Below are 72089 nucleotides of genomic sequence, written 5' to 3' on the forward strand. Positions count from 1 at the left end.
TGACAATACACACATCCAACATTTCAGCTTTTGTACCTTTTGGGAAAACTAAAAGTATTTTCCTAACATCTCCTACAAGAACCACTATCTCTTCCACCGAATGGAAAATCAAAGCTAGTATTATCTTTCATTGTTAAATCCAAAGCTTTGAATGCACATCGACTTGCCATTGCCACTTCATCCTAAATAATAAGTGAAGCACACTTTATTACCTCAGCTAAATCTAATTGCTTACTTATTGAGCAGGTCGAGGATGCTTCGAGACTAAGAGTATTTTTAAATCTTAAATGTGCATTGTCCTTCCTCTATGTGGTAATGTTGCTACTATACCAGATGTAGTTGTGGCTTAAAGAATATGGCCTTCTTTTCTCAAACTTGCTAACAAAGTTCGATAGAGGAATGTTTTGCCAATATCCCCAGGTCCATCAACAAAGAAAACAACTAATTGTTGATGTTGTACAACTCTCATTATTACGTCATAAGCAATTTTCTTACCATTATTCAACAATGAACCTGCCATTAGGTTTTCATCTGTAACTAAAATCAAAAGTTTATCTTGTATGATTCTTGTTATATATGCATTTTCATTATAAGAATCCAACAATGTAGGTAAATCATAATCAATCACCCACTTGGCATGTTATAATGATAAAAATATTTAGGTCATGTAAGAGTCTATTAATATGGTTGATATTAATTATATTACTAGACAATGTGTAGTCTTTGTTTATATGAGTGTGCAGCAGAAACCTCGCAAACTCGAATCTGAAACAAGTAATGCGAGGAATCATTGATGAACAATATGGAAACAAGCAATCACTTACAAAGAGAAAAAACAAATGAAATACACAACATACATGGTTCGACAATGTGCCTACGTCCACGGGAGCAGCAACTGACTTTTCACTATCAAAATGTCAAGCTTAGTATATATTCAAACCCCATGCTTACAATAGGTTTAGATACTATCTAAAATACTCCTATAGCAAATCAAGGAGGAAAATCCTCCAAATCCCCCCAATCTACTGATCACTCGATTCAAATTCTGTGACCTGCATCGAACAAAAATGTCAACGGTTTTAGGGAAATCGTCGATGATTATTTGCCGAGGCTAAACAGTCACCAAAACTGGTGACGATTTCTTCCTACAACCTTCTCCCTTGTTCATTACTTCACTATTATTTCTTAATGCATGTGTTCCACTAAAAATGAGCCACATCTCCAATAATCTCCACCTTGGTGAATATTCACCATTTAGGAGAAATCCAAAAGCCTAACCACGCTGCTCCACCCGAGATAATAGATTGGGACCACTTCCCATCTAGCACCTAGAGGTGCTAATCAAGTTCAAGCAATGCTTGAGCTTGTTCATTGTGATAGACTTTGTCAACATATCAGTTGCATTCTCAGATGCGTGAACCTTCTCAAGTAGAAGTTCACCTAAAGCAATCAGTTCTTTGATCCTGTGAAATCGCACATCAATGTGCTTTGTCCTCACATGATACACTTGATTCTTTGCCAAGCAGATGACACTTTGACTATCACACTGCAGTCAGACTCCATCTTGTTGGACACCCAGCTCCATGACCAATCCTGTGAATCACAGCGCTTCCTTGGCAGCCTTAGTCATTGCGATGTACTCCGACTCAGTAGTAGATAAGGCAATGATCGACTACACTATAGACCTCCAACAAATAAGTCCTCCCACAACGGTGAATATGTACCTTGTGGTAGACCTCCTATCATCCAAGTCTCCTGCATAGTCAACATCCACATACCCTATCACTGATGGATCACTCTGTTCTCTACTGAACATGATGCAGTATCCGGTTGCATCCCTCAAGTACCTAAGAATCCACTTGATGACATCCTAATGCTGCCAACCTGGATTCGAATAAAACTTGCTCACCACACTAACACCATATGTTAGGTCCGGCCTTGTACACACCATAACATACATCAAACACCCCACTGCACTGACATAGGGGACCTTTGACATATCATAAACCTTGTCATCCGTCTTTGGGCACTGGCGGTAAATAGCCTAAAATTACTCGTTAATGGTGTACTCATCGTTTTAGCATTAGTCATGTTAAACCTCTCCAACACCTTCTCCATATAGCCGCTCTAAGATAACCACAATCTCCCTACAACTCTATCCCTACGAATCTCTATGCCAAAAACTATTTTGGTTGCACCCAAGTCTTTCATATCGTACTCTTTACCCAACATAGTCTTCAACTGAATCACCTCAGTCATGTCTTTTGCAGCAATCAGCATGTCGTCGACATAAAGCAATAGATGTCTGAGAGAACCATTCTCAAAACTCCTCACATAGACACAACAATCATACTCACACGTCTTGTAGCCAGTACGGATCATATAAGCATCAAAACTTTTGAACCACTGCCTCAGAGACTGCTTTAGCCCGTAAAGTGACTTCTTTAGTTTACAAACTAAATGATCCTATCTAAGTTGGAAAAACCCTTCTGGCTGTGTCATGTAAATCAACTCCTCCAAATCATCATAGAGGAACATTTTCTTTACATTCACCTACTCTAGATGCATGTCATATTGTATTACTAGTCCTAACACTACCCTGATGGAAGTGTGTCTGATCATAGGAGAGAATATTTCATCATAATCAACTCCCATACTCTGCGAGTATCCCTTTGCTACCAAGCGAGCCTTGTACTTCTCTCTTTCTTTTTCTGAAACTGCTTCTTTCTTCCCGTACACCCACTTACATCCAATTTCCTTCTTCCCAGCTGGACGCACCACCAAGTCCTACGTCTGATTCTTATGCAGTGATTCCATCTCCTCCACCATATTACCTATCCAACTACCCTTTCCTGGCTGTGTACTGCCTCTTGAAAAGTTGTAGTATCTCCGCTGCTAGTGATAAGCACATAAGACACCAGATCATTAAATCCGTACTTGAGGGGTGGCCTGACGATGCGTCTGGGTCTATCTATAACTATACTAGAATGCAGCTGCTGGTCATCCGAGTTAAAGCTCCCTGTGTTCTAAACATCATCATCTCCATCCTGAGTTTATGACTCCACCTGCACTGCCGATTGATCTCTCGAGCCATAACTCACTGCATTTCTTCCCCGAGTTTCCAAATCCACCTAAACCACATGCTTGTCGCCGCTGTAGTTTTCTAGCCCCTTTTTCTCTTCTTCTTCTTTAGTATTCCCCAATATGGATTTCTCATCGAAAACCACGTCTCATTTGTAATGTACTTATGTTTGTAGACCTATGATAAAATATAAAATATAGCACTAATGGACTAAAATCGGAAAAATAGGAACAATTAGTAGACTAAACCTCGGCCTTGTGCTAAAGGTGGTCGATCGGTTGACCAACCTAGGCAAAGGCTAGAGGCAGTCATATAGTTTGGCAAGTTTTGCTTAATTTCTATGATTTTTAATTTTAATTTTAAAATCATATATTAAGAGTACAACAATAGATTTTGTTAGCCCCAAGGTTTCATTAACCTATTTTTTATGATAACAAACTATTATAGACTAATGACTTTGTGCTTAAGTTATTTTTCTCTAGGATTTAAGCCATTGAAGTTGGAGAAAAGTTGAAGAATTGACGGAAGAAATTGAAGGCTTTGATTGATTCTTTTGTATTATTTTTCCCTCATTTGTAATTTACTTCAACTTGTAAAACTATGAGAAAATATAAGGTATACTACTAATAGACTAAAATCATTAAAATGGGAACAATTGGAAGATCAAACCTCAGCCTTGTGCCAATGGTAATCGACCGACCCTGGAGGTTATCAATCGGCCTAGGCAGAGGCCAGAGGTGGTCAAATAGTCTAATAAGTTTTACCTGCAACAATTTTATTCTTGCCTCTAATGACTATTAAGTGATCGACCAAACCTAGTAAGTGGTCGACTGGTCAGACAAGCCAAAAGGCTCCAATAGGCAGAAATTGACTAGTTTTCACCCAAACTCTATATATTCCCTCCTAAGCCTTAGGAACATTAGAGAAGCTATCCATATTGAATAACAAAGTGTTTTTGCTTTCATTCGCCCTCAATTTGTCTTTGTGCTTTATTTGCTTACTTTTGAGAGAACACCAAAAACTCTTGTGCCTTATATTTGTTTATACTTTGTGTAAAGACCCATAAAATATTAAAACAATTAGGAAAAATAATAAATAAAATTAATTAATTAATTAAAATTATCAATTAACTAATTAGTTAAATATTATTAAATTGATGTATTAAATAAATAAATAAAAAGAAATAGTATGAAAGAAATAAAAAAAAAAACTAATTGAAATAAGATATATATATATATATATATATATATGTATGTATGTATATATATAAGTAAAAAGTTAACTTCCTAAAGCAAAGCTTCACCAAGAATTGTGTTTTTCTGCAAAGAGGCCGCCACCCCCCCTTCCCTGTGAAAGCTTCCTGCGCTCAGCTCGCCTCCATCTCCGCCTCTCTCTCTCTCTCTCTCTCTCTCTCTCTCTCTCTCTCTCTCTCTCAATTTCTCGATGGATTTGCGTCAGATCAAGAAACAAAGGGTGCCATTAGATTCCTAGTTTCGCCGCTGACATTTCTACTAGAGCGGATTTGTTGTGGGAGCGGCTTAGGCACTACTCCTAGGGAAAGGTGTTTTTTTTTCCAATTTCTCTTTAAATATGCCGTTAAATCGACAATCGGGCACCACCATGTGGTCCTAGTCACAATTGTCATCATTTTGACGTGGGTAAATTTTCAATTGGAATTTTCTAGGCCCCACTCCAAAGCGAGAATGGGATTTGAGAAATTTGGCAAATTGGTTATATTTGAGGGTATAACCATTTATTTTGAATTTATGACCCTAGGAAATATTAAATATTATTTTATTTAGGGTTGATTTAATGCAATTAGGATTTTTGATTCAGGGTCTAGGTGAGCGCCGCAGGTATTTTTTGGGGTCCCTATTGGCGTAGTTTAAGAAACTAGGTAAGGGAAAATTATATATTAAATCATATTTTATGAAATTAAAGGTAATAAATTATGTTATATTATATGTATGTTTTGGTGTGAATTATAAAATGCCAACCATGTAAAACTATGTTTTCTAAGCCGAGGTTTACTTATGTAGCTATGTATATGTGAAAGTAAATGAATGAAAGTGAAAAGTGATTTTTGAGGAATTATATAAAAAACGAAATGTATTTTTAGCATATAAATGTTAAATGTGGGTTGACCTATTTTACAAGTATATGTATGAATTTTTACTGTGAAATTGTGTGGCATGAGATTCTGTGCAAATATATGTTAAATGTATGAGATGCAGGCTAAGTAAGTAAAATATTGAGAATAAAATATGTTATGGATTATGTTGCTTGTGTATGCTAAATGCAACCATATAAATGTAAAACAACTAAAAGATAGCCATGTTAGTAGATCAAGCACATTTTTATGTAGACTAACTGATGACAGCTAAAAGGAACTGTAGACTAACTGATGATGGCTAAAGACCAGCTGTAGTACGAAGGAAATGAATTGAAAATGTTATGCAATGACAATGGAATGAAATGACAAATGTGAACGATGTAATGTAGAAGATTACGATGCAATGCAATGTTTAAGCTATGAACATAAAAAAAAAAATGTATGATTGATTAATGACAAAGAGAATAATGTATTAAGATATCAGAAGTGTCTATGTACGTAGAACATGTTATGATTGGGCGAGTCGTATTCTTCGCTTGAGGGTTTGCTGAGAAAGGTGAGTGCACTAGTAGCTTCAGATGTAGCAGTAGTTGCATAACGTATTAGGGCAAAGGGAACCTACTTGTATGGGCGAGTAGATTTCCCTATCCTTAAAGCCTTTGCCAATAAACTTTTGTTGAACAGTGTAAGTACGAGATCAATCTAATACTTGAGGGTGTACTGAATAAGGTGAGTGCCCTGGTATGCTTTAGTTATGACCTTAGGGTTACCTAAGTATCAGAGCAGAGGGGTGCTACTTGTATGGGCGGGTAATCACCCCTATCCTTGGGCAATCTCGTGGGTTAAATCTTTGCATGTGATTGATTAGGTTCAGAGAATGATTTCAGTATTATATTAATGGTTTGCAAATGATAATAAAAATGATATTTATATACCTCATGTTAGCCACATGTTGTTTTAATATGTATATTTCTTCCCTTACTAAGATGTGTCTCACCTGAATATGATTATTTCTTTTTCAGGAGATCCTCGAGGTCAGGCTTAGAGAGCTCGAGGGTTTTTAGCCTTTTGAGGATTGTAAAGAAGTAAGGGTATATTTTTTATAAACTTTAGGATGTAAATATTTTATGTTTTACGTCTTTAGGTTTTAACTCTGTTGAGAAATGAATGATTGTGAGAATACTGGAGTTTTTTGGGAGTTATGTATACATGTGAATACATGTGGATGTATGATTTATGTTAGAATGTAGATGGATGTAGAAAACTCTGGTATTATGTTTGTTGAAAGATTTTAGTTATATTTTCTGCTGCATAAATGATATTAGAATGTGAATTTTTAGGTAAATGAATGGATTAGTAGCACTCCGGATCCAGGTAAGGGGTTGGGGCGTTACAGATGGTATCAGAGCAATTTCCAGCCAGAAGTGTGATTAATTTCACATCGCTTGGATATGGAAATGTTAGAGTATTAGGTTAGAGATAATTTATACCAGAGTATAGGAAACAGTTAGGATAAGGATGCTAGATGGATAGGTTAGGTTAGGTTAGGTATTGAGAAGTAGGTATCGTGTAGGGAAGTATAGGATTTAGTCTTATAGCTTGGAGGCAGAAATCCCTTGGCAGATTTCTGTGATTTTCTAATTTTGTTAACAGTTTCAGAAAACCACGGTAAATCCATCGACGGTGATGTTTCTTAGTTGTGAGACTGGTCCTTATATGGAGACTTGGGTGTTCATTGGATTTAAATTTAATGATTGTGTTGATTAGGTTATGATAATGGGATTCTAAATTCTTTTCTTTCCTATTTTCGGGATGGATCATAGGGGTAAAAATGTAGTTATTGGAGGAGGAATTTATGACTTGGAGGGTTCAAGTGAGGAGAATTTTGATACCCTCATGATGCTGAGAGGTATAGCCTGTCAGGTCAGGGCTCAGATATGAGTTTATATTTAAAATAAATAATGATTTTATTTAATTGTAGATGATGTAGAAGTATATATGAAACTATATATACTGATTGTATGAAATATAGTTAGTTGATAAACTTTAGAAATGTGAAAAATGATCGGGTAACAAATTTCGAGGACAAAATTTCTCAAGGAGGGGAGAATGTAAAGACCCGAAAAATTAAAATAATTAAAATAATTAGGAAAAAATAATAAATAAAATAAATAAATTAATTAAAATTATTAATCAACTAATTAGTTGAACATTATTAAATTGATGTATTAAATAAATAAATAAAAAGAAATAGTATGAAAGAAATAAAAAAACTAATTGAAATAAGATATATATATATATATATATATATATGTATGTATGTATAAGTTAAAGTTTAATATATATATATAAGTAAAAAGTTAACTTCCTGAAACTTTGCTTGAGGAAGAATTGTGTTTTTTTGCAAAGAGGCTGCCACCACCCCCTGTGAAAGTTTCCTACGCTCAACCCACCTCCATCTCTGTCTCTCTCTCTCTCTCTCTCTCAATTTCTCGATGGATTTGCGATGGATCAGGAAACGGAGGGTGTCATTAGATTCCTAGTTCCGCCACCGACATTTCTATTGGAGTGGATTTGTCGTGGGAGCGGCTTAAGCACAACTCCTAGGGAAAGGTAATTTTTTCCTATTTTTTTCTAATTTCTCTTTAAATATGCCATTAAATTGATGATCGATCACCACCATGTGGTCCTATTTGCGATTGTCGTCATTTTGACATGAGTAAATTTTCAATTTGGATTTTCTAGGCTCCAAAGTGAAATTGGGATTTGGGAAATTTGGCAAATTGGTTATATTTGAGGGTATAACCATTTATTTTAAATTTATGACCCTAGGAAATATTATTTTATTTAGGGTTGATTTAATGGAATTAGGATTTTTGATTTAGGGTCCGGGTGAGCGCCGCAGGTATTTTTGGAGGTCCATATTGGCGTAGTTCAAGAAATCAAGTAAAGGAAAATTATATATTAAATCAGATTTTTTGAAATTGAAGGTAATAAATTATGTTATATTATATGTATGTTTTTGTGTGAATTATAAAATGCCAACTATGTAAAACTATGTTTTCTAAGCCTAGGATTGCTTATGTAGCTATATATATGTGAAAGTAAATGAATGAAAGTGAAATGTGATTTTTGATGAATTATGTAAGAAATGAAATGTATTTTCAGCATATAAATGTTAAATATGGGTTAACCTATTTTGCACGAATATGTATGAATTTTTACTGTTAAGTTGTGTGACATGAGATTCTGTGCAAAAATATATTAAATGTATGAGATGCAGGCTAAGTAAGTAAACTATTGAGAATAAAATATGTTATGGGCTATGTTGCTTGCGTATGCTAAATGAAACCATGTAAATGTAAGACAATTGAAAGACAATCATGTTAGCAGATCTAGTACATTTCTATGTAGACTAATTGATGACAGCTAAAAGGAGCTGTAGACTAACTGATGATGGCTGAAGACCAGCTATAGTGCGAAGGAAATGAAATAAAAATGTTATGCAATGACAATGAAAAGACAATGGAATGAAATGACAAATGTGAACGATGTAATGTAGAAGATTACGTAAAGTGAAATGCAATGCAATGTTTAAGCTATGAACATGAACAGAAATGTATGATTGATTAATGACAAAGAGAATAATGCATTATGATATCAAAAGTATCTATGTACGTAGAACATGTAATGTTCTCTAACTAGCATGCATATTTTTGATTGTTCATTTTGTGATGTATTTCCATAGATGTTTTCAAGTATGTCCCACATTTCTTTTGCAGTTTGACATTCACAAATAAGACTCCGTACATCATCATTTAAACCACAAAGAATAATATGCTTTGCTTTAAAATTTAGTTCAACTAACCTTTTTTCTCTTGGTGATTGTTCCAATAAAGTCTTTGGAATATCCTCATTTTTGTTTGTGATTAAGAAGTCTCCTTTGGAGATTATCTCCCACAAATCCAAGTCTTATCCTTGAATGAACACGGACATTTGATTTTTCCACGCGTGGTAGTTTGAACCGTTGAACATCGGTGGTTGATAAATGGATCGTCCATATGAAGAGGTGCTCACCGAATACTCCATTTGATCTTTCAGGCTCTGGATTTTACTCCGAAAATACAGGCGCCTTGCTCTGATACCACTTGTTGGAAGTCCCAGCCCGAGAGTATATAGTCTAGAGGGGGGGTGAATAGACTCTTTTCAAGGAATACGTATTTTTCTACAAAATAAAAACTCTTGGCAAGATACAAGAAATTATATCACAATATAAATATAAATCATGCACAAGATATAAAATAAAGAGTATAAGGGAGAGAAAGAATAACACCGGTATTTTTACATAGTTCGGTACCAAGCCTACGTCCACGCCTTAGCACCAAGCCAAGGATTCCACAATCCACTATAATCGCTCCTTCCACAGCAGAGCAAGCCTTACAAACTTGGGAACAAATCCCTACCGCTCACAAAGAGCCTTTATCGATTCGAGTCACAAAGAACCTTACAACTTGGTTCAGAAAGAACCTTTCACAAGAAGATGAAAGATTACAAAGAATGCTCCTTAAAATGAGCAAATATGATTCACAACTCAAACCTCATACTATTCTCTCAAGAATTGAATCAAACACAATAAGTGAGCAAGAGAGAATGAGCACATGTAATGAAGAACTAATATGCAATGTGATAGCTTTTAAAATGATGTTTTTTACTAACAATGATCAAAGACCTTCAAAACCATGTTAATACAAGTCTAATAGCTTGTATTTATAGCCCAAGAACCTTAGGAGCCGTTAACTAGCCGTTGGGGGGAAGAAAAAATATTTTATTTGGCAAACTAGCCATTTTCCGCCCGTTGGAGCGCTTCTGCCCAGAATTTGTCGACGAAATCTGAATTTCGTCGACGAGGTCCCTGAATCAAAAAAAGTCACCAAAATTAAAGTTGTGGCATTTTGTCTTAGCTTTCCAGGGACACTAAGATCGTTCTATTTTGACTTTTTTAGAAAAAGTTATGCCCAAATACTGTAAAGTGTTCAGGACTCAAGACTGCACTACGGCAATGACAATTACTTTATTTTTCCTTGTCAAAAAGTGTTTTAATGACTCAAATCATTATTGGACAAAAATTATATGAAATATATTAAGTCTAATTAATATTAAAACTTGTCCAAATGAGTTTCCTTTTGAATATAAGATATTTTAATTAATAAAACACGTTTGAAAACCCATTTTGATATCTTATATGCTTAGTATGTCCTTTTGTAAATATACTCGACTTTCTTTGAACCTTTAGGACATTAAACTTGTTTTAACACAATCGGGATTAAGTACAAAAATGTTCTTAAAACTAGGATGTTAAAAACTTGCCCCTTTGAAAACATATTTGAGTTTTAAGATTCATTTGACAAACTCTTGTTTTTAGGGGTGAGCAAACGGTCGGTTCGGCCAAATTCGGTTAATTAACCAAATTAACCGAAATTTTCGGTTAATGAATATTGTTAACCGAACCGACCGAACCGCTGGGCCTCACCGAACCGAACCCGACCGAATTATCTTTTCGGGTAATTCGGTTATCCCAATTTAACCGAATTAATTAATTAATTGAAGTTTGGAATAGCAAATAAATTATATTTTGTCATGTAATTGGAATAGAAAAGAATTCTTAAAATTCATTATCATATGAATCATTGTAAGGAAATAGTTCAAGGTAAGAATGCAAAGATGGCGTTCATGGCCCTATCCTCTGTCAGAGTTTAATAACAAATTTTGCCCCAGGTGAAACGTCAACAAGAAAAGTAATACAGCAGCAGAACTTGAAGTGGGCAAATGAAGTATCAGCAGAAGAGTTTCAGGTTGGAAGAGTAATTTCGTCGAACAGTTGCCAATCAATGTATCGCTATTATGTGAAAAAGAAAAGAGCTAACAACAAGAAATAGAAGGAAACCAACAGCACAAAAACAAGTGCATGAAGATTACGAATTAGGAGGTGGTGGGTAAATGGGTACTTTACAAATTCTGGTTTACCAATAATCTTGGCAGCAACTTTGGAGGCATCTTTGAGAATGTCGGAGGCAACCACAGCGTCTACTGGGATGTTGGTGTAAAGATTCAAAGTGGGCATTATCTTCTTTCCGTTATTTTCAACCGCTCCCCTTCAGTACGCCATTAATGCCATCTCTAGTTTTGAATTTCAATCCGATCCTCTCATGGCCACCCACATCCCTTACTCTTCATTACCCAGTTCAGTTTCAGACTCCAAGTTTGTTTCTCTGTCGCACTTCACCAGCAACCACAGAAGGCACAGATCTAAGGAGGAAGGAGCTGCCGCCTGCTGCCTTTAACAAATTAATAGATACTAATTTATATTTAAAATTTAATTAATTATTAAATCAGTTAATCGGTTAACCGAATTAACATTTCCTATTCACCGAACCGAAACCCGATTCACCGAACTTTAATGAAACATAACCGAACCGACCGAATTGATTTTTTTAACCGAACCGAACCGACCAATTTCGGTCGGTTAATTCGGGTTTCCCCGAATTATGCTCACCCCTACTTGTTTTAACTTAGAAAGCTATGAAAGGTGAGTTTGTGTTTATGTCTTTAGTGCAATCCTATAAACTCATGTGTCCTAGTATGCATGTGTTTTTCTCAACTCTTGCTCAGAAATCATGCAAGAAACACACTCACAAGAGTTACAAAACATACTAGCTCACACAACCCTTATTACAAATAATTCTACAATTAAGCTTCCTTTGGTTGTGCTTGGGTCATTCTGAGTACATGTCCATTTGATCTTTCCTTCTTAACGTCTACTCGGTCCGATCTTTGCCTTCGATCCAATAATTCATGTACGAGTACCTATAGTAAACATGATATGCAAAGATAGGAAAACACTAGGAACAACATATAGGTTAATATCATCAAAACACATTAAACAATGATGGTATAGCCGCTAAGGCTAACATTCTCCCCCTTTTTGATGATGTCTAACCTATTACTAATTTACTTAATCTGTACATTTATATTTATACTAATCATGGCTTGATATGCAAAGATAAGCTTACCTAGAACCACTAATGGGTTGTTATTATCAAAACAATGCAATTAAACTCACATAGCCTCTAAAGCTAACAATACCGAAATGTTTTAAGAGTTATGTATACATGTGAATACAAGTGGATGTATAATTTATTTTTGAATGTAGATGGATGTAGAAAACTCTAGTATTATGTTTGTTGAAAGATTTTAGTTATGTTTTCCGCTGCATAAATGATATTAGAATGTGGATTTTTAGGTAAATGAATGGATTAGTAGCACTTTGAGCCCACGTAAGGGGTTGGGGCATTACACTTTGAGTGTTTATTTTTGTGAGCTTTAATTGTATATCTTCCTTGTGAGAAATTTACATTTGTACGTTTTCTTGTATTGGTTCCTCGATCTCCAAAAAAATAAGGATTTTATTGTGGTTGCACTGTTTCCATAGAAAACAAGGGGTGTATTGGTTTTCTTGGTCTCCATTAAAAGAAGGGGAGTTAGTGAAACGTCAAGACACTTGGTCTTGAGAGAGTTGAGATAGGCCAATTGTGGAATGACTGTAAATGAGTTTGCACATCCTTGTTCCCTTCTCTTTTTGATTTCATTACTTTTATTTTGTGTGAATTTCCTTTTTTCTTAATTTACTTTAAATTTTGTATCAAGAACTTTAATTTTCATTAAACCCACTCACTCCCCTCTTGGGTTGCCTTTTGGGCCATCAATTGGTATGAGAGCAAGGGTTCTTTTAAATTTTGACTTGATTGTGTTAAAGTGATTCATGACAGCCAACATGTAAAGTTCTACCTTTAAGGGGTATTCCACCATGAGACCACCATTTTTTGATGGAAATGATTATATTTTTTGGGAAACTAAGATGAGTATATTTATTCAAACTTTTGATTTCAAAATTTGAGATATTATCCAAAATGGATATGTTCTTCCAACAATAGTAGAAAATAGTGTGGCAAAGCCTAAACATAGATGTACGTGGATAAAAATGAAAGGTTTTTGCACACAACAAATACAAAGGTAATAAACATCTTGTTTTGTGCCTTAGACCATAATAAATTTGATAAAATATCTATTTTTGATACAACTAGGGAAATTTTGGTTTCTCTTGAAATGTTATATGATGATACATATTATAAAAATGCTAACTTTTTTATTCATTAACATGACATGTTTAAAATGGAGACAAGGAATTAAGAGGAGAGAAATGATAAGGAAGAAGAAGAAGAAGAAACATCGACTCATTGTCTCATAGCTATTGAAGGTAAAGAAGTGGCAAAGGAGAAAAAGGAGGCAACTTCTTTTCAAACTAAACATCCCTCCTATGATGAATTATACAAGCCTTAGTTGAAAGATGATCTTGAAAATATTGGTTTTAAAAACAAAGTGCTCAAGATGTACATGCAACCTCCTTTTTTATCTAGATGTATGTGCAAGCTCCTTTTTATTTCTATTTCTTCTTGTAGGGGTAGCCTCTTGTTTTTACTTCCTCCTCCTCTCCTCCTCCTTCTTCTTGTTCTTCTTCTTGCTCCTATTCTTTTATAACCTTCAAGCTTCTTTAATGGATATGGAGAATGGAAAAATGGAATAAGGGAGAGAAAGAAGAGTCTTGTGTAGAGAATTTTGAAACGCAAGCCCCGCTATGAACGCACAAGAGAGTCTTAATAGGCTCCTTTTTCTTTTTTATTTTATTTTTTTATTTTTAAAATATTTTACAATTGGTTAGAGGCAATCTCCAACTACCATGTATTTTACAATTATTTTTTGTATTTTTTTAGTGAAAAAAAGGAGAAGGTGACATGTGGGCCTATGGCAAAGGAGTTAGAGAGATTATGTCGGGGTTAAAGGGGGAGGATAAGGCGTGGGTGAGTGCATGGGAGCTTGGGTGCAAGAGCCCAAGGGACAAAATTGGGTGTGTGAACATGCATTTTAGTGCATGTGTGCTTGATTGATTAGTGAAATGGGAGGTTAGAAGAGTGTGACTTAAAAACATTTGGGTCATGAAATCAAATGTGATAAAAATGAAATTGAGTGAAAAGGATAGTATGTTAAATTGTGTCAGAAATTGTGTGAATTGTGGGTGTGTAGTGTGTGAGAAATGTGTGAATTGGGTTTCTTCTTGGTGCATATGGTGTTAATTTGTGTTCAAATGCAAAAGTTTGGTATCAATTTTGGGTGTAAAATGTAGATTTGATTAGGGGTTTGATTTTATTCATGGTTCAATTAAGCTCAATTTGAAATATTGAAGTTCAATTAGGCCTTAATTTTTGAAATCGAGGTTCAATTCCACCCAAATTTTGAAATTAAACTGTAAATTGAGCCATAATTTTGAAAATTGAGGTTCATTTGGGCTTCAATTTGAAATTTAGATCTTAATTGAGCCTAAAATTGAAAATTTGGATCAAATTTGATGGAAGTGAAGATTTATGGCTTGAGTTTGATTTTTGTGTGAATTTGCTATGTTTTATACTCTTGTGTGAGGTTTTGTAATTGAAGTTTGATCATTTTGTGCATGTTATGCAAGTAAAAATGTCATGCAGATAGAGTTGATTGATTTTACCTTGATTTTATGATGTTTAGATTATGAATGTTCCAAGTTGTGAAAATGACATTTGAGTAGGTGAAGATATAGCACATGCACACAATGGAGAACAATACCGCTTAATTTTTTTTATTTTTGGCAAATTGGAGGATAAATTAAGGGAGTGAAGCTTTGGGGTAGGTTGAGTATGGAAAGACTCCAAAGAAGCTTAGAAACCAATAAAATAAAGGCAAAAGGGGAAATTAGAAGAGGAGGAATTTTTTCTGATATTTTGGTGTTTAATGAAACAAACCTTTTGGTTTTCTAATCTCTTAAGACCTAAATGAAAACAAATAAGGACATTTTTGTTCAATTGGAAAGAAACTAACCTACTAAAAATGAAAATGATGCAAAAATATAAGGAAGAAGCAATGAAAGTGCCCAAGAGGAGAAGCAATGAAAGTGGCCAAGAGGCCTTATTTAAAGAAACAAAGCTCACATACCCCTTAAGAGGGATATAGAGACCATAAATAGTGTCCTTGAGGGCTCAAAGTGGGCCTAACTAAACTAGGTGTGTATACTATGAAAACCTTTTCAAATAGCAAAAGCGTTGAGAATCACAAAATCTGCCACAAATGAAAAAGCAAAATCAACAAAGATCGATCAACCGCTTGATGCTGCAAACCTAAAATTAGATTAATTTTCCACGTTCCCTCAAGTTTTCTAATTTTTAAGTGGAATACACACACTCACATAAGTTAAGTGCTACAATCATTCTTGAAAAATGTGTTTTAGGGTGTTAGATCTTTTAAATGTCAGTCAAATTAAAAAGATTCAAAAAGTTTACTTTCCTTATTCACAATGATACTTTCAAATCAAAACTTTTAAAAAACAAAAATTTTCTTTTCTTTTACCGTTTAAAAATCAAAATTAAGTGGTGACTTTGTTTTAAAATAAAATGGATAAGATAACCTAAGGATGTTTATGTTATTTTGGTTTATACAAGCCACCAAATATTGACAACCTAAACCAAATATTTAAAATTGATGTCGACAAGGCAAACACTTAAGGCCAATAGGTTGGCTTGATAAAGCATACAAATTTTAAAATAGTAGTGAGAGTTGCTTTTCAAAATGAGTAGTTTTAGAACTAAATCATTAGTGAACATCTCATTAGCTTGGTTCGATAAAAATTCCTAAACTCATTCATGTGTATAATAAAGGAATTTGGGCAAGTATATTAAAGCTCGGTCTGAGCTCAACTCGAACTAGAACTAAATCTCGATTAAATATTTAATGAACAAGTTGCTCAACTTAGTTTTACTTCATTTGTTTGCAGCCCTAAGTGTAAAGCGTAGTCAAGAGAGCTTCCCAACATACAAAATAAAGTTTAAATTTACAATAAACAAGGAAAATTTATTACAACCATATGTAAATTCACATATCCGAACCCCATGGTTTAGCAGCTTGGCCTCAATCACTTCCCTCATAAATAATCCCATAGATGAGAAAATGGAGATTCTTAAAAAGTAGATAACCAAAGAGCAAAGGATCGAAATCCTACTCATCTTATGCTACCTAAAACCAATAAAAATAATCTCACGATTTCAACTTAGTTCTAGGAACATTTTTATGATCCCCATCATCTCACTTCCAGGAAAACGCCCAAGATATCTCTTTGCAGCAGCCATCTCATTGAACTCGCAAACTGAGTTGCCACTAAAAGCTTGAAGTGATTTGTTCCTCTGCACTTCTTCAATCATGCAATCTTCACCATCCTCCACAGCTGGAAGAGGTAACGGGTTAAGGGAAGTCCCTAGAAAGAATAATGTCCCCCGCACCCACAACATCCACAAAATCCTTCAATCGACACAATGCAAAAGGAACCGCGTCAAAGCTATGATCTCTAGATTCAACAGGAGTAGAGTGGTAGCCAGTTACGCAAAGGGTGTAGTCCAAGTTTCCAGTAGATTCAGCCTGTCAGAGGAGCCTGACCAGCTGCCCTACAGCTCGGTCAACAGCTTCCAGTGCTCTGGCTTTCAAGATGCTTGCCTTATCATGACCAGCATCATCTATTGCCTGCAACAATGCTAATCAGCAAGATTACTCTTTACCAGCATGGCATAAAAATTTTAGGCCTAGAAAGGCAAAACTTAGGCCTCCAAGAAAACTACCATCAGTAATCACAAATTTTCTGCAGATGCACACCCAAAATGCGCAAGAAAATGATTCATATAACAATTTAAAATGGTGAGAGTGATTTTCACTGCAATAAAATGCCAACAAAAGAATGTCCTTCAGTTTATCTGAGATCATTTGTTCAGGGTAGTACAGCTTGACTCATGGGTAGGAAACAAATCTTCAGGTTCAATGAGTTCCAAACCAAAAGGGTATGCGTCATTAGCCACTTAATGTACTTGAGAACCTATGATTTTAATCACTCTCAAACTTCACTAGAACTTTTGAGTGTTTTGGGCACAAAAACACAGATTAAGATGTTCCTTCTCCTTTTCTTTTTCTTCTATTTTTTGGGGTCTTAAAAGTGGCTATTATCTGGAAGGAAAGGTTCTAAAGAATGAGGGATTTAGGAAAAAAAGATAAAAAAATATTCTGCAATTCATTCACCGCCTTAACATGGAGGAAACCAAAATCATAGCCATCTGATCGACCAGGTTTGTACTCATCCTCCCCTGGTACAAAAACATTGGGGCAAGAATGCAGAGGAGCTGAAAGTGCTCTAGCCATGGCAGTTGCTTTGGAAGTTAGAAGTGTGCGATAGTCCCCTAATGCTCCAGGATCTTCTAGAATATCAATGCCAAGTGACAGGCCTAGTTGAATATTTGATTATTATTTGATGCAAACATTTTACTAAAAGAGAGAATATATTTATGAACTGTGCTTTAAATTATTCCCAAGAGAATACCTTATTTATTACGACAAACTGCACACCTCCATCCATGAACAACTCCAAAGCAAATCCCCTCTTGACCTCATTTCACTGTCTCTTACACTTTTACTCTTCTTCATACTAACCTTCTTAATATTGGAGCCATTCAATTCATTTCTCCCTACCAAATCATGTAACCCTTACACAAAACTTCTCCAACTACCTCCTTCAACCCTCTAGGATAAAAAATTGGAAACTCCTAATAAGACTGGACTCCCAACTCAAAAAATCTATCAATCCAAGTAGACCTAATTGGCAGAACGCAATCAACAGAATTTCATTCTCAAAAATAAATAAATAAAAACCACCCTGCTCAAATGAGATCATACTGTGGTCAAACACTGCAAGACCTATTGTACCGACAATGCGAGTGCCCTTACCCATCTATTTCTCATCACGTTCTTCTCTATCAAAATCAGAAAACCTCCTACTCTCATCCCCTCTAGTTTCAAATCAGCAGACTGCCTTTCAATTTGTACTAATTATTGTACATTCTTCTCCATCATGCCTTTGATAAATGAATGAAGAAGAAACCAAAGGTGAATATTATTGGGCTTATGACTCAACGCAAACCTTTGACCATATCTAAGCCTCCAAAGAGGGTCAAATTGAACATCACCGGGTTAACTGTATTTCTTCACCAAAATCACCTACAAAATTAAAGGTATTTAATTATATAGAAGGTTTTTGCAGCCCCTCACCACTGCCCCCAGTGCAAGAAGAGGAAAAAAAGTCACACCAGCAGAATTGGCTTCTGTTGGTACTGTTCTGTATTACATCAGACTCGTCTTCTCTACAATTATTGTCATCTCAAACTTAATTATGCTGTACAACTGTTGTGAACTTCAAAGTTGGTCTACATTTAGCCACTATTGGATCTTTCTTGCCACAGCCACCATTTCCATAATCACCACTACTGCTGTGTTGATTACTTATATCTTGAGCCTTCAATCATGTCCTTCAATTTGTACATTTTTGTACTGCCAGTATATACAAGTGCAATTTGACTAATTAAAGTTCACTATTAGGAAAGATTTTACTGAAAGCAGATTTTCTTTTTTGCCATTATTAAAAACTTAGCTGGTGCCTTCTATTCTAACATTCTGTTGGATGCAATACTAAATGAAGTCTAAGTCTTCTATTACCAATAGATGGATAGTATTATGTCAACAAGGTTGGCTAATGAGCATGATGCAAGTAGAAGATTGAAGTTAAGAGTTCCTAGCGCTGTATGCTTTGCTTCAACAATGTCAGCCAAAGCTTCAGCTTTCAGAAGTGGGCAGTTGTCCTTCAGTGGATCTGTTCCTGAAATATTTCCACTTAATTTTGGTCCTTTGACAACAACTCCACACTGATGCTCTGTTGCATACCTGGGGAAAATGAGGTGTTTTCAGTATCCTCTATCTTATAAGTTAAAACTAAAAATTGCAAAATAAATTCAAGCTAAAGGCTTGAGTCACAAAATTTTTTTGAGAGCCAAGAATTTACACAAATTCAGTGGTTGATAATAAAAGTTTGAAACCGTTAACCAAATAAGCCTCTTGCAGAGTAAACCTCCAAGGACAGGAAAATTTTAAGGGTTACCACCTTCTGATGAACTCTTCAACATGTTGTCTAGCAAAAGATTTTTTTTTTCTTTTTAAAAAAAAAATCATGATAGGTACATTATCCACTCAATTTGCTCATGCACTCCAACCCTCATTTTTGTGCTGCTGAACTCTGAGACCCTTGCTACCCAAGTTGTCATTGATTCATGAGTCAAATGAAATCTTTAAAAAATTATGTAAGAAATGGCTTGAATGTTGAAGTCTTGACTAACACACAGTGAATACATAATGTGGAGCAAACCATGCAAAGGATGGCTTGTAAGTCCCACACACCATGATAAAATAGTTGCATTTTCCCACATTCTCAAACATGCAAAAACTGCAACAAGAGGCACCTGTACCTGGCTCTAACCTCATATTGAGGAAAGAATGGCAACAAATTCCATCCAGTGCCGCACAGAAGATGGACCCTTCTTCTTCAAAGTGTCTGTGAGCCCTCCTACTGATGACTATTCCAGTTTTCACATCAAAGGTTGCAAAGTTTGACTGGAGATCAGAGTCAAAATAAGGAAAAACCAATAACTACTAATAACCTTATAAGACTAGGAAAAAAAACAAAAAAAAAAAAGGAAGAATAATCACCAGAGAAACTCTAGTATACTTGCTGAGGTCTCAGCTTCAAAATCACTTGACATCAGACATGTTACTTTGTCATTGGTGAAGCTAACAAAATCAGATATAAGGTATATCTTCTTCTTTATATTTTTTAATACCAAAATAAATTTTATTCGTAGGAAGAGAATTTACACGAGAGAATGAGACATCTTTCTGAAAAGGGCCTGAAATTATCCAGTAAAAACAGCTAAAAATACCAAAAAATAATAAATCCTTATTCCAAAATGTTCCTCTATTTCTATGTAACTCCCAGAAACTAATTCCTCTGAAAAAAGCCCCAAACCAGTGCACCACAATGAGGCCAAATAGCTGAATTTTTTCCCAAACCAACACCCCATTTAATTTCTTCCCGTTGAATATCCTTGCAATACCAACCATAGCCCCCATAAAACTGTGACTATTCCACACTTCCATAGGATTTGCTTGTCCTTTCTCCCACCAAAGCCTTTGAAAGAAATAGCTAGCAATTTACCAACCGAAGAAGGGCAAACCCAGCTCTCCAGAAATACCAAAAAAACATACTCCAAATCCTCCAAGAAAATTCACAATGCAAAAGAAGATGAGAAGCCGTCTCAGAATTTTTTTCAGAGTACACATACATCAGGAGATAGCCTTCAAAGGTCTCCTAATTTGGAGCAAGTTATTAGTATTAATTTGTAATAAGGTATATCTTACATAATGAATATAACATACAACCTTGAGAGGGTGGGGGCATGTTACATGTTTAGGTGAGAATCACAAAACGCCTTTCCCCATACATGATACTTCTTTCCCTAGAAAAGATACAGAAGAGTTTAAAATAACGTGGTTTAAAATAAATAAATAAATGAAAAGCAATACAACTGGATTAAGAGATACCATGTTGATAAAATTCATATATCACAATTTATGTCATAAACTTCTGGAGTTAACTATAATATACCACAGGATTAAAAGATTTTTGTCATGCTAATTTATTTACTAGAAGCAATGATAATAAAGTAAGAAAATGTCACAAAAGGAGGCTGAAAAAAGAAAAACAAAAAAAGGGGGGCCAAACAAGCACCTTAAATGCAATATAAAAGCCAAAACTCGGCAAGGACACATCACCCAGCTCATCTATCAGCACAAAAGCCACTCTTTTCTTCAGCTGCTCAGGATTCCCCATGGTTTTATCTTATGCTATAATTACCTTCCCCACCTCTCTAACAGTGAAGGGCGCACAGAGAAAGCACATGAAATTTTGTGAAAGATAAGTTACTCAGGAGGAGTCACCTCAATCACTGCAAGATCAAGTATGGCTTGATCACAATAACACAAAGTGAAAACTATGAGGACGTTCAGGCCTATTTGAGACAAAGCTGAGTTTCAAACCAATAGATTCGACTATGAAAATCCAAATATTTTGAAGTCATACATGTATAAATCTCATACATCAAAGAGGAAATTACATCAATTATTTGAAGCATCAATTCGCAAATCAGACAGCGGAGAGCCAAATCACAAATAACTAATAAATTGAAAATTTTCAAAGAGCGGAGTCAATCTTCGATATCTACGAATTCACTTACTCCTTCTTACCATCCTCATTGCTCACTGATTTCAGATGATCAACTCATCGTACAAATTTCGAGTCTCTTGACAAATCTTCAAAAGATGAGATTTTCAAAATCGAAGGATAAGAGTAAGCAAATGCACCCAAGAGAGAGAATCGAAAAAAACAGAATATGGTTGGAATCAAATTTCAAGCATCTTAAAGAGAATAACAGAATCGAACACTTCTAAAAAAGTTATTTTTTTTGGTTGTTAAAAAAAAAAAAAAAAAAGGGATATTCGTCAAAAACTCAAAAGAGTTGCAGTAACTTACCTTTGAGATGCATGCGATGATCCGAAGGGGAAAAATGACAAGGTAAACTATAAGACGCGTCAGATGTGATCCTTTCCTTTGCAATACACTCATATCAGTTTATAAATAAAGTTCCCTTACGAGGTTTTCCCCCAAATCCCAACCAACTTAACATTTGTATTCAAATTTTGAATTCAGCCTTGCTGCCCAAAATGAAACAATCGACGGTTTCTTCAACGGAAAAATACTGAGAACAAGAAATCTAGAATTCAGACAAATCGCCGACGATATAGAGAAATTGTCGATGGTTTCCCCCAGATTGCTAATTCTAACTATGTTTCTCCTCCTTGTATATGTCACCTACTCAAGAAATGAGCAAGTCCAAGTAATTCTTGAACTTTTCAGTAGTAACTAGTTTTGTCAAGATGTCTGCTGCGTTCTCAGATGTGTGAACTTTCTCAAGTACAAGTTCACCTGAAGAGATCAATTTTTGGACCCTATGGAACCTTACATTAATATGCTTGGTTATAGCATGGTACACTTGATTCTTCGCCAAGTAGATGACACTCTGACTGTCACAATGCAGCACAAATCCACCTTGGTGTATACCCAACTCCTTGACTAAATCAGTAAACCATAATGCTTCCTTTGCAGTTTCGGCAATTGCCATATATTCAGATTCAGTTGTAGACAATGCCACCAAGGATTGAACCATGGACCTTTAACATATAGGTCCTCCCACAAGGTTGAATACATAACCCGTTGCAGACCTTCTATCATCCATATCCCTTACATAATCAGCATCAACAAACCCCACAACTAATGGACTATCCTGTTGCTTGCTAAACATTATGCCATAACTAGAAGTACCCCGTAAGTATCTGAAAATCCATTTGACGGCTTCCCAATACTGTCTACCCGGATTAGAGAGAAACTTACTTACCACACTTACTGCATGTGCTAAGTTTGGTCTTATACACACCATGACATACATTAAACTCCCCACAATGCTAACATAGGGGACCTTTGACCTATCACAAATATCTTCATCCATACTTGGGCATTCAGCAGTAGACAATTTAAAGTGACTTGCTAGAGGTGTACATGTCAATTTAGCATCAACCATGCTGAACCTTTCCAACATCTTCTCCACATAACCATCCTGAGACAACCACAACCTCCTTGCAGTTCTGTCCCGGAGAATCTCCATCTCAAATATCTTCTTGGCTAGACCAAGATCCTTCATGTTAAACTCTTTATGCAACAGATCCTTTCACTGATTTACCTTAGTTAAGTCCTTCACAGCTATTAACATGTCATCGATATACAACAATAAGAAAATAAGAGAATCGTTATCAAGGTCTTTCATATATACACAACAGTCATACTCACACCTCCTATAGCCTATCCTAATCATATATGAATCAAATTTTTTGTATTATTGCCTTTGAGACTGTTTCAGCCCCGTAAAGAGACTTCTTCAACTTGCAAACTAAGTGCTCTTGCCTGGGTTCATTGGATCCCTTTGGCTGTACCATGAAAATTTGTTCCTCCAAGTAACTATGAAGAAATGTCATCTTCACGTCCATTTGTTCCAAATGTAGATCATAATGAGCCACTAACCCCAACATTATCCCGATGGAAGTGTGTCAGACCACAAGTGAAAAGATTTCATCATAATCTATTCCCTTTTTTCTGTGAGTACCCTTTTGCCACTAACCTTGCCTTGAATTTCTCTCATTCCTTTTCTGAAATTGCTTCCTTCTTCCTATAAACCCATTTACAGCCTATCACCCTCCTTTTATTTGGAAGTTCCACCAATTCTCAAATTTGACTCTTATGCGGCGACTCCATTTCCTCAATCATAGCACCCATCCACTTACTTTTCTCCTAACCGTACACTGCCTCTTGAAAAGTAGTTGGATCATTACAACTAGTAATGAAAGCATAAGATACCAACTCTTCCAAATCATACCCTTGGTGGTGGTCTAAAAGTGTGTCTAGATGTCCGTTTAAGAACATTGCTGATGTGTTCCTAAAATATACTATTTTAGGCCCCCATTTACCTATGCGATGTTCTTATTTACTTTGCAATTATCCCTTCTTATCATTGTTCAGAGTTACACGTGGTATGTTTCATGTTTCAAGAAATTGGAGCTTAAATCAAGAAGTTAAGCAGTGCAAGGAGTCACTGAAGCAGCTTGGAAGCACAAGGCTCAACCAAGTGCTCCACTTGGTCTCCAAGGCATTGATTTAGCTACATCAGCATGACCCTAATCGATCATGTGGTGCGACCAAGCAGTCACAAGGGGCGACCAGGTCCAGTTAGAAGACTCCAAAGTGTTGATTAACAAGAAGATTCATAAAATGCCTTGACCAGGGTGCGACCAAGAGACCTTGGACATGCAACCTGGTCAATGATGCCATCAGTTCAACAAAGCATGAATTGAAGATTTTCCAGAATGTCTCAACCAGGGCACAACCAAGAGAATTTAGGGTGCGATCAAGTCGACTGCTATTGAGTTCAAAAATTTGTTGCGCGAGATTTTTGAAGAATGTTTCCTGATTTGAATTTCTGTGCGTGTAAACCCTAATGTGTATAAAATCAAACTTCGAACAAATGATTAGGGTTCCCCTTTGGTTCCTCTTTGGTTCCTTGAGTCCCTCGACCCGTTGGGTGCCATTTAGATTAGTTTTCTTTTACTTGTCCATTTACATTGCTTTGTTTAATTTCAAGTTGCAAGTTCAATTGTGTTTCAATTTGGAATTTCAATAAAAGCCATGCTTTCAATTTCGTTCTTCATTACCTTGTCTTTATGTTTAATTTCATGCACCATGAGTAGCTAATTTCTTTGGTTCTAGTTATGATGAAACTCTAGGTAAGAACAGCATAGCTAGGATTCAGTCAGTTGTGCATAATAGGGTACAATTGTTAAAAACGAATCCGTGTTCGCTAGAAAGGGTATACCGCATTCTCTCGATCATGCTCCAGATGGACTATGCTATGCTACTCGAGCGGATTGCTTGACCATTGAAACCCTAGTATGGATAATTGACCGAACATAGTCATCGCGTATCAACTAGGGTGGAGCTTTTCCATACAAACTTTAATTCAATTTAATTGCTTTCGTAGTTTAATAGAAAACCCCAAAATCAATCTTTTTCTCCTTAAACCACTGCACTAAGTCCCTGAAATCGACACCCGACTTACTCATTGTCCTACTGAACTTGGGATTAGTTAGGTTTATAAATATTATCTTTAGTAGTTAAGGACCCAAGCCTTGGCGAGTCTACCAAATTTTGGCGTCATTACCGAGGACTTAGTTACGGTAGTGAGCCAAATCTTAGTGTAGTTTACAACATGATTTTTTTTTTCTTTTGTTTTTATTTTTGATTGCTATTTGAAGGCTTGATTTTCTGTGCTAAAGAGTTGTATGCAGGGTTTGAGATCTCTGGATCCCGAATTAGAACTTATAAACCTTGAGATTAAGAGAGCCCGTAGGTCGGTTAGGAAATCTACTTCTAGTCCAAAGTAAGCCAAGCCCACATAACCTAAAATCATGGTCGAACGCTAACTGGTTCCTGCTTTCCATAATCAAAACCAAAACCTAGAACCTCTTGCTCCTTGTCGACCTACAGCGGAGGAGCAACCTCTCGCCATCTTGCATCTGGTTCCCGGATGTCGAGGCGGCACAATTTGAAATCAAGATTTCCACCATCTCGATGCTTTCCAATTTCTTTGGGAATTTAATTGAAAGACAATATAAGTTTCTGGATGAGTTCCTTGGAATTTGCTCCACCATCCGCATACCCAACTTTGATGATAATACCCTCCGCCTTAGACTATCTATGTTCTCTCTAAAGAACAAAATCAAATATTGGCTGAATTCTTTAGAGCCGAACTCGGTGACCACCTGGGCCACCATGCAGCACAAATTCCTTAAAAAGTACTTTCTCATCGAGAAGACTAACCAGCTTAGGAAGGCTATCACTAGTTTCTCATAGATAGATGGTGAGCAATTTTTCAAGACATGGGAGCGTTTTAGGGACTTTTTGCGTAAATGCCCACATCCTCAAGTCCCTAGGTAGCAATTAGTTCAAACATTTTATGAGGGGTTAGCTGAGCGTGATAGATCCATGGTCAATGCATTATGTGGAGGTACTTTCCTCCCAAAACATGAGAATGAGGCTTGGACTCTCTTTGAGACCCTCGCCAAGAATTCTCAGCAACACATTGTTGCTGCTCGTAGACCTTTCCAACCTTCTCCTTCCCATTCTAAGGGCGTCTACGAGTTAGCAGCCGTTCATGACCTTACACCCACTCTACACACCATTGTTAAAAAACATGATCAGGTCTTGTCCTTAGGACAACCGCCTCAGCTGGTGGTGTGTAGGAAGTTAAATCCACCCATAATTGGTATGACATGTCGGCCAATGATCCATACTCCAATAAGTACAATCCTGGGTGGAGTAGACATCCTAACTTCTCCTAGAGGCCATAAGCTCCAGGTTTTCTAGCCCGAAGATCTCAACAATCACCAAATGCCCCGCCTCCTCGACCATTTCAAAATTCCAATAAGCCAAATCCTAACATTCTTGCACCTATGTCAACCAACTTATCAATCAACACCTCCTCAGCAGCGATCGCTCTTTTCAGGAGACAGTGTTAAAAGCCATTAAAGGTATCGAGGCTGATTGTCAGGTTGATCTAAAATTACTCCATTCTCACTCTCAGTCCATAGCAAAGCTAGAGGCCACCATGGGCCAACTAGCTACATCTTTGAGTAGGCAAGATAAGGGTAAGTTGTCGAGTTAGCCCCTCGTTAACCCAAAAGGCCAATACAGGGTAGAGAGTGAGTCGGCTACTAGTCATTTGACATATCATAAGCAAGCTCAAGTCGTGACCACTCTTAGGAGTGGCAGGGAGGTAGACAATAAGGTAGGGGAAAAGTTGGACTAGGGTAAGGGTAAGGAGAAGATTATGGTAGAGCCTACTGTTGAACCATTCAACCCTTATTCCTCCAATCTGATGAGTAATCCCGAGATGCCCACCTCCTCCAATGATGAAACATTGCCCCACTATGTCCCTACAGTGCCATATCCTGCAGTTCTTCAGTTGAACTCCAAGTCTAAGAAGGAAGCAAATGTAGAGTCCACAATGGGCACATTTAAGCAAGTTAAGGTCAATCTTCCTCTCTTAGATGTCATTAAGCAAATCCCTGCTTATGCTAAATTCCTCAAGGATCTATGTACCCAAAAGCGCAAATCTAGAGTGCATATGAACAAAAGAGTCAGGTTAACCGAGAATGTGAGCTCCATTCTTCTAAGTCATATTCCCCCAAAACTTAAGGACCCTAGCGTTGCCACTATCTCATGTGTAATAGGTGATTACACCATCGATAGGGCCTTTTAAGATATGGGAGTGGGTACGAACCTACTTCCCTACTCAATCTACTAGTAATTTGGTCTAAAAGAGCTTAAGCCTACCCCGATCACCTTGAGTTTCGTTGACCGATCCGTGAAAAGGCCCTGAGGTTTTGTTGAGGATGTCCAAGTAAGGTCGATAGGTTTTGTTATCTAGTTGATTTCGTTGTCTTAAACATGGAACCTACCGACTTGGCTAAAGATCCGATCCATATCCTTCCAGGTCGACCATTCTTAGCTACAGCCAATGCTTTTATCTAGTGTCAGATCAACATCATGGACGTCTCCTTTGGCAATATAAAGCTTCGGCTGAGTGTATTTCACGCCTCCCAACACTCATCTTATGACGTCCAATGTGTGGACGTGAATATGATTGACGAATGTGTTAAGGAAGTTGCCCCATCAATTCTTTTGAAGGATCCCCTTGAAGCTATGCTATAGCTTGATCGCCCCTCATTATTAGGTCTAGAGGACCCGTATGAGCATATCTCTGTTGTTTATGAGTCAGCCTCTAGCCTAAAGAGTATGCTTTGGACTTGTGAGAAGAGGGTTAGTGAGGACGTTAAGGAGGAAATTCCTATTATCTAACCCAAGTGAGTTCAATATGAGCATTCAAGCTTGGCTTGTTTGACTTAATAAACGAGTTGGAGCGAGCCATTATCAAGTTGAGTACCAAGTAGCTCGCTCATAAGTGGTTTGACTCATTTGTAGCTCTAGTCATCAAATAAACCAAAACTACAAAAAATAAAATTTGAACTCTAAAGAAAATTATAGAAATTAAACTCATTGCATCAGAAAATCATTCGTGTAAATTAGAAATTATAAAAAATTAATAAATAACTAAAAAATAAAACAAAAACAAAAGTGTCAATTTATAATACGGGTATGGACTCTTGTGTTTGATCCCTTGTCTTTGGTCACTCATTACTTTTAAAAAATGAGTTTCAGAAAAATGAATAGGAAAGAGAACTAAAAAATGAGTTTCAGTTTTTAGATAAAGAACAGTCGATATACAAAGCAGTCCCAGTTCAATTGTTCTTAGAGCCTGTATGAGACTGCCTGCACTGATACAGATGAACTTTTCTCTCTTAGTGAATTTCTTGAGAAAGAAAAGAAAATGAACAACTTTTGCTAGCCTCAATTTTCCCGCTTCCCAAACAAATTGAATGATGAATAAATCACTACATGAGTCACTCGGCCATATGTTTTTGGGTACACAAGACTCGAGAGGGAAGCCCTTTGAAGTCTAACGGGGGAGGTTGGGATTAATAGGCGGACACACCAAAGGTGGTATCACTTCCTACCTGAAACAAATATAACAATAGTAGAGTCTTTCTGAGTTGATTGTCAATAATCTTTGTCTAGTGTTACATCCTTGTTGAATTTAAAGTAGTGTCAAGAACCTTAATTTATTTTTTACTAAAATTTCATATGTTCTCTAAAAGGTGGTTACTTTCAGTTTTTAGACTAAAACAATCAATATATGAAGTAGTCCTAGTATTATTCTTAGGGCATGTGCGACTGTCTGCACTGATACAAATGAAGCATTGCCTTGCAGTGAATTTCTCAAGGAAGAAAAGAAAATGAATTAACTTTTGCTAGCCTCAATTTTTTTTGCTTCTCAAATAAACTAAAAGATGGATAAATCACCAGATGAGTCACTTGGCCATCTCTTTTTGGGTACACGAGACTGAGAGAGAAACCCTGTGAAACCTAATGGGGGATGTTGGGATTTAAGAGGTGGACACATTAGAGAATGTGTCACTTTGTACCCGAAATACACATCCTTCCAAAATCATATGAAAACGTGCATCCGCTATTAGTCTTTTTAAAAATAGTATAGGTGTATTTTTTGTGTGTATATAACAACAGTAAAGTCTTTCCGAGTTCACTGTCAAATGACATTGGTTATGAGTGTTATATCCTGGTTGAATTTAAAGCAGTGTGAAGAACTTTGATTTTTCTTTTTTTGGCAAAAACTTTATATGTTCTCCAAAGGATGTTACTTTGTGGTATCAATATTTCAAAACATTGGGGCATAATTGTGAATATGGGTTATAAGTATCCAAATTCTAAAATGGCTTTCTTCAACTGCTCGAGGAAGAAGAGGTCACAGACCAGGCAGGATGAATCTTTATCCGTAGCTGAGAAAATTGCAGAGTGAAAGAAGTACAACGATCAACTTGATTCTTCTAATGATAAGGGAAAGCCAGTCTGCGAATCCCTGCTAAAGGGTCAAAAAAGGGGTGCATGAGAGGTAAAGGTGGACCGAAGAACTCGCATTGTAGTTACAGAGGTGTAAGGCAGAGGACATCAGGTAAGTGGGTTGCAGAGATTCGAGCGCCAAACAGGGGTAGAAGATTTTGGCTTGGTACATTCCCAACATCACTCAAAGCTGCGATGGCCTATGATGAGCCTGCAAGGGCCATGTACGGTCCTGTAGCTTGGCTAAATTTTTCCAATAATACTTCAATGAAGGACAATTCTTACTGGGCAACTACATCAAGCTATGATTCTAATATGACATGCGGCTCGTCAAACATATCAACTACTGAGGATTCAAAAGTGAATCTCGTTTCACTGAAGAACAAGCTTGAAGATGAGATGGGTGAATCACAAGTTCATGTAATACCATCTACAAGCTCACAAATGACTTTAGTTGAGCCAGAAGCCAAGGACAGGGCTGTGGGCATGGATTTTGATATTGGTGGACTAGATTTTTCTTGTGGGATTACTCTAAGGAAAAGTTGTTCGATGTTGATTATTTATTTAGTACTATGGATCCTAGTTACCTATGCAACTCAGCAATGGGATGTAATTTGAGCTATAATGCTGAACAATCAACAAACTCTCAATAGAATCAATTGCAGACTAAAAAACCATCAGATTTTTTATTCTAGTTGCAAATTCCATATGTGAAATTGATTGGGTGTCCTTGGCTTCTGGCTCAACTGAAGTCATTTGTGAGCTAGTAGATGGTATTGCATGAACTTGTGATTCACCCATCCAATCTTCAAGCATGTTCTTCAATGAAATGAGATTCACTTTTGAATCCTCAATAGCTGATATGTCTGACGAGCCGCATGTCATATTAGAACCACAGCTTGATGTAATTGCCGAGTAAGAATTGTCCTTCACTAAAGCATTATTAAAAAAATTTAGCCGGGCTACAAGGACCGTACATGGTCCTTGTAGCCTTGTCATATGCTATCGTAGCTTCAAGTGATGTTGGGAATGTATCAAGCCAAAGTCTTCTACCCTTGATTGCCACTCGAATCTCTACAACCCACTTACTTGATGTCCTCTGCCTTCCACCTCTATAACTACAATGCGAGTTCTCTAGCCCACCTTTACCTCTCATGCACTCCTTTTTTGACCATTTAGCAGGGATTCTGCTAACCGGCTTTCCCTCATCATTAGAAGAATCAAGTTGATCATTGTACTTCTTCCACTCTGTAATCTTCTCAGCTACGGATAAAGATCCATCCCGCCTGGCCCGTGACCTCTTCTTCCTCGAGCAGTTGAAGAAAGCCATTTTAGAATTTGGATACTTATAACCCATACTCACAATTATGCCCCAATGTTTTGAAATATTGATACCACAAAGTAACATCCTTTAGAGAACATATAAAGTTTTTGCCAAAAAAAGGAAAATCAAAGTTCTTCACACTGCTTTAAATTCAACCAGGATATAACACTCATAACCAATGTCATTTGACAGTGAACTCGGAAAGACATTACTGTTGTTATATACACACAAAAAATACACCTATACTATTTTTAAAAAGACTAACAACGGATGCACGTTTTCATATGATTTTGGAAGGATGTGTATTTTGGGTACGAAGTGACACATTCTCTAATGTGTCCACCTTTTAAATCCTAACATCCCCCATTAGGTTTCACAGGGTTTCTCTCTCAGTCTCGTGTACCCAAAAAGAGATGGCCGAGTGACTCATCTGGTGATTTATCCATCTTTCAGTCTATTTGGGAAGCAAAAAAAATTGAGGCTAGCAAAAGTTAATTCATTTTCTTTTCTTCCTCGAGAAATTCACTGCAAGGCAATGCTTCATCTGTATCAGTGCAGACAGTCGCACATGCCCTAAGAATAATACTAGGACTACTTCATATATTGATTGTTTTAGTCTGAAAATTGAAAGTAACCACCTTTTAGAGAACATATGAAATTTTAGCAAAAAATAAATCAAGGTTCTTGACACTACTTTAAATTCAACAAGGATGTAACATTAGACAAAGACTATTGACAATCAACTCAGAAAGACTCTACTATTGTTATATTTGTTTCGGGTAGGAAGTGACACCACCTTTGGTGTGTCCGCCTATTAATCCCAACCTCCCCCATTAGACTTCAAAGGGCTTCCCTCTCGAGTCTTGTGTACCCAAAAACATATGGCCGAGTGACTAAGGTAGTGATTTATTCATCATTCAATTTGTTTGGGAAGTGCAAAAATTGAGGCTAGCAAAAGTTGTTCATTTTCTTTTCTTTCTTAAGAAATTCACTAAGAGAGAAAAGTTCATCTGTATCAGTGCAGGCAGTCTCATACAAGCTCTAAGAACAATTGAACTGGGACTATTTCGCATATCGACTATTCTTTATCTAAAAACTGAAACTCAATTTTTAGTTCTTTTTCCTATTCATTTTTCTAAAATTCATTTTTTGAAAGCAATGAGTGACCAAAGACAAGGGATCAAACACAAGAGTCCATACCCGTATTATAAATTGACACTTTTGCTTTCGTTTTAATTTTTAGTTATTTATTAATTTTTATAATTTCTAATTTACACGAACGATTTTCTAATACAATAAGTTTAATTTCTATAATTTTCTTTAGAGTTCCAAATTTTATTTTTTGTAATTCTAGTTTATTTGATGACTAGGGCTACAAATGAGTCAAGCCACTTGTGAGCGAGCTACTTGGTACTCAACTTGATAATAGCTCGCTCCAACTCGTTTATTAAGTCAAATAAGCCGAGCTTGAATGCTCATGTTGAACTCACCCAAGTTCAATAATAAGAATTTCCTCCACTACGTCCTCACTAACCCTCTTCTCACAAGTCCAAAGCCTACTCTTTAGGCTAGAGGTCGACTCATAAACAATAAAGATATACTCATTCGGGTCCTCTAGACCTAACAAGGAGGGGCGATCAAGTTGCAGCATAGCCCCAACGGAATCCCTTAAAAGAATCAATGGGGCATCCTCCTCAACACATTCGTCAATCATATTCACATCCACACATTGGACGTCATAAGATGGGTGTTAGGAGGCATGAAACACATTCAACCGGAGCTTCATGTTGCCGAAAGACACATCCAAGATCTCAGTCCGACATTGGATACAAGCATTAGCCGTAGCTAAGAATGGTCAACCTAAAAGGATAGGGATCAGATCTTTGGCCGAGTCGGTAGGTTCCAAGTCCAAGACAACGAAATCAACTAAATAATAGAACCTATCGACCTTTACTAGGACATCCTCAACAACACCCTGGAGCCTTTTCATGGATCCGTCAATGAAACTCAAGGTGACTGAGGTAGGCTTAAGCCCTTCTAGATCAAATTACTTGTAGATCGAGTAGGGAAATAGGTTCACACTCGCTCCCAAATCTAAAAAGGCCCTCTCCATGGTGTAATCGCCGATTACACATAAGATGGTGGTAGCGCCGAGATGCTTAAGTTTTGGGGGAATGTGACCTAGAAGAATGGAGCTCACATTCTCCATCAACCTGATTCTTTTGTTCATATAAACCCGAGATTTGCGCTTTTGGGTACAAAGATCCTTAAGGATTTTAGCATAAGCAGACACTTGCTTAATGACATCTAAGAGAGGAAGATTGACCTTAACTTGCTTAAATGTGTCTATCATGGACTCTACATTTGCTTCCTTCTTAGACTTGGAGTTCTACTGAAGAGCTGCAGGATATGACACTATAGGGGCATAGTGGAGCAATGTTTCATCATTGGAGGAGGTGGGCATCTTGGGATTACTCACCGAGTAAACCGCCAAGGACAAGAAAATGTTAAGGGTTACCACCTTTCGATGAACTCTTCAATATGTTGTCCAGCAAAAGATTTTTTTTCTTTTTTTCTATTTTTAAATCATGATAGGTACATTATCCACTCAATTTGTTCAGGCACTCCAACCCTTATTTTTGTGCTACTAAACTCTGAGACCCTTGCTACCCAAGTTGTCATTGATTCATGAGTCAAATGAAATCTTTAAAAAATTATGTAAAAAATGGCTTGAATGTTGAAGTCTTGACTAACACAAAGTGAATATATAATGGAGCAAACCATGCAAAGGATGGCTTGTAAGTCCCACACACCACGATAAAATAGTTGCATTTTCCCACATTCTCAAACATGCAAAAATTGCAACAAGAGGCACCTATACTTGACTCTAACCTTGTATTGAGGAAAGGATGGCAACTTCATTCCATCTAGTGCCGCACAGAAGATGGGCCCTTCTTCTTCAAAGTTTCTCTCAGCCCTCCTACTGATGACTATTCTAGTTTTCACATCAAAGGTTGCAAAGTTTGACTAGAGAATAGAGTCACAATAAGGAAAAACCAAAAACTACTAATAACATAATGAGAATAGAAAAATAAAAAGGAAGAATAATCACCGGAAAAACTCTAGTATACTTGCTGAGGTCTCAGCTTCAAAATCACTTATCAGATAGGTTACTTTGTCATTGGTGAAGCTAACAAAATCAGAAATAAGGTATATTTTTTCTTTATTTTTTTTAATACCAAAAGAAAATTTTATTCGTAGGAAGAGAATTTACACGAGAGAATGAGACATCTCCCTAAAAAGGGCCTGGAATTATCCAGTAAAAACAGCTAAAAAATACCAAAAAATAATAAATCCGTATTCCAAAATGTTCCTCTATCTCTATATAACTCCCAGAACCTACTTCCTCTGAAGAAGAAAAAAAAAAACTCAAACCAATGCACCACAATGAGGCCAAATAGCTGATTTTTTTCCCAAACCAACACCCCATTTAATTTCTTCCCATTGAATAACCTTGCAATACACCCCAACCATAGCCCCCATAAAACTGCGAATATTCCACACTTCCACAGGATTGGCTTGTCCTTTCTACTACCAAAGCCTTTGAAAGAAATAGCTAGCAATTTACCAACCAAAGAAGGGCAAACCCAGCTCTCCAGAAATACCAAAAAACATACTCCAAATCCTCCACGAAAATTCACAATGCAAAAGAAGATGAGAAGCTATCTCAGAACTTTTTTAACAGAGTACACATACGTCGGGAGAGAGCCTTCAAAGGTCTCCTAATTTGCAGCATGTTATTAGTATTAATTTGAAATAAGGTATATCTTACATAATATATATAACATACAACCTTGAGAGGGTGTGGGCATGTTACATGTTTAGGTGAGAATCACATAACGCCTTTCCACATAGATGATACGTTTTTCCCTAGAAAAGATACAGAAGAGTTTCTCTTTTTCATTTAATCCTTTTTTTGTTGGGGGGTTGGGATGGGAGAGAGAGAGAGAGAGAGAGAGAGAGCGGTTGGGAGGGTTGTGTCTAAGCAATCTATGTGGCTCAAACCATGAAAACAACTCTAGTTAAGTTATTTGTCTCATCATTCTGAATGAGGGAAGACAGTAGCAAGAAAATGCAAAATATGTTACACACAAAAAAGAAAAAATTATATGGCATAAATAACCTAAAAATTGGAATGAACCCTGATGTTTGTGTACAACACTAAAAAAATAAAAATAAATAATAAATAATAAATAACTTTTCTGCTTATATTTGTATTATGTTGTGTACTTGGTATTCCCAGTATGATCCAAGATATTATGCACAATAACATGGTTTAAAATATAAATGAAAAGCAATACAACTGGATTAAGAGATACCATGTTGATAAAATTCATATATCACAATTTATGTCATATAAACTTCTGGAGTTAGTTATAATATAACACAGGATTAAAAGATTTTCGTCGTGCAAATTTATTTACTAGAAGCAATGATAATAAAGTAAGAAAAGTTCACAAAAGGAGGATGAAAAAAGAACAATAAAAAACAAAAGGGGGCCAAAACAAGCACCTTAAATGCAATATCCCCAAGAGACATTGCCAATCCAGCACCCATGGACTCAAAAGCACCACGCCCCCAGTAATAAACTCTAGGGTCATAACCCAATAAAGAAAGGTGGGCTGTGTCACTGCCGCAAGCCAATCGCACTTCAACAGGATCCACGAGACCATTAACTCCAGCAGAAGCAATGGCATCTAAATTGGGTATCTTAGCCGCTTGCAAAGGCGTCTTGTATCCAAGCCTTGGCAAGGACACATCGCCCAGCCCATCTATCAGGACAAAAGCCACTCTTTTCTTCAGCTTCTCAGGATTCCCCATGGTTTTATCCATGCTATAATTACCTTCCCCACCTCTAACAGTGAAGGGCACACAGAGAAAGCACATAAAATTTTGTTAAAGATAAGTTACTCAGGAGTCATCACCTCAATCTCTGCAAAAACAAGTATGGTTTGATCACAATAAAACAAAGTGAAAATTATGAGGACGTTCAGGCCTATTTGAGACAAAGCCGAGCTTCAAACCAATAGATTGGCCTATGAAAATCAAAATATTTTGAAGTCATACATGTATAAATTTCATACATCAAAGAGGAAATTACATCAAGTATTTGAAGCATCATAACGTGACAGCAGAAAGCATCAATTCGTGAACCAGGCAGCGGAGAGCGAACTCGCAACTAACTAATAAATTGAAAATTTTCAAAGAGCGGACTCAATCTTCAATATCTACGAATTCACTAGCTCCTTCTTCCCATCCTCATTGCTCACTGATTTCAGATGATCAACTCATCGTACAAATTTCGAGTCTCTTGACAAATCTTCAAAAGATGAGATTTTCGGGGATGGAAGGACAAGAGTGAGCAAATGCACCCGAGAGAGAGAGAGAGAGAGAGAGAGAGAGAGAGCAGAAGATGGTTGGAATCAAATTCCAAGCATCTTAAAGAGAATAACAGAATAGAACACTTCAACAAAATTTATTTATTTTTTGGTTGAAAAAAGAAAAAAAGGGGAGATTAGTCAAAAACTCAAAAGAGCTTACTTCTGCGCAGATTGCCGATTTGCCAAAATTCGAATTAAAAAATTAAACAAATTAAAAACCCACGAATAATTAACAATGCATAATTCAGCTTTAGATCGTATTAATTAATTTATACATATATATTATATGTATGTATAGGATAAGATAATGTACCTCTTGGCCCTCTTCGGATCGACGACGGGATCGGCGGAGGAAGGGCAGCGAGCTTTTGGGTCGGCCTCGGATGAGCTGTCGACCTCTCCTGGCTCGTGTTTTGGGTGCTGGTGGTGGCACTAATCCAAGGGCGGAGGCCTCTCTTCGTTGTTGCTGTTTTGATCCGACGGTGTGGAGGGGTTGGAGGGGGACGATCCCCTCGTCGGCACGGCGACGGAGACTTCGTCAGAGAACATGGAAAGGAACTGCTCGTCGTCGAAACGGTCGAAGAGGGCGGTGGGTCCGGCAGCGGACACGACGGCCGCAGCGGTGCAGCATTCCTCGGCGGTTGCGGGGGCGGGGGCGGGGGTGGCGAAGGGGGCCTCGAGGAAGGTGATGGAGTCGTTGGCGGAACGGCGGTGGGCGCCGCGTCTGGCAGCGGAGAAAGTCTAGGAAGTCGTCGACCCAGGAGGGGGAGGGGAAAAATGACAAGGTAACCTAATTTATACAGGGTAAAGAACAGGAAGAGAAATATATATATATATAAAATTAATACAAGTATATGAATAGAAATTTGTATTGTGTAGTTTAGTGAATAAAATAATACCTAATTATGTTCTGTCTTGTTTGTAATTTGAAGAACTGTGACATAAAAAGGTATAATAAATTAGTTACAATTTAAGAGACGTAGTTAGGCATATTATTAGATTATAAAAACATACCTCTATAATATCTTCATTTTTGTATAATTAGTTTAATTATTTATTGTAATATTGTAAGTACAATTTCTTTCAATAATTAGAATATAAAAATAGAATATGATAGTGAATATTATACCTTTCAAATGACTCATCAAAATAGTATTTCGTTGAGATAGTATAACTTGTTAAACCATATTTCAAAGTTGTGTTTTATCTATTTTAACAGTAAAACTCCATTTAAAACTATAGATTTGAAATTATTTTACTTAGAGTGATTGTAAATAGGAGTTAGATGATATATGATTTTTTTCATGTCATTATCGAAATAATTTGAGAATTTTTTTTTCTCGCATATTTTGTTGAACCATTTGTTGAGATATGGTAGCATCATTTAACCAAATATCTCTCTTGCATGGAATGCCTAAATAAACCTATGATAAAATAAATTTCAAAAAAATAAGAATGATTATGTTTAAAATGTAAATATGGAATAAACAAATAAAAGGTTATATAGGTAATTGCATATGGTTGGGCTCTAACTACTTTTGTTTCTTTATATATCTTCAAGATGTGAGACATTGTATTAAGGGTTGTCCTGCATAGAATTGATAAAATATTGAGAGAATTTAATTATAAACAAATAGTGGAAACTTTGTAGTATATACAATTGTTTAAAGCAATAAAATAAATTAAATATATATCTAATTAGAAGGTGTCAACACTTCTTTATACACTATAGTTTGTGTGTAGATTCCTTCCTCTACATCTATTTTGTCTTTGTTAATCAAAATTTTAGTGGTCGACATTGATACTACTCATGACAACACTACATATAACTAATCATGGCTGAAGACATGATGTGGAAGATAAACCCTAGCATTTTCAATAGTTTGCCTCCGTGATTTGTTTTATTGTTAGAGCATAACTCATACTTATTGGAATCTGTCTCCTTATCATGGCAAATGGAATATGAACATTTTCTCTTATCTTTAAAGGAATCCTACACAAAAAAAAAAAAACTCTAGTTATGGCAAATTTGGGGTTAAAATTTTTGCATCAGCCCCATTATTAAAACAACCACGTCATATTAATCCTGCACGACTACATAGTCTAACTTTAGGATCTATGTTTCTTAACAAAATTACAGGCACACCCTTCTTTAGTCTCAATGTTTGTGGTGGCAAACCACTAAGGAATTCAAATTGATATCGATGTTATGTATCTCCTTTAACTTCATCATGTGAATGTAAAGTGTATTTATGGCTTGAGATTTGACTAATTATCTTCTCATTGATAAGATCAACTTCATCATTCAAAGTTGGTAGTAGAGCTCCTTCAACCATATATTTGCATCACTCAAATGTTTTTATAAATTTGGAAATACATTGTCAATCAATAAGTATAATGATTTGTATCCCTCCCATGGCATAGTCATTTCAGTTAGTACTTTAATCATGTTATCTCTGATTGTAGCTTTAGTACCATTCCTAACACGCATTAAAAATTATATAAAATGTCGATCCTTAATTGATCTTATATTTTGCTTCAAATGGAAGACTTTAACTACACCTAATGATGAGGAGTTGACAATTCACGCATCCAACATTTTAGCTTTTTTATCTTTTTGGACAACTAAAAGTATTTTCCTAAGATCTCCTACAAGAACCACTATCTTTTCTCCCAAATGGAAAATCAAAGTTAGTATTATCTTTCATTGTTAGATCCAAAGCTTCGAATGCACATCGATTTGCCATTGGTGTAGTGATTCCAAATATATATATATTAATTAATAATTATTAATTAAATAATATAATATATTAATATATTAATATAATATAATATATTATAATATTATAATATAATATATTAATATATAACTTTAAACCTTCCTTGAAGAATCAAGAAAGGTTATTAGGATCTAGAGAGACCCCCCCTTTTGTGTTCTCGCTACTCTCTCTCTCTCTCTCTCTCTCTCTCTCTCTCTCTCTCTCTCTCTCTCTCTCCTTAAACTCTCTTTCTCTCCTTAATTTTCTTAATAAATGTGTCCCGATTGAGGAACCAAAAATATCCCTGGGTTCCAATTTCGACCACCAATGTTTTAATCGGGGAGATTTCGTGGTTTGGGCGTCATAGGCACCACTCCTAGGATAAGGTAAGGGGAACATATTATGTCAGTTATTTTCAGAAATTTAACTAATTAAATTTTAGCATGTGATTACAAGAATAATATGTATGTTTTTCTGAGTATTTTGGCATATGGAAATGGAAATTTTGAATTTATTATATATATGTTTTGGGAAAAATTGGCTATTTGAGTTTAAGTAAAGCCCTAGAGATGATATACCATTATTTTTTTTAGCAAAAAAATATAGTTATCTGTTGATCTTATAGGTCACGCCTGGTTTTGATTATGACAAATACTCATTATGTCTGATACGCCCAAAATAATATAGCCAATGAGGGCAGGTCAACACCTGTCTCGCTCCTTTTCTGGGTCAAACATTCTGACAAGTGATCAGCTCCAATTCAATAAAGAGGAGGAGAGATCCACGCCAGCGGCTTAAATAGTCGAGTAATAGGTGCAAGCACTTTCTGACTGGGGAGCGATTCACGCCCCCGCGTAATAAATACGAACCAACCTACGGTCAACTCGAGCCCCTATAAGAAGGGATCTGGAGAAGAGGCCAAGGTAAGTCATTGAACACCATTCTACTGTTGCATTCAGCCTCTCAAAAAGCATTCCTTTTACTTAGGCATCAGAGTGATCCCCCAAAGTACACCTCGGGTCCTCCAACCCTTTATTTTCTTCCCCTTTCAGGTCAACGGAAGTCGAAGGAACATCCCTGCAAATTTTACCTTGCAACAGTTGGCGCTGTCTGTGGGAACCTGCCTTTAAGAGTCGATCATATCTTGCTCTCGACTTTCGACATTCCAGCAATGCCGACCTCACACAATTCTACCTCCATCCATTCCACGCCTGCAGAATCATCAGGTGTCAGTAGGGAGGAGTTCCTCGCTTTCCAAAAGGAAATGAAGGATATGCTCTGATTATGGGTCAAAACTGCGTAATTGGGCGCTCTAATCCGGTCTTTACGACGTATATTTTTAATTAAATGTCCAAATTTATCCAATATTTTAATAAAGTGTCATATTTATTATTCTTGAACTTTATTGCACAATTTATGAATTTTTGGTAATTTTTTATCGCAGGAAAATTCTCGAGAACCAAAACCAAACTTGTTCGTATTTCATGCATAACTTTTCCGTCCAAACTTCGATCGAGACGATTCAAATTTTTGGAGAAAGAGGAAAGGATTATCTACAACTTTTATGTTTTGAGTTTCATGAGAAACGTGCTCCAGAAGGGTCAAATTTGGCGATGAATAGAGAATAAAAAAAAAATGAAATATATATATATGGATATATGATGTGACCCGGCCATGCAAGCCGGCTCAGATCCATTTTGGTTTGGTCACTTGTCCGGGTCTAGGGCTTTAGCCCCTCTTCTTATTTAACCCCTTTTTCTCCCCTGTGTTAGACGTGCCCTGCGCACCACTATTCTCCTCTCTCCTTCTCCTTCTTCTTCTTCTTCTTCTTCTTCTTCTTCTTCTTCTTCTTCTTGTTTATTCTTTCTCTTGCACTTGCTCTTGGCCAATTCTTTTTTTATGTTCTTCTTCTCTCTATCTCTCGATCTCTCCTCCTCTCCCTTGTCTCCCTCTCTCTACTCTGAGTACCCTTGTACCCTTCTCTGCAATGTGGCCTCTTCTTCAGCTTCATCAACAATCCACAGAACACCATCACCCTGAGCTGCAGCACACTAGCGCCGGCCCCTCTACCTCTCCTTCCATCCGAGCACCAACAGTTTCTCCTCCTAGAACTGCTGAATTTTAGCCATGCTAGCACCAACCCACGAGCATAGCAGCTGCTCTCCTTTGCAGAAGCCTCCAAATAGCAGCCCCTATGCTGCTGCCATACCAGCACACACAGCCAGCCTCCTATGGCTCTGTTTCTATCTCTCTCTCTCTCTCTCTCTCTCTCTCTCTCTCTCTCTCTCTCTCTCTCTTCCTTTTCTCTTTATTTACTCTTGTTTTTAATTAGATATTGTTAAATTTTAGTGAAATTTCTATTCATGTTTTGAAGTTTTGAATCCTTGTTGGATGATTAGTATTAAATTCTATTTATTTTCTTTCTCTTCTCAATTGATATTAGTATTAGATTTATTTTTATTTTTTTTATTTGTTCCCGTTATTGTTTAGTTGTTAGAATTTTAATTTCTGTTCTAATTATTTTATTGCGTAAAAAATAGGTTGGTCCTTGAGTAAAAAGTTCATCTTTAGGTTTTCCTTGTCTGCATGTTTTAATTCTGGGTTCAAAGTTGTCATCTTTACTTAGCTCGTGTTTCGGTGTTTTCTTAAGTAGGCTAGGGTTTCCATTCTTGCTTTTTAATGCTTGTTAGTTTTAGGGTTTTAAATTGCATGTTATTTTAATTGGTCAGAATAAATCTCAACAATCTTGAAATCCCGAATCTGAACTGAGTTCAGTACCATTTTTGTTTTCGATTGGACGAACATAAAATTTGAGATTAAAACACATTCCCTAAGGAGACGATCTAACTCTTGGGCTTAATATTACATGACAAAACTCTATACTTGGGATAGCTTTTGAGCTGCTCATTTTTCAAATGAGTCATGCTCAACTGACTTTTACAACAAAAGAGTCAAGAAGAGCACGTCCTCCACCAACCACAAGAGAACCCCAGCGCAGACAAGCAAGCTAACAAACCAGTGGAGAACGAGGAGAAAACCTACCTCAACAAGAAGGTAGAAGATGCAAACAGCGTGGACGTCAACTAGCAAAGATCCACGGAGCTCGAAAAAAGAATCAAGAAGATAGATCATATAGAGAAGATGATGAAAGAGAGCAGAACCAAACCCTACTACGGGGAAGCATCCCTGAGGTCCTCAGAGTCGCCATTCAACAAAGAAATCATGGAGGCTCCATTGCCAAGTAGATTCAAGATGCCCACCTTTGAAAGGTACAAAGGTTTTTCTGACCCAATTGATCACCTGGATAATTTTAAAATGTTGATGCAGTTGCAAGGAGCTCTAGACGCCATTATGTGTCGAGCTTTTGCAACTACCCTTAAAGGTACTACCAGAGATTGGTACCGAACTCTGCCACCCGGATCCATTGGTTCCTTCCCAGAGATGGAACAATTGTTCACCGGCCACTTCCTTAGTAGCTGGAGAATTGCTAAAACAACAGGTCATCTCATGAGTATGGCGCAAGGGGAGCAGGAGACTCTAAAGAACTTCATGCATCGATTTAACACAGCAATCCTAGAAATCCACAACTTAGACATGGGGGTGACTTTGGCAGCCTTGACAACGACTCTCCAGCCTAGAAGCTTCTTATACTCCCTAGGGAAAAAACCGCCAGTGGATATGAGGGAATTGATGGTCCGAGCACAGAAATACATCAACCTGGAGGAGATGATGGATACGAGAGGAAGTTGCATAGAGCGGAAAAGGAAAAACAATAGCAGAGAAACGGGAGAATCCTATAGATCCGCAAAAAGACATGAGACTAGTGGGCTACATGCGGGCCCAAAGATGAGAGGACAACACAACAAGTTCTCCACCTACACACCCCTGAATGTACTGCGCTCAGAATTACTGATGCATATCAGAAAGAAGGACTACATCTCGTGACCTAAACCTATGCGAACGTCTTTACACAAGCGGGACATGTCCAAGTTCTGCGCATTCCATAGGGATCATGGCCACGATACAGAAGAATGTATTCAGTTGAAGAAAGAAATCGAAGTCGTAATAAGAAAGGAACACCTGTCAAATTTTATAAAGAAAGAAAATCCACAAAGGGAACCTCTCGAGCAGAGGAGGCATGGCATAAAAGAAAAAGAAGAGCAGGTCATATGGGAGATTGCGGTGATCTTCGGAGGATCTGCTAGTGGAGGTGATAGCGGGAGTACCCGCAAAAGATATGCTAAACAGGTGCTATCGATGGAGAAGGGGGAAACCAGTAGCAAACGAAACAAAAAAGATGACATTATAACCTTTGACAGTGGAGATGAAGAAGGGGTGCAGCAGCCACATGATGACGCACTAGTGCTCTCCCTACTTGTGGCGAATTACATGGTCAGACACGTATTGATATACAATGGGAGCTCAACTAACATCATGTTCTGGTCGGTTCTGGTTGGAATGAAGATCAGCAAGGAATGACTCAAGCCGATTTCGACCCCCCTGGTCGAATTCGGTGGTGACATTGTTCACCCCTTGGGTACAATCACGCTACCGGTAATAATAGGGACAACCCCACAGCAAGTTACTACACTGACAGAGTTCCTTGTGATCGACCGACCTTCGGTGTACAATGTCATCTTGGGCCGCCCTTTCCTTAATGTAGTTTGAGCTGTAACGTCAACATACCACCTTAAAATCAAATTCCCTACACCGCACGGGATAGGATTTGCCAAGGGAGATCAAGCCGCTGTTCGGAGTTGTTATGTAATGGCCCTGAAAGGGAAGATGGATGCTAGAGAAACTCTAACGGTGGAAGATCTAGAAGTAAGGTGAGAGTATCCCTAGATCAATACAGTAGATGAAGACATCAGACATATACCCTTGAAGGGCCACCAGGAGAGAAGTATACAGATTGGAAATCACCTACTCGACACCTTGAAAGTGGAGCTGAGCGAACTGTTGGACGAATTCGCTGATTTGTTTGCTTGGTCGGCTGCAGACATGCCCAACATCGACCCTGCAGTCATAGAGCACAGGCTGCAGGTCGACCCCAACCACCGACCTGTGAACAGAAAAAAAGGAGCTTCGCGATGGAGCGGATCAAAATAATCGATGAGGAAGTGACGAAACTGGTGCAAGCCAACTTCATCAGGGAGGTAGACTATCCGGAGTGGCTGAGCAACGTGGTTCTAGTATGGAAGCCGAACGAAAAATGGCGCACTTGCATAGACTTCACTGACCTAAATAAGGCGTGCCCAAAGGACAGCTTCCCTCTTCCCCGAATCGACCAGCTAGTGGATTCGACCTCAGGGCACGAGCTCCTCAGCTTCATGGATGCCTACTCGGGATACAACCAAATCCCTATGAGTCGAGCAGACAAAGAAAAAACATCTTTCATCACCGAAAAGGGCTTATATTGTTACCGGGTAATGCCCTTCAGGCTAACAAATGCAGGAGCCACATATTAGAGATTGGTGAATAAGATCTTAAAGATCAGCTTGGAAAAACAATGGAGGCGTACGTGGACGATATGCTGGTAAAAAGCTTGGAAGCAAGGCAACATTGTAAAGACTTGAGAGAAACGTTCGAACTCTTTTGCCGGTACCACATGAAACTGAACCCATCAAAGTGTGTGTTCGATGTTTCTGCAGGAAAGTTTCTGGGTTTTATGGTGACTCATAGAGGTATAGAAGCAAATCCGGATAAAATAAGAGCACTGTTGGAAATGGAGGCTCCACGGACAAAAAAGGAGATCCAAGTTTTGATAAGGAGGATAGCCTCCCTTAACAGGTTTGTCTTTTGCTCAGGGGACAAAGGCTTACCTTTCTTCAGAGCACTACGGAAGAAGGGAGGTTTCGAATGGGGGGAGGAGCAAGCCAAAGCCTTCAAATAGCTCAAGCAATACCTCGGATCCCCTCCCCTTTTGACGAAGGCAAAGAATGGGGAAGACCTCTACCTATATATAACATCCACGAAAAATGCCGTCAACTCGGTCCTGGTCCGGAAGAAGGCAAGAAGCATCAGCCCATATATTACACTAGCAAGGTGCTGAGTGGAGCTAAAAAGAACTATTGCAAAGAGGAAAAAGCCGCCTTCTCCATCATCTGTGCAACATGAAAATTGAGGCCCTACTTTCAGGCCCACAAGGTAATTGTGTTAACAAACCTACCAATGAGACAAATTCTGCAGCGGTCGGAGAGTTTGGGAAGGATGATGAAGTGGTCAATCGAATTAAGTGAGTTTGACATACAATATCAACCAAGGCCCGCTATCAAGGCCCAGGTGCTCGCTGATTTTATAGCAGAAAGGCTCCCCGAGTCATCCACTAAGTCAAACGTATGGACACTACATGTTGATGGGTCGTCTAACACTGCTGGAGGGGGAGCTGGATTCATCCTTTCAGCCCTAGACGACAGTGAAACTCTTTTCGCACTAAAGCTGGAGTTCACGGCAACTAACAACAATGTGGAGTATGAAGCATTGTTAGCAAGCCTACGCTTGGCAGAAGCATTAGGGGTGGCACAGATCAAGGTATTGAGTGATTTCCAGCTGGTAGTAGAGCAGTTGAAAGGAGAATTTGAGGCTAGGGATCAAAGAATGAAGAAATATCTCGTTAAGGCCCAAGAATACGTGAAAGCATTCGTTCAGTTCGATATAGAACACGTACTAAGGGCAGAGAACAAAAAGGTCGATGCACTCACGAAATTGACCTCAGCAACCGGTTCAGAATAGAAGGACGCTATTTATCTAAAGCGGATAGGGAAACCCTCATATGAAGAGGACAGAATTAACTTAGTGGAGTCCAAAATCAGCAAGGACGATTGGAGGGCGTCTCTATTCTTATACCTTCAGGTTGGATTCCTACCAGAGGACAACAAGGAAGCTCTGAAAGTGAGAAAGAAAGCAGCAAGATATACGCTAATAGGCTGGGAGCTCTATAGACGATCCCTAACACTGCCCTACCTTCGTTGTCTAAACAATAAGGAAGGAAAATGCGTACTAAGGGAAATCCACAAAGGAGTGTGCGGAAACCACATTGCCAGTAGGGCCCTAGCCCACAAGGCCATGTGGCAGGGATTTTACTAGCCCACAATGAAGAAAGACGCGATCGAGCTCATCAAACGATGCGACAGGTGTCAAAGATGCGCAGCAGTACCACACGTACCCTCTAGTCTACTCTCTCTTTTAACCAGTCCCTGCCCCTTTGCATAGTGGGGAATAGATATCGTGGGACCTTTACCGCAGGCGACTGGTTAAAGAAAGTTTTTGTTGGTAGCAATAGATTATTTCATTAAGTGGGTAGAGGTCGAACCTCTAGCCATCATAACAAAGCAGAACATTACGCGCTTCGTGTGGACATCAGTGGTTTGCCTTTTCGAAATCCCTTAGGCAATAGTTACAGACCACAGGAGGTACTTTGACAACGAGCGCTTCAAAAAGTTCTATTTAGACCTATCTATTAAGCTCGTCTTTGCGTCAGTGGCGCACCCCCAGAGCAATGGACAGGTAGAGAACATGAATCAGATGATACTGCACGAATTGAGGACGCGACTCAAATCTATGCAAGGTAGATGGGCAGAGGAACTCCCTTCCCTCATATGGGCATACCACACCACTAAGAGAGCGGTAACAGGGGAAACCCCTTTTATGCTTGTCTTTGGTGCAGAAGCGGTCATCCCAGCAGAGGTAGGGATACCCTCTTGGCGAAGGCAATACTTTAACGGGCATACCAACAAAGAAGAGCTCAGATTAGAAATAGACCTGCTGGAAGAGAGACAGGATCAAGCGAGTCTAAAAGTTGCAGCGTACCAACAGAGGGTAGCAAAGTACTACAACAATCGCGTCAAAGTACGAAATTTCCAGCCCGGAGACTTAGTCCTAAGGAAGACGCGGAACAACCCATCGGAGTCAGGGTCACACAAGTTAAAGCCAAACTAGGAGGGTCTATACAGAGTCAAACCAAGATAAAGCTAGGGACATACAAGTTGGAAGATGTAGGGGGGAAAAAGATTAATAACACATGGAACTCGGATATGTTAAAAAAATACAATTCTTGAAAGTGCTTCTTACAGCGCAATAATAAAGTACCAATTACAATAATTGTACTACGTCAATAAATTTTGAAAAATTTATACTACAAGTTCAGTTCCTACAAACTAGTTTGCTTTACTCCCCTCTCCGCCTTCCTCCTCCTCAACTTCCTCTTCCTCGTCCAGATCTTCCAAGGATTCAGGACTCTCGTTGCCATACCCATGTGAGCTCACACCATCCAGCAGAAGGTCAGGGTGTTTGGTTTTGACTTGATCTCGGCACCTCCTGAACCCCACCCGGTAAGCCTTGGAGGTGTCCATGACGAACTGAGTGGAGTTCTTATACTCCTTTACTACGGTTCGAGAGGCAGTAGCAGCAGTGGCAGCTTCTCTGGCAGGTAACTCTTCCCTACGAAGGCATTCAACCTCAGCTTGCAAAGCCCGCTCACGGATCTCAGCCTCACAAAGTTCGTTCTGGGCAACAACGTACTTCTCCCTGGCGTCCAAGGTCTGCCGGTACATCTCAGCAACCTTCTCCTCCTGGGTTAAAGCCATCGTTGCCAGCTGAGGAAGAGTACAAAATACAGAACAGTTAATAAAACTATGTATAAGGGGAGAAGAATAAGCCAATTGAAGAATATACCTGGTATGAGGTGTGGCGGATCTTCGCTGAAAGAGCGTTAGGAAGAGTGCACTGAGCCTGTACAAAGTCTTCAGTGTGAACCGCCCAACGTAGAGCAGAGGCATAACGGGTCGGCTCGTGGAAAATCACTTCAGTATGAGTCTGAGGGATCGGAGGAGGAGTAGCATTGATCTCATCAGCAAGGGCACCAGAATCACCTATAGCTGGTGCATCCCTTTGGGAGGATTCCCCCTCGATCTCCCTTCTCTTCTTCCTACTCCTGCTCACCCTTTGCTTCCTGGCTTCCCCCATGAGAGATTCATATCTGTTGAAGTCCATATCTGCAAGGAGAGGGAGAAAAGAAGTAAAAACACCAATAATAGAGATAATATCTGAACACATATATAGAAATTAGAGGCGAAGAAAGACTTGAGGAAGTGGGGCTGATCCCCCACTACACGAGGACACGCTCTTGGAGCAGCTCCTCGTGAGGGATAATCCCCTGCTCGCCAAGGGCTCGCAGCTCTTTCAGGATGGTCTGCTCTTCGGGGGAAAGTCTTGGAAGAAGGTGGCGCATCCGAACTACAAAGGAAAAGGGATGAAAGGAAAAAAGGTGAGTCAGCGGATAACCTACTAGTAGCCCTGCGAAAAAAGGTGGATAAGGGATAGACAACGTTACCATCAAGAGGAGAAGACCAGACTAGAGAGCTCGTGTAGTTCAACTCCCTCGAGGCAAAAAAGTACCAGGACTTCCAGTTATGTATGGAAGAACTGCCCGACAAAAAAAGTTTATAACCTGGTAGAGATTTGAAATAGTATAGCTCATTCTCTACAGAATGCGTTTGCATCTAGAAACAACTCCTAAAAAGAGGAACTGTAGGCTAGTAGCCCAGGTGGAGCAAAAGGACGACAAAACAGGTGAGCGAGAGATAGGAGTTCGGAATAAGTTGGGAAGGTGCTATTCGGTAAAAATGTAATGCATTAGAGACAAAGTGGGGAAAAGGGAGCCGGAGACCCAAATCTAAGTAATCTGTATAGAGGCAGAGCTCCTCGGAGCCCGGATCAAGGGCTAACTCGGAAACAAAGGGTAACCTAACAGTAATACTTTGTGGTATAGCAAAAAAATAATGAATATTTTGCAAATCAGAGGGGGTGAGGTCACAACAAGCGTTCCTCACTGTAGTAGGAACCCTCAAAGGCTATGAAGAAGACTCCATTAGGAAAACAAAGCGTGAACAAAACATTACCTTTACCAACGGATCAAACGGGCAAGCACCCAGCAAAAACAAAGAGGAAAAGATGCCAAAGCAAATCAAAACAGAAAAATTCTACACACAAACAACAAAGTCATCTTACAAGAAAAGATCAAACATACAAAGTGAACGCAAGAACAGTGAAGAACATGAAAAACAACAAAACAAACATGCAGTTGAAAGGGAGAACATACCTAACAACAAGTGGGGGACCCCTTGGATTGAAGAAGAGAAGAGAATGAGGGAGTCCTTTGGACTGAAGATGGGTAGAGTATGGGGGAGTCTTCTGGCCTTTATAAAGAGAGGACGACACGAATCCCTGAGGCGGGAATCTCAAAATTCTCATTTGCAAAAAAGGATTGCATCTCGAGGGAGAAAAAGGACATAGAGAATCCATGAACCCACAGAAAATCTCTGACATGTGCACAACCGCGGCTTCCCGAGGACAGATGATGCCTCGAAAAGACCACATCACCTTGGACAGAATGTCAGATCGGTAACCCACAAATGAGAACATTTCATCCAAAGTCACTTCCCAAGGTACGGCGCATTTAAAACATGCATTTATCAATCTTTCGCAGGATAAGAAGGATGGTGACGACGCCTTGAAAAAAGGAGTAGATGAAACACTTAATAAATGAGCACGACTCGGGAGGCAACAACCCCTAATAAATGAGCAGGACTCATCCATTACAAAGGCCAAACTACCGAGTACGACTCAAAAGGCAACAACCCAGCTGATGAGTAGGACTCATCCGTTGCAAAGACCAAACTACCGAGCATGACTCGTAAAGCCAAAAACAGCCTAGCTGATGAGCTGGACTCATCTGTTGCAAAGGCCAAACTACCGAGCATGACTCAAAAGGCAACAACCTAGCTAATGAGCAGGACTCATCCATTGCAAAAGCCAAACTAACAAGCACGACTCGGAAGGCAACAACCCAGCTGATGAGTAGGACTTATCCGTTGCAAGGGCCAAACTACCGAGCACGATTTAGAAGGTAACAACACAGCAGATGAGCACGATTCATTAAGTAACAAAGGCCAAAAAGGCAAACACGACTTGTAAGGTCAAAAACCGCCCAGCAGTGGAGCACGAATCATTAATAAAAAAGGCCCATAACCATGAACATCAGTTCGGACAATTGGGGAAAATTCGCCTCATGAAGCAACTCGACACGAACTGATCGGTAGACTCGCTCAATAGGCCAGCTTGGAACATCAGTTTGGACAGTTGGGGAAAATTCGCCCCATGAAATAGTTTGAAAAAATTCCCTCCATGAAGTAGCTTGGAAAGTTCGACCAATTTCCCTCAATGGAACAAGTTAGATAGGTCGGTCAACTTCCTTTCATGGAGCAAGTCAGACAGGTCAGTAAAAATTTCCTTCATGGAATAGCTCGGATAATTTGGTCAATTTCCCTCCATGGAACAAGTTGGATAGGTCGGCCAACTCCTTCATGGAGCAGGTCGGACAGGTAGGCCAACTCCTTCATGGAGCAGGTCGGACAGGTCGGCCAACTCCTTCATGGAGTAGGTCGGATAGTTTGGCAAAAATTTCCTTCATGGAGTAGTTTGGACAGCTCAGCCAATTTCCTTCCGTGGAGCAGGTCGGACAGGTCAGCCAACTTCCCTTCATGGAGCAGGTCGGACAGGTCGGCAAAAATTTCCTTCATGGAGCAGCTCGAACAGTTCGGCCAATTTCCCTCCATGGAGCAGGTCGGACAGGTTGGCCAACTTCCCTTCATGGAGTAGGTTGGATAAGTCGGTCAACTTCCCTTCATAGATCAGGTCGGACAGATCAGCCAACTTCCGTTCATGGAATAGGTCGGCAAAAATTTCCTTCATGGAGCAGCTCGGACAATTCGACCAATTTCCCTCCATGGAGCAAGTTGGACAGATTGGCTAATTTCCATTCGTGGAGCAGGTCGGACAGGTTGACCAATTTTCCTTAATAGAGCAGGTTGAACAAGTCGGCAAAAATTTCCTTTATGGAGCAGTTTGGACAGCTCGGCCAATTTCCCTCCATGGAACAGGTCGGACAGGCCGGCCAATTTCCCTTCATGGAGCAGGTTGGATAGGTCAGTCAACTTCCCTTCATAGAGTAGGTCAGACAAGTCGGCCAACTTCCCTTCATGGAGCAGGTCGGACATGTCGGCAAAAATTTCCTTCATAGAACAGCTCAGACAGTTCGGCCAATTTCCCTCCATGGAACAGGTTGGACAGGTCGACCAACTTCCCTTCATGGAATAAGTCGGACAGATAGATAAAAATTTCCCTACATGAAGCAAGTCGGATAGGTTGGCAAAATTACCCACATGGAGCAGCTCGAGCAGGTCAGCAAAATTCCCTGCATGGAGCGGCTCAGATAGTTCAGCCAATTCCCTCCATCGAATAGGTCGGACAGGTCGGCAAAATTACCTTCGTGGAACAGCTCGGATAGGTCGGCAAAATTTCCCGTATAGAACAGCTCGAGCAGGTCAGCAAAATTCCCCACATGGAGCGGCTTCGACAGTTCGACAAAACCTCCTCCATAGAGTAGCTCGGACAGATCGAAAAAAGTCCCTCCGTGGAGCAGCTCGGATAGCTCGGCACGAGCTATTCAGCAACTAGTTCGGAAAACCATGCCAAAAAAAAAAAAGAGGGAACATTAAACCTTCTAAGGGGAAAGATGCAGACAAAGCAATTATTCAAAATTTCATCCAGAAATTTGAAACTGAGGGGGGAACAACTGATACGCTCAAAATAATCTAGCTAATGAGGGCAAGTCAACACTTGTCTCGCGCCTTCTACGGGTCAGACATTCTGACGAGTGATCAGCTCCAACCTAATAAAGAGGAGGAGAGATCCACGCCAGCGGTTTAAATAGCCGAGTATTAGGGGCAAGCACTTTATGACTGGGGAGTGATTCATGCCCCCGCACAATAAATACGAACCAACCTACGGTCAACTCGAGCCCCTATAAGAAGGGATCTGGAGAAGAGGCCAAGGTAAGTCATTAAACACCATTCTATTGTTGCATTCAGCCTCTCAAAAAGCATTCCTCTTACTTAGGCATCAGAGTGATCCCCCGGAGTACACCCCGGATCCTCCAAGCCTTTCTTTTCTTCCCCTGTTAGGTCAACGGAAGTCGAAGGAACATCCCTGCAAATTTTACCCTGCAACAATGTCTAATGGGTATTTGAAGTTATGTGCAGGAACTCAAATTGACAAATCATAATGCACAAAGAGAAAGTGAAGTTGAAGACCTAATTTCTATTTGTATTGTATTTCATATTTATTCAAAGGTCTGTAATAGTTAATTAGGGTCTTTGGTTTGTAATGAGCGCACACATCACATTCATGATCTAATAGGTACGCTCAAACAAACCGTAAACTAAAAGTGACCTTAGAAAGACCTTAGGGTTTGGTCAACCGACACCAGATTTTTTTAATGTCTTCAAAAGGACCCAAAAATGACCCTAGTACACTCACCATTGCACCTATGAATGTTAGGCACTTGATTAGGGTTTGAGTGGATCATAACAGGACCGAAATGTATACATTGTGCACTTTCAGTCGACCGACCTTAGCAGTTCATTCTGCCTCGGTTGATCGAAACCGGCCGGGGTCAACAATTAACCAAGGTCCCGATCGACCGAACCAGTGTAGTTCAAATCCCCCAGTCGACCGAAACCTCCTGAAGTTAACAAATTGACCATCTGGTCGATCGAGCTAAAATTAAATACCAACTACCTGGTCGACCGAGGGTCTTTGGGAGAAGTCCCAACGGTCTCGTTGACCAAACCATTCAGTTCAAAATGGCATAGTCAACCAAACCTCGGAGAAATGAAAAATCGCCCTTTGGACAGGCACTTTAGGTCGGCCAAATCTCTAGTTCAAAAGTGTCCTAGTCAACCAAACCATAAGAACTTCGGTCAACCGAAATGGTTCTGGTCGACCGGACCTCTCCGGTTACCCTGATTTTTTTACCTTGGTTAATTTTTTAAAACAAAGTTAAAATAATTAAAAGGTCATTAAACTTTCCTAATAATTCCCAATAGGTCCCCAACGGTCATAATTCATGGGGGTGTCTATATATACCCCTTCATTTGGGAAAATTAGTAACTTGATTAGCATACAAAATCCAAATATTTTCTCTCAAGCAAAACTCTCACTACTATTCCTACTTTCTCAAAAACCACTTATACTTACCCTCTTCTATTGCCAAAAGTCTTTGTAAGTTGATTGAGTGATTGTATTGATAGGTTTGCTCTCATTGTTTGATTGTTTGAATTGATTTTTTAGAGAGCACTACCTAAGTGTTCTTAGGGGGCTTTTCTCATAAGCCTATCCTAAGAAGACTTTGATAAGCTTCTGAGTATTGCATTTTCATTGCAATATCTTAGGAAGTTTTGTATTTTTTTTGGGTTGCAAATCGTTTTCTAAACTTACTCAAATATCTTGTGGGATTTACATTGATATATTTGTGAAGAGATATTTGCGTTTATGATATTGGTCTTTGTTGCAATATTTATTCAAATACATATCATTTTGTTGAATACAAAGATTACATATATCTTGCAAACCAAGCATATACACTATTCACGTGATTGATATATTCTGCACTTTGGAATATTTGAAACTTGAGTGATATCTTTGTTTGAGCACCTTGATTGAGAACATCTTGAAATACAAAGATTGCTTGTTGACACTCTTACGTACAGATTATGTTGATAGAAAATACATTTGAGAGTTGAACTATTTAGACAACACTGAGTTTACATATTAAATCATTTGTGGTGTACGTGATTGAACGCATTTGGGTACAAATCTGCTTTACGTGAAAACACTTTTATATTGTATCATTTGGTTGTAAATCTGAGTGATTCTAGGCGTGGCCTGAGGGGGCGGTAATCCAGCCCAGTAAGGATTGGTGTAAAGGTTGAGGTCAGCCCTGTGCTAATTGACCTAGTTTGTATAGGTGCCGCTCCACCCGGTTAAGTGAACAAGTGATAGTGATTATCCTTGTGCTTGTTAGCCAAGGCGGGGATGTAGGCAATTGGTCGAACCTCGATAACATATCTGCGTGTCACTCTCTCTTTACTGCTTTCTGGTGCTTGTGTGATTGATTAAATTGCTTTATTTACTTTCTGGTATACATTTACTTTACTTGCACTAAATTGATCATAAGGTTGTGAATATACTGTTGCTAGGAGATTGACCTAGGGATTAAATTTTAAAAATACCAATTCACCCCCCTCTTGGGATCACGGTAAAGCTAACATTATCCCAAACAGATTATTAGATGATTATATCATTATTTTTCAGCAAAAGAATATAGTTGTTCCAGGCAGATTATTTTATTATGAATTAGTAACTCAAATTGTGTGGCATGAGATTAATACAAAATATTGATATGACAGTGTTTTATACAAAATTATAGTATGATAGAATTGAACAGAGTTATAAAATGACGGTGTTTAATACAGAGTAATAATATGATAATGTTTTATCTAGAATTATTATATGATAGAGTTTTTGTACAAAGTTATAGTATAACGGTATTCTATACAAAACTATAGTACAACAATATTTTATATAAAGTTACAAAATCACAGTGTTTTATATAGAACTATAGTATGACAACATTTTATACAGAGTCACAGAATGACTCGTGTTCTATACAGAACTACAGTATAAAGTATTTTATACAGAGTTACAGTATTACAACATTTTATATACCGAATTATGGAAATGAAATCATGTTATTGTATTGTTTTATAAATCACATTATATGGTTTAAGAACCTTGATGGAGTAGAGTTAAGTACGCTACCATAGCTTCATAGATACCAGTGCAGCCACACTGTTGTGAGAGTGTTGGTGGTACATAGTCGATTTGGCCAATGAAGAGTAGAGTTACCCCTTGGAGTCCGGACCACTTGGGTAGGCAAATTGTACTTATAGTTATAGATACATATATAGATATAATTTGTCTTAGCTTGGTAGGCCAGCCAATGTTAAGTCCAATCTTCAGACCGCACAACTTGGTTATGTGAGGTTAATTTATGACGTTGTATGTTTATCCATCCAGGGACGTTCTTTTATGCATATATGTGTATTTACATATACAGAGAAATTTATATCCTAGAGTATATTTTGCAAAAGAAAGTAAGTATTTTGAAATATAAATAAAGATGTGAGTACAATTATACGTGATTTTCTCAATTAAAGTTAAGTTAATTAATGAATGTGTTTTTACTACAGCAAAACTCATATTTCCACACATTGATAATAATTTGTTATGTCTTACTGATATGTGTCTCACTCCTATAATCTTTAACGTTTCAGAGAATTCAAGAAACCGAGCCTAGAGCACTTTAGGGCAGAGCTAGTTAGCATTATTCAGGGTGAGTTCTAGTGAGACACAGTGATGTATATGATTATACTTTGTGTATCTTCGGGATGTATTATGACCATTTTGGGGATTCGTGTATGTATTTTGGAAGACGGTAGTACTCTGGTATTGTATTTGGAGTGTACATGCTTGTTCTGCTGTGTGGTATTATATGTGTTATGAACAGGTGTACTTGGTGCTCCATTTTGCGGTATCAGGATACTATAGTGTAAGGTATCAGAGATTATGTATGGAGTGTTGCACTCCGTGCCCCACTATGTTCGGGGCATTATAGATATGATATCAGAGCTAGTATTTATAATGTTATTATTTTTTTTTGGGTCGTTATAATTGTGGTATTAGAGCCTAAGTTGCTAGGTTTTGTAAACTTTAGCGAATAGCAATACCAGAGTATAGGAATAAATTCTAATGAGTTGGAAATGGGTAGATTGGAGTGTAGCAAGTCATTATTGGAAGTTAAAACATAATTTTGGGTTTTGGTTTCGTAGCCTGGAGGCAGAAATCTATTGATGGTCTTCTGTGATTTTCCTGAGACGACGGTTTCAGGAAAATTATGGCAAACCATTGATGGTTTTTTTTTTTTTCTGAGCAATGCGACTGAAACTTGAAATGGGAGTGTAACGACCTACCTATTTTTCCATATTTTTTCCCCACATAACAACATTTAAGAATAACCCTGATAACCTACTAAAATCGATCTAAACATGATCAACCCGGACCCATGGGTACCGAGGATGTATCTGTCATATATCTCTGATACCTAAGCAGTGGAAAACATAAAATTACATACATACCATACAACACCAAAGACAATACCAGAGTTCTACTAAATCTGTCATATATATACAATCATTCACAAAAGACTAAAAAGTATCCTAGGGTTTCAATCCAAAATCCCATCAGACCCTAACTCAACTACTTACCCTTTTATCAGGATAGCTCGATCGACTTCTATTGCTGCAGGGCTCTATCCGCCCTCCTACCTACATTTCCTAAAATGTTTGTAATACTGGAGTGAGACACCTCTCAGTAAGGGAGATAAACTAATATCAGTGTATGGCAACATGAGTATTTTCGTGTTATACATATAAATAATACATAATTCATATCTAGTAAAAACAGTTTGTATCATATCTGAATGAAACATGATTTGTCATAACATAGTTTGACATACTAAATTTCTATACAGAAAAATCATTATATATAGATATACCATACTGAAATATTACCTAGGATAGATAGCTAGTTGTTGTCATGTCTTACCCCCTACATGACAGGGTTATGCGGCCCGTAGGCAGGACCTAGCAATGGCTAGCCGACCATGCTAAGCCAAACATATGTGTGTAAGTACGATGGGCCTGTTCCACCTATGCCGGGCTACCAGGGGAACTATAACGCTTCTATAAAGCCACATTGACTGCCATCTCCCACACTCTATTTGAGATTTGTGGTAGCACTAACATAAACATAATCGTGAACATATAGCTACGGTATCGTGCTTCGTAAAACTAAACTAAACCATTCGGGTTCTGATAACATATAATACATTTCATATTATTAAAATATAGTTGTTTCGTATTTCAGAGTAATATTTGACATAATTATATTTCATGGTTTCTTACATATCATACATAATCACGGCATTTACGCCTGCATAAATCATAATGTAAAAATCACAACATTTATGCTAGTATAGTTCATAACATAAAAAATCACGACATCTATGCCGACATAATTCATAACATAATAAACATGAAATTCTTGCACTATTTAATATAATATTCTAAAACCATAGTTCTTGTACTGTTTTAATGGTTTTTCTTGAAAACTGTGATAACATGCTTATCTTGGAAAAATCATAATATTTTAATATAACATAATTTTCATGGAAATTATACTCATGCCACACAAATGTAAGTAGCCTTCTAAACCTATAATTTGTTATGAAATCATATTTCTTATAAAATATGTTAAAATCATTTCCCTGTTCAATAGCAGTATTCCCAAACATAATTCTATACATACGTATTTTTCTAAAAATAAATGTTGTATGATAATAAATAATTTCATGGAAAATGCTGACTTAATTTATCCCCTTACCTAACTTACTGAGAAACCCACAAATTACTCCAAACCTACACCCGTGGTGTTCCCAGCTCAACACCCTGAAATTTATATTTTTCCCCAACAGAACTCCAGTGTTATTCCATCTAATATATTTAAAATAACCAACTTACCCAGATTTTGGGATGGTGCCTAAGCTGGCCTAACCAACAAACCACTCTAGCAGACTTGTACAGAATCTTCCTAGGAGTAGCGTGGCGGCTTCCGATTGTCGAATTGGTGAAGAACGAAGCCAGAAATCTGGAGAGAAGGAGGGGAAGACGATTTTAGAGAGAGAAAGTGGTTTGCATGAAAATAATCTCGCTAAAACCCAAATTAAGCTTATTTATAAAGTGTGGCCTCATCGACGAGATACGTCACCTCGTCGACGAGTCCAAGAAGGGAGTTAGTCGACGAACACTTACCCCTCATCGATGAATTTTAGGCCTTGAAATCAGCTCTCTCGATAAGTTCTCGTCGACGAGACATGCATCCACGTCGATGAACCTAAGAAGCCTGTTCGTCAACGAATGTTCTGTGCTCGTCGACGAGACCCTACTGATTACTCTTTTTGAAATCCCCCTTTTCTCATTCCTTTTATTATTTAATTACTATAACTCTTCGGGTCTCTACAAGGAGACTTGGACATTAAATTGTTTGTTGGTACGAGGGAAGTTCCTAAAGGGAAAGCCTAAGTATTTTAGTATGAGGATATAGTGCATTTTATAGTTTTTTAGTTAGATAATCGTATTAATCACGTTAAGATATTGGAATTCTAAGATTGTTTTCTGTCCTATTTTCAGGATGGATCTCAGGAATAATAACGCGAATGCTGAAGGTAGTAGCCATGTGGGGGCTTCTAATATAGGTGGCAGCGATTCAGATCAAGAGCTGCATAGCGTTGCTTAGCAGGTCATGGCGGAAATAGCACAAAATTCCACGGAACAGGGTTGCCCACTAGTTAACTAGGGCTGCATCATAGAGCAGTTCACTCGAATGAATCCCCTAGCTTTTCCAGGAAGTGCCAACCCAATTATTGCAGAGAATTGGGTATAGGAGATTGTGAAGATTTTGGCAGTACTACGTTGCACTGATGAGTAGAAAGTTCTCTATGCCACATTCAAGTTGACGGGTGAGGCCGAGCGATGGTGGTTAGCGGTGAAGCTATTGGAGGAGTAGAGGCCAATACCTATAGCATTGACCTGGGGTTATTTTAAGGAGATCTTTTTCGATCAGTACTTCCCCACCACCATTAGGATTGCTAAGGTGGAGGAGTTTCTGAGCCTGACCCAGGGCTACATGACAGTACAGCAGCATGCCGGCAAGTTCATGGAATTGTCTCGCTTTGCCCCATACATGATTCCAGATGAATCTAGAAAGGTGTAGAGATTTGAGAGGGGCTTGAGACAGGAGATATATGAGCAGGTGGCGGTCTTATAGGTGCGGGATTTCACAGAGATGGTGGATAAAGCCGACGTGGCAGAGATGAGTTGACAGAGAGGCACAGGGCTGCAAAGCTAAAGAAAGAGGCCCACGCCTCTTGGTTCAGGAAAGTACCAGTCAGGGTCAGTGGAGGAGAAATAATGTGGGCTAGCGGTAGGTAGTGGGACACCAAGTTCCTCAGGGTAATCTAGTACCCCCTCTTTGTACTAGGTGTGATAAGAGACATTAGGGGGAATGCCAAATTGGGACGAATTCCTGTTATCGGTGTGGTCGACCCGGCCACATCGTATGAAACTATCATGCACCACCAATTAATGCACCCACTCCTAAACAATTACGGAGAAACAACCAAGCATCTCGAGGCAACCAGCAGAGGAACACTGCCCCAGTGTGGGGGTATACGCTTACGCCGAGACATGTAGAGAATGCAAGTGACATGGTGATAGGTACCATTTTTATATTGTCATATAAAGCCATTGTGTTGTTTGATTCAGGGGCGACTCATTCATTCATAGCACAAGAGTTTATCAAGTTATGTGGGATTGCAGTTTAGCCACTAGATGTTGATTTATCAGTGGCTACACCAATAGGAACCGTGAATGTGTGTAGGAAAGTACTTAAGATTGTCCAATCAATATTCAGGGGAGGTAACTACCTGCTAATTTGGTGGTCCTTGACATGCATGGATTTGAGGTGATTCTTGGGATGGATTGGCTAGTTTCCAGTTATACCAGTATTGACTGCTACAAGAAAGAGGTAGTGTTCAGACCCCCAGGAGAGCATGAGTACAAATTTGTTGGGACGTGCGTGTGCTCCTCACCACAGATAATGTCAACTTTTTAGGTGAGGAGGCTTCTTTTGGAGGGATGCTAGGGGTACCTGGCTTGTGTGAAGGAAGCACTAGAGAGGGAATTAAAGTTGGAAGATATCCCGATAGTGAGGGATTTTTTTGACATATTTTCAGAGGATTTGCCTGGATTACCTCCCAATCGTGAAGTCAAGTTTGCTATCGACCTATATCAGGGAATAGCATCGATCTCTAAGGCTCCATACATAATGGCTCTAGTGGAGTTGAAAGAATTAAAAGAACAGTTACAAGAATTATTGGATAAGGGGTTCATTAGACCTAGTGTGTCCCTGTGGGGTGCACTAGTATTGTTTGTTAAAAAGAAAGATGGGTGGATGAGAATGTGCATTGACTACTGGGAAATCAACAAGATGATGATTAAGAATAAATACCCACTACCTCAAATTGATGATCTGTTTGACCAGCTTTAGGGAACACAGGTTTTCTTTAAAATTGATCTTCGATCCGGATACCATCAAGTAAGGGTCAAGGCAAAGGATGTTCCAAAGACTGCGTTCCAAACTAGGTATGGCCATTATGAATTCTTGGTTATGCCATTCGAACTGACTAATGCTCCTTATGCATTTATGGACTTGATGAACAGGGTCTTCCATCAGTATTTGGATCAGTTTGTGGTGGTGTTTATTGATGACATTTTGGTTTATTCAAAGAGCACTGAGGAGCATGAGAATCATTTGAGAATGTTACTTCAGGTGCTTAAAGAAACAAAGTTGTATGCTAAGTTCAAGAAATGCAAATTTTGGTTGGAACAAGTGGCATTTCTAGGACACATAGTATCTAGGGACGGTATTTCAGTGGACCTGAGCATGATAGAGGCTGTAATTGATTAGACGTGACCGAAGAATGTCCACGAGGTCAGGAGTTTCTTGGGATTGACAGGATATTACTATCGATTCATAGAAGGTTTTTCTAAGTTATCATACCCTCTAACAAAGTTGACCAGGAAGGGTGTAAGATATGAATGGACAGATGAATGTGAACAAAGTTTTTAGGAATTGAAATAGCGACTCGTCATTGCTCTGGTTCTGACCATCCCATTAGGAGATGGTGGTTTTGTGATTTACAATGATGCGTCTAGGAGAGGGCTTGGGTGCGTACTAATGTAACGAGGGAAAGTTATTGCATATGCTTCTCGACAGCTCAAGGAATACGAGAAGAATTACTCGACACACGATCTGGAATTGGCAGCAGTAGTTTTCGAATTGAAAATTTGGAGGCACTACCTGTATGGTTAAAGGTGTGAAATTTTCAGAGATCATAAAAGCCTTAAGTATTTTTTCATGCAGAAGGAGCTGAATATGAGATAGAGGAGGTGGGTGGAGCTAATTAAGGACTATTCTGAAGTCAAGGAATGCATCAGTCTCAGTAGTGGTATCTCAACATCAGATCAGGATGGATCTAGAATGATCTAGTGTGGAATTAGTATAGGGAAATTACTAGACACTTATTGCTAATCTGGTAATTCAACCCACATTGCAAGAAAGAATTAAGGCCGCTCAAATGAAATATGTAGAATTGGTGAAAATTGTGGATATAGTGCAGAGATGATTGAGGAAAGATTTTAATATCATAGATGATGGAGTGTTAAGGTTTTGTACCAGATTATGTGTACTTGATGATCCTAAGATTAAAAGAACTATTCTAGAAGAGGCGCATCGTTCTCTTTATACAGTGCATCCAGGAAGCACTAAAATGTATAGAGATCTGCGGGAATCTTTCTGATAGAATAATATGAAGAAAGAAATTGCTCAATTCGTGGAGCAGTGCTTGACATGCCAGCAGGTGAAGGCTGAGCACCAGAGATCGATATGACCATTGCAACCACTTCACATCCCTGAATGGAAGTGAGAGTACATTCCTATGGATTTTGTCACGGGGTTACCATCGGCACTCCATGGACAAGACACTATCTGGGTAGTCGTTGACCATCTGATGGAGACTGCCCATTTTCTTCCAATTAGAGTTAATTACTTCATGAATAGATTGATAGAATTGTATATTCAAGAGGTAGTTAAACTGCATGGCTTGCTAGTGTCCATCGTATCATATCGAGACCCACGGTTCACATCTCAATTCTGGAGGAGTTTACAAAGAGCCTTGGGATTCCAACTGACATTTAGTACAACATTTCACCCCTGGACCGATGGGCAGTCAGAAAGGACAATTCATATACTGGAGGATATGTTGCGAGCTTGTGTGTTGGATTTTGGGGGAAGTTGGATTCAGTATCTGTCACTGGTGGAATTTGCTTATAATAATAGCTACCAGACTAGTATTGGGATGGCACCATGTGAAGCATTATACAGTTAGAGGTGCCGAACTCCACTATTTTGGGATGAAGTTGGTGAAAGGTAAATTCTGTGGCTAGAAATTATACAACAGACTTCTAAAAAAATCAGACTCATCAGGGAAAGAATTAGAACAACTCAGAATTGATAGAAAAGTTATATAGATACCCATCGATGAGAGCTGGAGTTCGGTGTGAGGGATCATGTATTCTTGAAAATTGCACCAATGAAAGGAGTTATAAGATTTGGGAAAAAGGGTAAGTAAGTCCTAGGTACATCGGACCATTTGAGATACTAGAAAGAATTAGTCCAGTTGCCTACAAGTTAGCATTACCTCCATCATTGTCTAGGATCCATGTCGTGTTCCATGTGCCTATGTTAAGAAAGTACATCCCAGATCCTTCACACGTGATTAGTCATGAGTCATTGGAGCTTAAAGATACTCTATCACATGAAGAAGTGCCAATTCAGATTCTGGACTGGAAGGAAAATGAACTATGCACCAAAAAGATCTCGTTGGTAAAAGTACTCTAGCGTAACCATGTAGTTGAGGAAACTTCATGGGAACTAGAGGAGAAAATGCGTTAGAGATACCCATACTTATTCAATGAGGCTCAACATCAGCCAGATAAAGGTGATAGTTCTGGTAAATAACTATTTTAGTTTTTGACTTGTATAGTGTAGGATAGTTAGTTATAACTCATTTGTTTCTAGTTTTAAGTTATGATTGGTTTATGGGGGAGTTTTGTTTTACTAATTGTAATCTCCCAGAGGCTGTTTATGTAGCTACATTACTCCTCTACCATAAGTCAGAGTTATTAATAAATTTGAGACAGGGCCGCTACGTGAGTGGCCGCCGACTTTTTTTAGAGTCGAGTAAACAATTCAGTGATTTCTAGAGGAAATTGCAATAGGTAATGGTTAGCAAATTTTGGGGGCGAAATTTTTATAAGGAGGGAAGAATGTAGTGATTCCAAGAAAGAAAAAAAAATTACTTAATTAATTAATTAATAATTATTAATTAAATAATATAATATAATAATACATTAATATAATTTAATATAATATTATAATATTATAATATAATATATCAATATATAACTTTAAACCTTTCCTGAAGAATCAGGAAAGGTTATTAGGATCTAGAGAGACCCCCCCTTTGTGCTCTCGCCACTCTCTCTCTCTCTCTCTCTCTCTCTCTCTCTCTCTCCTTAAACTCTCTTTCTCTCTCATCAATTTTCTTAGCAAATGTGGGTCGATTGAGGAACGGAAAATATCCCTGGGTTCCAATTTTGGCCATCAACGTTTTAATCGGAGAGATTTCGTGGTTTGGGCGTCGTAGGCACCACTTCTGGGATAAGGTAAGGGGAACATATTATGTCAGTTATTTTCAGAAATTTAACTGATTAAATTTTAGCATGTGATTATAGGAATAATATGTATGTTTTTCTGAGTATTTAGGCATATGGAAATGGAAATTTTGAATTTATTATATATATGTTTTGGGAAAAACTGGGTATTTGAGTTTAAGTAAAGCCTAGAGATGATTATACCATTATTTTTTTAGTAGAAAAATATAGTTATCCTAGGTAGATTATTAGATGATTATATCATTATTTTTCAGCAGAAGAATATAGTTGTTCCAGGCAGATTATTTTATTATGAATTAGTAACTCAAATTGTGTGGCATGAGATTAATACAGAATATTGATATGACAGTGTTTTATACAGAATTATAGTATGATAGAATTGAACAGAGTTATAGAATGACAGTGCTTAATACAGAGTAATAGTATGACAATGTTTTATACAGAATTATGATATGATAGAGTTTTTGTACAAAGTTACAGTATGACAGTATTCTTACAGAACTATAGTACAACAAAATTTTATACAGAGTTATAGAATGATAGAGTTCTATATAGAACTACAGTATGACAACATTTTATACAGAGTCACAGAATGACTCGTGTTCTATACAGAACTATAGTATAATAGTGTTTTATACAGAGTTACAGTATTACAACATTTCATATACCGAATTGTGGAAATGAATTCTCAATGCTTGCAAGATAAAGGGGAGAGGGAGATTAAGGTGCCATGTTCCATTGCTTTACGCCTAGTTTACAAGCCATCTACCATACAATGAGGGTTTCTTCTGTCCTATATTCTCAGGGCTTTCATAAATAGAAATGAAACTTCTATAAAAAATTCCATAGAGACAGTTTGGATAAATAATATTCATGATATCATTTATACTGATTACTGAGAATTTAAACAGAAAATAGATAATACATTTGATAAAAAAGCATTATCAATAGAAATTTGTCATTTCTTGACCTTAATTAGTGAATTCGCTGAAGAATCAACACTGAGTCTCTCTAGATGAGTTTGGAAGGGCTAAATGAGAGGAACAACCCAATAGATTTGAATGGAATGAAAGGTTGTGAAACTAGGCAACAAGAGGGTTTGTGTGGCAAGCGCTATGGGTATGATACACAAACATACTGTACAAATGCAAGGAATTTCCATGGGTCCCATTATCAGGCCCATGGGGAGAAGTAGCATATGCTCCCCTTATATTCAGAAGGCAGATGGGATCTTTTCAGTTTATACTCATGACTTATGGTCTGGGAGATTCTGTTTTTGCTTATGATCAAAAGGGAGATTAGAAGCAAATAGGAAAATTAATGTTAGCATAGAAATATGTTCATTTAATAGATTTAGGTGAACCGGTCACTAAAGCTCAAGGAGGCTATGAGAATTGGATTAATAAAATCAAACCTTAAATAGAGATTCAAAGGATTTTTACTTCTCGGGCAAAGTCATCAACAACCACTTAATCCTAGAAGGAATAAGCATGAGAGGCTGGATGGATACAGGAAAAAATAAAGCTGCAGGAAGAGCTTCGTTCTGCTGAAGAAAGAGTCATGGGGGCTTAGTTGAATGTTCGGCAAGTCAAAATATGAAAAATGAAATTTAATCATCGAGTGCCAGAGGGGTATTAAGTAGAAAAGAAATAAATGCCTACAAGCTATGGAGAAGATGATAACTCAAAGAAGAAAAGGAAGGGTGCTTCAAGTAGAGGCTAAATTGAATAGTGAATTGTTGTAGGCTGCTGAGTCTGAGAGCGAAGGGAAGTCCCAAATTATACAAGAATTGGAGACCCAATGGCAAGAATAGAAGGAAAGTATGCGTAGTTATATGTCAAATATCAAGACTTAATACCCTATATACAAAAGGCACGACATTGGGAATCTGAATTTTTCATCAGGCATTTGAAATGACTCATTAGGTACAAGGGGCTGCTAACATATCAAGGGTTATGACAGAGAAAATGAAGCAAGTGGAGCATGGGATATATTCTAAGAAATTCGATCCTGAGACAGCACAAGTTATACATGATTTACACCAAGAGTTGGGTTGGTTGGGGCATTTTTATTGAAGTATATGTATATTGGAAATTGTTGAAAATTAAAAATTTGGTTGTTTTTATTTAATGGAATAATGTGGGTTCTTCTATGAATTTAGGCAAAGTAAACATTGCATACATGTTCATGCATTCATACACTTATTAAAAAAGTCATTTGCAAAGAAAAAGAGAATCAACTAAGCAAAGCTTGAAGAGGTCAATATTGAGTAGCAAAAGTATCCTTACAACACCAAAGGAAGAGTTAGAATTATGGGTGAGCAAATGGAGAACTGCATGATAGGATAGGAATAGAGCCATGAAGAGGTGAGTCAGGATGTAAGGGAGATAAAAGAGCAGATGATCAAGCTCATAGAAATGTTTACTACTATATGCAAGGGGAAAGCCATGCAAGTTCTAGAGCCTGTAATGGAAGAAGAGCACTTGCTTTCACCCGGGTTCTAGAGATAAAGAAGCAACTAGAGAAACAATCATGGAGCAAACTCCAAGCTCGAAGTTTAACCGTAAATATGAGGTGCTGGAGGAATGCCCGAGGGCATGGAGGGAACAAATATGTTTGGATTGGTTGATGCATTTGATCTATGTATGGTGCCAAATGTGGATTTGTCCCCCAAATTCAAAGTGCCATATTTTGAGAAATTCAATGGTTCTAGGTGTCCTTTGACTCATTTAAGGATGTATTGCCAAAAAATGGCAGCGCATTTGGATAATGACAAACTTCTTTTCCATTGATTTTAGGATAACTTGACTAGGGCAACCATAAGATGGTACATCCAGTTGAGCCATGCAATGATTTGAACTTGGAAGGATCTAGCTTAGACTTTTATAGCCCAATATAGGCATGTGATTGAAATGGCTCTAGACAGGTTAACCCTACAAAATATGGAAAAGAAAACAAGCGAGACGTTTAAGGAATACACTTATCGTTGAAGGGGAGCTGCAGCACAAGTACACCCTCTAGTGGAGGATAGGGAGGCCATCTCTTTGTATGTTAATACACTCAAGAACCCTTATTTTGGCCACCTTATTGGGAGTACTCCATAGAGTTTCGCAGACTTGGTAATCATGGGGAGCATATTGAAGGAGCATTCAAGATAGGAAGGATGAAGAATACGGGGACCGAACAAAGTTCTACAAAGAAATGAGTTGTGAAAAAGAAAGAAGGAGAGGCCCATATGATACAAAGTCACCCATATCAAGAATGAAGAGTTAGGTGGGCAAATAAGGATAACATGTTTGAGCTAGCGATCAGTAACATAGCACAACAAGGTGCACGATTGCATTTGATTTCCTCAGATCTTTCTCCAACCCAGGGATAACAAAACCTGCAGATGCTGGAAAGAAGAATGAGAAGAATCCAACCAATTCTAATGACTTATGTGGAATTGTTTTTACAATTGGCGGAAAGGCAATTAGTTGCTCCCATACTAGGCGTGCCAGTGCAACCTCCTTTCTCGAGATGGTACGACCCAAATTCTCAGTGTGAATATCATGCCAATGCCCATGGACACTCAATAGATAGATGTTGGTCATTTAAATACAGAGAACAAGCCTTAAGAGATGCAAGATGACTGGTATTTGACGCGAAAGAGCCCAACATGCATGGCAACCCACTGCCTAGTCATAGAGGGAATGTAGTTGGTGCCATTGGGGAGGAGGATGATAGAATCAGAAAAGGGGGGGTAAAGTAGATTTAGAGTGCATTGGATGAGATCCACATGGAATTGTACCAAGCCGGAGTACTAAAAGAGGAGGCACTTTGTGCTATGGGAACAACATGTAATTGTTAGAGGGAGGAAAGGTTTTTCAGTACATGACTGCAAAACTTTTTGATAGTTCCTTCAAGTTTTTATGGACTCTAGTTTGGTAAAGTTTTATGTTGAGGGGGAAGGTACGACAGTATAAACTTAGGGAAAGGAGGATTACAAGGCAACACACCCATTGTACACTAATAAGCCTTTTGTCCTTACAGGTACTCGAAGGAGTACTCTAAATATGGAAGAGGTGCGTAGTATAGCTGCTAAGCTGACAATATCAGTTTTAGGTCCTTTCTCAAATTCAAACAATAAAGTAGTGCCTTGGAGGTATAATTGCTAGGTTAGTTGAGAGGATGGAAAGGACATATAAGTGGTTAGTAGTAATGTTGGTGTAAGTGAAACACCCAGAGTGGAAGGATTTATACTCTAGAGCATTTAAAGGGTTTTCGTAAAGAGAAAAAGGAAAGGAAGGAAGAAGTTCAGAAAGAGAAGCAACCAGTAGAGATGAAATCAGGAAGAAGGATAAAAAAAGCTGGTTTCCCACAAGGATGCCATTGAGTTCTTGAAGATTATAAAACAAAGTGAGTACAACTTTGTTGAGCAGCTTAATAAGCTTTTTGCTTGCATCTATGTACTTTCTTTGCTTCTTAGCTCAGAGGCACACAGGGAGGAACTCATGAAAGCTATCAATCAGGTGTACATCCCACATGATATCAGTGTGGAAAATTTTGATAATATCATTGGAGGTCTCACAATAGCTAATTTTGTGACCTTCACTGATGAGGAAATTCCATCAAAGGGATGAGGGCATGTCAAGGAACTTCACATTTCTACAAGATGTAGGGATTTTATAGTTGCAAGGGTACTAGTTGATAATAGTTCATCTTTGAATATGATGTCGATGGCTACGCTGCAAAAGCTGACAATTAATATCTCGTATGTGCAATGAAGTAATTTGATACTCAGAGCCTTTGATGGGACTCGTTGGGAGTCAATGGGAATTATTGAGATACCAATCTAGATTGGACCTAGGATTTTCAATGAGATGTTTCATGTTATGGCTATATCACCTTCTAATGTTGCCTGTTAGGAAGGCCATGGATACATATGACAGGAGCTGTGTCATCATCACTTCACCAAAAAGTGAAGTTTGTGGTGGAAGGAAATTTAATCTGTGTATATAAGGAAACAGATCTAATTGTGACAAAGCCTTCTTCAACTCCTTATGTGGAAGCTGTTGAGGAATCTTTTCGGTCCTTTGAGGTAGTAAGTATGACATATATAGCCGAAGGTTCTCCAATTACTCAATCGCAGATTTCAGCCGTAGCAGAAATGGTAGCGCAAGAAATGATCTGGGGAGTATATAGTCTGGGAGGAGGTCTAGGTAAGAAATTGCAAGGGGTTTCAATGCCTATACAGTTACTTAGGGCACGAGAGGGATTTGAGCTAGGGTATGTCCCTATATATGCAGAGCATAGAAAAAAGATAGAAGAAAGAAAGAAAAAGAGGATGGCATGTCTATTAGGATAGGAAGTTTGTTTAGGGGAGATGAAAATTCCTGCATTATCCGAAACCTTCCGAAGTGGGGGAATGCTAAGGCTAGATGACGAGTCAGAGGCAGGGAGAAGTTTGAGAAGTTGATCATCTTTGTGGTGGGTCATTCAGGTGCAGAGGAAAGCCCGAAAATTAGGTATATCCCGCTTCAGCGGATATAGAATTGAAAAACTGGCAAATGTTCAAGTACCTAGTGATGGTTGATTGATTGAGCCATAATATTGAATTATTTTGCATGATAATTCACATCAATCACCGTTTTGATCACTTGTAATTGATGAAATTAACTTGTGAGGTGATAAAAACATGTTTAAATCTGGTCTTAATAAATAACTATGTTTTCCCTTTATTGTCTATTTTTCTTAGAGTTTGAACTGATTATAAAATGCTTGACACTTGTGTGATCTTGAAATACAGCTTAATGCTTAAATTGCCAATGCATTTTATTTCATATTCCACAAATACAGTTTACCATTTTATTTTTTTCTCTTCACATTAAAATGAAAGTAAAATAGTGAAATTGGAAATTGGAGCCCGTTGTAATATTTCTAAAAATTGGGGGCTTCTGCAACATTTCAAGAAGTTTGGGGCTTTTGCACCATTTCATAAAATTTAAGCTTGCTTGCACATATGCCCCGACGGATTGAGGGAATCTCAGCAAGGAAGGGGAAAGTATGTGTTAACGGATTAGGGGAATCGGCTGGAGGGGGAGAAAATGAGAGGGGGGAGCAGAATGGGTTGGTTTTTGCTGTTCGTAGACTCCTCCAGCCGAACGTAGCGCCCATTCCTTCTTCTTCCTTCATTCTTCCATATTTTTTGGGTTTGTTTTTTGGTTTTGGATTCAACGTAGCAGCAGATTGCTCTAGGGTTGCAGATTTCTTCGTAACACAACCGCTGCTCCTCTGTTCAAGCAAAGCAGCTCCCTCCCCTGTTCGAGAATAACACCAAGGTCTCCCATTCACAGCAGCCGAACACAGCAGCAGCACCACCAAAACCTGAACACAGCAGCAACAGCAGCTACCCGAACACAACAGCAGTAGCAACCACCCGAACACAACAACAGCAGCAGCCACCCGAACACAGCTGCAGCAGTACCACCCGAACACAGCAGCAACAGCACCACCACCTGAACATAGCAGCAACATCAGCCACTTGAACACAGCTGCTATCCATGAGCCCTTTTGTTCGTAGACTCCTCCAACTGAACAACAGCAATCCGAGAGTTTCTTTTTGCCCAACAAACAATAGCAACTCAAGGCCCACTCTGTGCATCTCCCTTAGCTGAATCCGAACCCAATTTGTGTTCCATTTAATTTTCAAATTCTTGCTTTGATAGTTTAATTTTCTGAAATAACTCGATGATTATACTAAGACTCATGATTGTGGATTCAACTAGAATTAGTTCAAGATTTATTATTTTTGTTCTTTTGCATTTGTTCTTATTACAATTGCTAATTTAAGTTGTGTTTGTGGGCTGTTTTAAATTCAAAGGGAATGTGACCTAGTTTAGTTTCAAAGGGCACATAAAGTTCTTGGTCTACAAGGCTTAATCTTGTTTTGATGATAACAAATTAAGGTTATTAAATATGCTTTAAAGTTAAGTTTCAGAAATCAAGCTTTGTGCAAAGTAAAGTGATTCTACTTGAAAGAGCTTGAATGAAATTTAAACTTAAAGTTATGAGTCATGAGGGATATGAACCATATTGAAGAATTGGTTAAAGCTCAGACAAAACATTGAAGCTATACGACATAAAAACTTAGGAACTTTTTAATACTTATTCTTTGAGAGTCTCATGTAAGTACTTAAAACTTCAATATTGTATTTGAAGCTCTCAGGATTTATTATGGACTTAGAGACCAATGATTGTCCATCAGGCAACTAATATGCTACTTCCAGTGTTAATAAGAAAACATAATAGGCTCAGGCGACTGACTTGCTACTGCCTATTTGGGTGTGCTATTTTGAATAAGTTCAGGCGACTGACCTCTCTGGTTGAGGCGACTGACCTCTCTGGTTGAGGTGACTGAAGTTTATGTTTAAACTTCCCAAAGCACTAATTTTCTTTCCAAACTTGAACGAGGTTTCCAAACTTGGGGAAAACAGTCAGAAAGTTTCCTACCCTATATAAAGATGTTTATCATGTGATTAGGGTAAGACAATACTAACGTAATCGTGTTCTACTCTTGAAAAACTTTTTGAACGGCTACTGTGAGTTTTTGCTGAAAATCCTACATGAAAATTCTGGTTTGATCTTTTGAATCTTCATTCTACAATCAGAATACTTTTAATATTTTCATGAGTTTCATCTCTATATTGATTTATTGAAGTATATTGTGCTCTAACTTGTATAAATTCTGCTCTGTTGAGAGTATTTTTATTGTACAAACAAACTTGTATTGCTGGTTTTGAAATTGACAATTCAGGTTGTTGAAACGTTGCCTAGAAAGAGGGTGTTCTCGTTAGAGAGGGGTCTCCACCTGCCAACAGAGAGAGGGTTGCTTCACCTGTTGAATGAATTGGTAAAGGAAATCCTTAAAGCGGGCTGCTTGAGGTAAGGACGTAGGCTGCTGGTCGAACCTTGTAAAAATTTGGTATTCGCTCATCTTTCTCTTAAACTCTTTACTTTTCCACAATTAGTTATTGATTATTAACTGCCGTGCATGATTTATAATTAAGTTGGGAAGTGTTGAATGCTGAGATTAATTTGAGAAAACTGAAATTGATTTAGGGTCACTTGTGAATATTGTGAATGGTTATTAATCTTCATTGCAAATCAAACGCTACTGAAATTGCAAGTTCTAAATTGATTTAATCGATTGAGATTATTTCATATTGATTGATTAATTGTTTGAATACAAGAAAAGCAATTGCTTGTTAAATTTTTGAGACTGTTTGAATTTGTAATATTCATCAATTAAATACAAAATCAATATTTTTGTATCGATTAAATCTTTGGCTGATTACTGAAATCTAGAACTGAATACTTAAAGTGCTGAAGATAAATATTTGGATTGTATATTCAATTGTTCATATATACATAGGGTTGTTGATTGGTATAATATACTGTGATTGAAATTGTAGTAAGGTTGTGATTGGTTATTTTAAAAATGTTTAAAATAAATTCAGATTCCGCTAAATAATTTTTAAATACCTAACCCCTCTTGTGAATACATCTTTCGTTTCAATTGGTATTAGAGCGCCAGGTTGTAGTCCTGACAAGTAACTACATAAAGATCTTTATGGCAAACTTAGGTGTATCCCTTTTTGGTGAAGGTCAATCTTCATCTAGACCTCCTATTTTCTATGGTGTAAACTACACCTTATAAAAACAGCGCATGAGAATCTTTTTGCAAACTATGGATTGGAAGGTTTGGAAAGTTGTAGGAACTCGAACTCGGAAAAGAAAATGAATATAAAAGAGAGAAATAAAG

General features: G+C 38.2%; 3 protein-coding genes and 1 non-coding gene across 10 annotated transcripts; 2 read left to right on the plus strand and 2 right to left on the minus strand.

Annotated features, from left to right (window-relative positions):
* Window positions 1-16142: 16142 nt before the first annotated feature.
* LOC131146003 (uncharacterized) lies at window positions 16143-36959 on the minus strand. 7 transcript variants are annotated; one of them, XR_009134208.1, is made up of 6 exons: window positions 36467-36954; window positions 35285-35705; window positions 20655-20707; window positions 19902-20559; window positions 19661-19805; window positions 16143-16844 (listed from the first exon to the last, which is right to left on the minus strand). XR_009134208.1 is itself a non-coding variant. In XM_058095235.1 (3 exons), the coding sequence occupies exons 2-3, from the start codon at window positions 35657-35659 to the stop codon at window positions 16746-16748; spliced, it is 474 nt and encodes a 157-aa protein (XP_057951218.1). In that variant the 5' UTR covers window positions 35660-35705; window positions 36467-36959; the 3' UTR covers window positions 16143-16745. The 7 variants fall into 7 exon arrangements, 3 of the variants coding, with proteins under 3 accessions (XP_057951218.1, XP_057951219.1, XP_057951220.1); XR_009134205.1 differs by having other exon boundaries at window positions 19661-20559; window positions 36467-36950; XR_009134207.1 differs by having other exon boundaries at window positions 19902-20707; window positions 36467-36950.
* LOC131147094 (small nucleolar RNA R71) lies at window positions 25733-25838 on the minus strand. The gene has a single exon (XR_009134619.1). It is a non-coding gene; the product is annotated as a small nucleolar RNA R71 (small nucleolar RNA).
* Window positions 36960-42164: 5205 nt separating the features above from the next.
* LOC131145774 (uncharacterized) lies at window positions 42165-42857 on the plus strand. Its single transcript, XM_058094963.1, has one exon. The coding sequence runs from the start codon at window positions 42165-42167 to the stop codon at window positions 42855-42857; it is 693 nt and encodes a 230-aa protein (XP_057950946.1).
* A 2226-nt stretch (window positions 42858-45083) lies between these two features.
* Window positions 45084-46850, plus strand: LOC131145776 (uncharacterized). The gene is made up of 2 exons (XM_058094964.1): window positions 45084-45443; window positions 46302-46850. Exons 1-2 carry the CDS (start codon window positions 45084-45086, stop codon window positions 46848-46850), a joined length of 909 nt encoding a protein of 302 aa, XP_057950947.1.
* The last annotated feature ends 25239 nt before the right edge of the window (window positions 46851-72089 follow it).

This window comes from Malania oleifera, chromosome 13 (genome assembly GCF_029873635.1).
Source record: "Malania oleifera isolate guangnan ecotype guangnan chromosome 13, ASM2987363v1, whole genome shotgun sequence".
In the NCBI taxonomy this organism is placed as follows: domain Eukaryota; kingdom Viridiplantae; phylum Streptophyta; class Magnoliopsida; order Santalales; family Ximeniaceae; genus Malania; species Malania oleifera.

Bases quoted from the DNA above. Each gene is read 5' to 3' on its own strand.
- LOC131145776 (XM_058094964.1), top strand. From the start codon at position 45,084: ATGAGACAAATTCTGCAGCGGTCGGAGAGTTTGGGAAGGATGATGAAG. The intron at 45,444-46,301 runs GTATTGAGTGAT...GAAATCCCTTAG, and splicing joins TAGGGGTGGCACAGATCAAG to GCAATAGTTACAGACCACAG.
- LOC131145774 (XM_058094963.1), top strand. From the start codon at position 42,165: ATGCCCACCTTTGAAAGGTACAAAGGTTTTTCTGACCCAATTGATCAC.
- LOC131146003 (XM_058095235.1), bottom strand. From the start codon at position 35,659: ATGTGCTTTCTCTGTGTGCCCTTCACTGTTAGAGGTGGGGAAGGTAAT. The intron at 16,845-35,284 runs GTGCTTGTTTTG...GCATTGTTGCAG, and splicing joins TTGGGGATATTGCATTTAAG to GCAATAGATGATGCTGGTCA.